Below are 72,089 nucleotides of genomic sequence, written 5' to 3' on the forward strand. Positions count from 1 at the left end.
TGATAGGTGAAAATTGGCAAACTGGATTTTTTTTTATTATCCTTTGAACTGTAGTTCATTTTCTTTCCAAAACTCGGTAAAAGTTGATCACCAATTTTTGTAAATGAAGTTACAGTTGTTTTTTCGTATGCTGACAGAGGAAATCAAAATTAAACTCCCGAAAACAAAACTAAATGTTCTTTGGTTAGCTTTGAGTATTTTGATTCTTATTTATTTGAATAAACTATATTTGTAAGACGAATAAAATTCATTTTCAGAAATTAATTTTTGAATCATTAATTTTTTGTTGTCAGAATTTTCTTATATTTCAGAATTTTCTCGCATTTTAAATGCATTTTCGTTGATTTGATTTTGAGAATTTTTCTTACTCATATTAGAATTATATACTAACAAAATTATTTACTAACACACATTAGAAAAAAAGTTTATTATAGAATTCTTTGAAATTTTGCGTTTAGAGTTTGTGTAATGTTGGCGATGTTTTGAACAGAAAGCTAAGATTTAAGTGTTAATTCGTCATTTTTATCAGGCTTTAAGTAAAAATACTTAGACTTTTTTTAAAAAAAATTCAGTATTAAACTATGTATTTAGATTTATTTCATCGTTTTCTTTTAAAATATTTTCAGGATTTAAGTTTAAAACACAATTAATCACATTATTGATCTGGAAAAAAAGATTTTGAAATTTATGCATTACAATTTGTTGTAGAGCTGTTAGCGCGATATGAAAAATTTGTAATTTTTAAACTGAAACTTCCCCTTATTTTGAAATATATCTTATAAATTTTTAAACTTTACTTTAAATTTATATTTTAAGGAATCTTGAGTACGAAACACAAAATGTGAAGTTTTTGAAAAAAATATGTCAAAACCTGTTGATTACTTAAACTATGGTTAAAGTTTTTTAAATTTTTTGAAACTAAGAATGTATTTTAATAGCAACAGATTGTTAACTATTAAGATATGATTGTTTTTCTTCAAAGAAAAATGAAATAATTGGAATGATAAAAGGATGCAAAATGATAGACTATATGGAGAAGAAATTTACCATTGAAGTTTGTTCTAATAAAAAATAGATACAGCTTAGATTTTATTTTAATTTGCAAAATATGTATCACAGTAACCTTGATACGCATAATTTAAATTTCATAGTTGCGCATTACTTTTAAAGTTCTTAAAAAAACTCCGCACTCTTCCTTTATATCACCCCTATTACTTTAGTAATAAATTGTCCAATAGGAATATTCATATTAAACTAAACTGACAAATCAAATGGCCTCTTTCTCAAAACGTTGGTAGCATCATTTCGTGCTTGTAAGAAATAATTGAAAATATGCGTTTTCACTTTAATCCCTTTAATTAGAAAAAAAATAATTTTATAAATTAGAATCGTGGTCTGTCGGCACATTTCTGAAAAGAATTTCATGTATAGCTATTAAATCCGAAAAATATGCTAAAAAAGTATTTAAAGTGGTTAGCAGCAGGACCGGATTAAAGGAAGTTGAAATCTTTGGAAAAAATACCGATTTAGGGCCATAGCAATTTCACTGACATGGAAATTTTTATTGCATTTATTTTACCAAAAGTTACGCCCATCTATATTAGTGTACACAGTATGGTTTGTACTTTACGCTTCAATGCTGCGACAATCCGATTCGACATAGGTTTTAAAGGAAATTAAACGAAATCAAGCTGAACAAAATTAATTGGTTTAAATTTAAATTAATGATAAAACTAACTCTAATGAAGATATGACCCATGATGCGTGTATCAAAACTTATTTTGCACTCCGATCAAAATGCAGTTTTAGGTATTTGATTAAATAGAAATAAATCGTAGCAGCATTTTTAAAATAGCAATAGCAATCACTGACTCTCACGTGACCTTAATTTATTAGGTCATTTTAGGTAAAAATTATAACTATTGGAAAAGTATAATGTATCAGCAAGACACAACCTTGAATAAATTGCAAAATAAATTAAAATCCTAAAGACTTAAATGGAAATCTTTTAAAAATTAATACTTTTGGGTTCTGGGTAAGTTAAGTATATCTCTTCTACTCCTGCGGTAATCAGACCATTGTTAGCAGAATTGTGGAACAACTTGTCGCTGTATATTGAATGAGTGGAAAAACACAAAAAGAGCGTGATTTAAGTTTATTGATGTATAGAGCTCAAAAGGAAGAAAATATCCGGAATTATTTTGATCTAATTATCAGATTTTCACATACAAGAACTCAATCTTAATGGTTTGAAGGCCAACCTTAAATAGGTAAATTAATTATTGTAGACGATATTTTATGTTGCAGAACAAGCATTTCCTCTGAACGAACATACCTTTTTTTTTGTTGACAGATTTGGGGATCCTTAAAATGTTGGGGACAGGTGCTGCAGTCTAGAAGATATGATCTCAATAATTTAGGAAGAAGAGCCGTTGGGCAGCTAATTGTTAAATTTAACTTTTGCGTATTTCTCAAATGCATATTTTGCTATCTCAAAGAGACTAAAAGATTTCTAAACTTTCATTTTTCAATGACTATTCGACCACTTCTCATCAAATTTAGCATTTAATCATTTCAAATTCCTTAGAATAAATTAGTGTAAAAATTTATATGCCTGACAATTCAAAAATATTTTGACTGTTATTAAATTTAATAATAAAAATTACTTTTAAGATGTAATTATCTTTAGATAAACATGTTTTATAATTGTGTGCAAATATTTTTTTGGTTCATTTTATTTGTTCCAAAGATATGGGAAAATACTCTAAAAGTTAAATTGACGTTTGGGCCCTAACATTTAATAATTTTTTTTGTCTAGACTATTGGAACCATACTTCCTACATTGCAGTCACAATATATCCTTGAATAGTTCTTCATACTTTGAGAGTTAAAAATCAAAATCTGTTGTAAAAAGAGGATGTTTACTTAGACGATTATGTACGTTTTTGCGACTGATTTTGTGACTAAAACTATCGTATGCACAAATTAATTAGCTTACATAAAAGCTCTAGAGCCGTTAATAGTGAAATCCAGTACATGAAAATCCGATCATTGGATCAAAACTTATTGAAAGTGTTCATTGCTCTGTACTTTAATGTGAGTTATATATATTTAGAAATTTATATTGCGTCTACCGAACATGATTATTTTTGCAAACTGTGTTATAGCCCCATGTGATCAGAATGAAACATTCTTTTTAAATTGTTTATGAACATCCTAATTATTTTATCGCACATTATATGCCTTGATCTATGATAACATAAGTATAAAAAGCATTCCCTTATTGCATACTTTTATTTGTTTAAAAAAATAGCCAACAAATACTCTAAATTTTAACCACGAAACTAATTTTATTTAATTTTTTTAAAATTTCTTTGTATCACTAACAATTAACTATTAGTTTACTACCCTCAATAAGTAAAATTATGATTCGAATACAAATCATGTGTATCATTGTATCAAATCACATGTATCAAGCGCATCACGTTAAAAATATGCCATAGAGCCCACGAGATCAGAATGAAACATTCTTTTAATATTGTTTATGAGCATCCATAGATAATTATCTTATCGTCTATTATATACTTTGATCTATGATAACATAAATATTAAAACATTTCCTTATTGAATATTTTTATTTGTTTAAAAAAATAATCAACAAATACTATAAATTTTAACAACGAAGCTAATTCTATTTAATTTTTTTAAAAATTTCTCTGTGTCATTAACAATCATCACATCTAATTGTTTACTACCCTCAATAATGTAAAATTATGATTCGAATACAAATTATGTGTATCACTGTATCAAATCACGTGTATCAAGTGCATCACGTTCAAACTATGCAATAGCTCCCGCGAGATCAGAATGGAACATTTTTTTAATATTGTTTATGAGCATCCATAGCTAATTATTTTATCGTTCATTATATACTTTGCTCTATGATAACATAAATATAAAAAACATTTCCTTATTGCATATTTTTATTTGTTTAAAAAAATAGTCAACAAATACTATAAATTTTGACAACGAAACTAATCTTATTTAATTTTTTTTAATCTCTTTGTATCATTAAGATTCATCACGTCTAACTTTTTATTACCCACAATAAGTTAAATTACGATTCGAATACAAATCACGTGTATCACTGTTTTTACCTCTAAAGATAGAATACACTTAAAGAAATGCTCAATTCCTCTATTTTATTATTTAAACTTAAGGCAAAATTCGTGATATCTAATTAAAAGTCTCAATATTCGAAACAAATAAAAATTTTATGACCATGTGTAATCCGTGTTGCAATATGTGACAACGTGACTATTCTAAACAACTTGTTTTAAATGCCCTTTATTATTTTTCATTTACCATGATTTTATGTTCCGTTAAGCGGATTTGATTTAACTCATTGTTGACATTATTTTCCGTAAACTATATTTTATTTTGTATAGATAGATTTATAAAAGGTTTTAGAAAAGGATTAAAGTTTAAGCTGATGATTTGCAGTGAGGGTCACGAGTATTTTAACATTTTAAAATGGGCTATTAAATCTTAAATTTTTAATGCCAAATAATATCATTTCCACATTTAAAAAGCTGATCTGTTTCAAAAAATATTTCAATAATTACGGTTTTGTATTAAATGTTATCGCCTAAACCAGAAAATATTTAAGGACTATCGGAATTATTACATAGGTATTTATTTTGTTCACCTAATTTATATGGTGACGCCTAGTGGCTGAGCGGCAGCTCTTCGCGCTGTCGTGCCACAGGTCCCTGGTTCGATCCTCGGACCGGGTTAGGTTGACTCAGCCTTTCATCCCTTCAGTGGGCCGATAAATGAGTACCAAGCTTGCTTGGGAACTAAACACTGGGGGTTCCGCTTTCGGCTGACCACCTAACCGGATCATCTGCTCCTGCACCCCAGAGCCCAAAGTCAAGAAAACTGAGATGGGCATAGTAGGCCTTGGCCCTCTATGGGCTGTCGCGCCACTGAGTTTAAAGTAATGCATATGGTAAAAGTGTAGTTTTCAATTTCATAATCTCATATAACTCAGAAGACAAGAAAGACAAAGTAACCCGTAACTACATTGCGAAGAGAAGAAATTCGTGAAATTTATCAGGGCCATGAAAGTAATTTCGTATAGGTAATTACCAGCTAAATGTAGCCTAGTGTCTTGTTCGTTGATTGCTGTAAATCAGTGAGTTTCAATCTGTGCCGATATGACGGTTTCACATGGCTTGAGAAATATTGACCAGATAATAATAGTTTCTAATAATAGTGAAATAATAATTCGAATTTATTTTATTTAAGCTAGGTCAATTCAATGAGCATTATAAATTTCAAAAATATGCTTTGTAATTAATTAAATATAAATATTCTTTAATAAATAATTTTCAGAGAAATATTGAAACTTAATGTGAGTTGATGCCTCTCAATAGATTCCTTTTCAGAAACTGCAACAAAAATTTTTGCGATTATGTATTCAGCAATATTTTATAATCCATATTTAGTTTCGCTTATTATTTTTTGATGTTTTCATAAAGATTTAAGTAAACCAACATGTAACATTCTCCTCATTTGATTAGACCTAGGCCCAGATGGATCCTTATTTATTTAAATATGGGCAGTCTGCCATTAATTTGGTGAGAGATAGTGGCCTTAAGGCATGAAAAGACTGAAAATCATTGGTAAAAGTAACCTTTTTGAATCCAATTGTTTAGAATATCCGAATGCAATATTTTTTACTTTCACATTTAGAATTGCAAATCAACAATAAAATGTTAGTCTATTCTCCTACATTCCCTCTTTCTTTTGTGTATTTCCTACATCCCCCCTTTCCAAAAAAATAGTGTCTTTTGATTTGAGGGGACACTATTTTTTCGGCAGCTCTACTTTTTTCATTGTGAATTTTTAAATTTCTTGTCGATGAACAAATATTTTTATTTTTATTTTTAGGAATGGGCAGTAAGAAGATGGCTAATGATTTTATATATTCTTTTCAAATTATTATATTTATTTTAAACTATTATATTTATAATAAATTATAATATTTATTTTAAATTATTATATTTATATTCTAAATTATTATATTTATTTTAAATTATTATATATTTATTTCTGCTTACATTCTTACGAAGTTTATTTATGNGCTACACCAGGGGCTTAACAATAAATTATTATATTTATAATAAATTATAATATTTATTTTAAATTATTATATTTATATTCTAAATTATTATATTTATTTTAAATTATTATATATTTATTTCTGCTTACATTCTTACGAAGTTTATTTATGATAAAACAATTAAAAATTTTCGCAACGAAAAATGGAATTCTATTATTTAAAGAAAAAATAAATTGATTGTAAAATATTGTTGGAATAATTGGATGATGTTGATCGTTAAAACAATGGAATAGAAATTAAAAAAAAATTTTGAGTTATTTTTAATAATTTTTTCTTGTAAAAAAATCAAGTATGAAAACAAAGACAAGATCTTGAGTTTTTTTTCTTAAATTTAATTTAAATACGAAATTTGAAAAGAATTATAGGTCATCTTAGAAGAATCGATTCAATGAAGAACCATAAAATCAGAACGTTGAAATTTGCTTCAGCTTTAGATATTAAATTGAACTATATTGTCACGTTTAACCATAGCATCGTGTTAAAAAGTTTAAAAAGTACATTATTATGGTTCAATTAGCACTGCATTAAGGTTGCAGTAAATTTGGAAAAATATAACCGTTTGCCATGCTCAAAATTTTTTAATAGTTTATTTAGAAATATTTTAAACTTAATATAGAACAATGATTAAAATATTAACCAGTTCCGTAAGTTAAATAATTCAAAGTAAGGAATTTCTCGCAAAAATAGTTTAATAATAATTTATTGTATATATTGTTAAATGTATTGTTATATATATTGTCATTTTACGATATTTAAGCAAAGCAGTAAAAAAACCATAAATAAGATGGTATTCAAACTGTTTACTGTGAGAAAAACCATTTATTAACTGCTTTCACCCAATATGGTTAAACAACCAGAATTTTATCAACTTAGCTCCTTGCAACTGAGTATCTATTGTAGCCGAGAGGGCAAAATCTGTCAATCTCATGAATGTGAGTTCGAGTCCCAGCGTTGACATTTCAATATTTCCTTTACTCCCTTCAAAGTATGAAGAGTTTCCAAGGTCCCGCACACCTCAATCTGTGACCCTGGACTAACAGAATATGATGCTCTCTTTCACGCATAAATGACAGCACCATAAAGCTGCTTAATTCAAAAATTAATTCAACCACTTTCCACAATTAATTTGATAAAATACAACTCAACCTATTTAAAATGCACAGCCGTACGAAAAGCCTAGTTCCAACGCCCAGTTAAATTTCTTTTTTTTCTGGTTTTGAAATCAGGTTGGTTTTCTCGTTTTAAAACCCAGTTGTAAGTATTAAAAAGCCATATACACCGAAGAGCCATTACATTATGACCACCCTCCATCTATAACAATGGGCTCGCCCAGGTTTTCATGGTTTCAACAATGTTTTCATGGGGCACATTAGGACCCATAATCCTCATTGAACAATCCCTGACGTCTGTAAGCTACTTGAACATAGTTGCAGACCAGGTTCACTCATTCATGGCAACAGTTTTTCCTGCTGGGGATGGTGTTTACCAACAGGATAATGCACCATGTCATAAAAGTCGAATCGTCATGGATTGGTTCGAGGAACATTTCAGTGACTTTCAAGTCATGTCTTGGCCCCCAAATTCACTTGACCTTAATCCAATAGAGCATTTGTGGACCTACTTGGAAAACCAAATTTGTGCTGACATGCTACCCCCTAGCAATGTGAGGGAATTGCAGGACCAGTTGGTGAGCGCTTGGTACCAGATACCTCAGACTACCTACCAGCACCTTGTGGAATGAACGCCACGGCGGGTGCTAGCAGTTTCGAGGGCTAAAGGTGGTCCTACATGTTATTAGCAGGGTGGTCATAATGTAATGGCTTTTCGGTGTAATTTAGCATTCATGGTTTTTTAACCACACTAGTGGAAGACGGTTTCAAACCCATAAAGATAAAGATAATTTTTTACCGTAAACGTTATGGTTAATTGGATGCACTGGCTGCCGCCGGTTATTTTACCATAATTTTAGAATAAACATTCTATCAGTGAAGAAAAGTTCTATTCAGACACTTTTTTTAATGTTTTAAACACAGTTCATTGAAATGAATTCAACTGTATAGACATTTGTGATTGTTGTATATCTTTTCAATAACAAGTTACCATAGAGATATATCGAGTTTTTTTTGGAGGCATATTAATTTAATGGAAGATGATGAAAAACGCATTTATAGAATATTCATCAATAGAAAAGGAGAGGAATATTTTTGTTTGAGCTGTAGCATAAAATATTATTCCCCGAAAAGACATTATTTGCCAGACAATTCTTTTCATCACAATGCGGAATTTCATTCAATTCTTTTTTGTGAAAATATGTTTGATTTCATTTTTTCTAAAGTATTTACTGCTAAAAGGTTTAGTCTGGTTATATTCTTGATAGAAAAATAATTTATTTACACTAAAATGAAAAGTATACTTCTAAAAATGAAATTCTGTTTAAATAAACTGTATTTTATATTCTTTCAAAAATGTATTTTGCCCACCCATAATTTAATATTCAATAAAATATTATTACTGCTTGTAAAAGTATTATTAAAATTCAATATATTGACGAAAAATCATATTTTTTTACTTATTTAGCAAAAGTTCCTTTTTATTTATTTATTATAAGAGGATTTTGATCGTTATTTTTAAATTGAATATACTTTGAAAATGGTTTAATGTTTAATAAGCTGTAATACTTTTCAGCCAGCATGCATATCACTCAGTGTTTTCTAGGTAAGTAAAACATTTTTAATCGTTTCCAAAATTACTTACCTTTGAATAAAATTGTTTTATTCACTTTTATTTATTTACTTTTTGCCAATAAATATAGTGGGCAGTTATCAAATTATAAATATTCACAAGAATTTAACAAAACTCTTTCAACTTTTTAAAATTTTTAATGCTCCTAATCCGAATTGAGTTAACATTGTTTTTAAAGAGTAATAAAGTTGTATAAAGGTTGCAAATTTCATTTGAGTTTATAACAAAAAAGCAATTGTTCATTTTTTGGCATAAAAATTTCTTAAGAGTCATTTTAATATAAATTTCTCATTATTTCTTAAAATTTGCAAATTTCTAGATATGTTTACCATTAATTTTCTAGTAATGTTAATGAAAAATAAGTTCTTAAAAAGAAACTTAAGAAATTGTGAGGCATTCAATGTACCAGCATTTGTGTAAAACGTAGAAGATGTTATACATTATTTCTTATACATTATGATATTAACCGAAATTGCGGTCAAAATGTACGTATTAAATAAAATAACATTGACAACCTCACGATAAAAAAATATTCAGCATTGACAGATCTTTTTAACGTCTTGTAACTTAGTGCCTTGAGTATAAAATGTAAATCTAAATCCTCTGTATTTGATCAAAGGTCGAATAACTGATTGAATTTTTTTAGTGCTTTTTAGGTTAAGGCTACACCAGGGGCTTAACAACATAAAGCCTGATTTCGAGATGAAAAATTCCATTTTTCGTATATTGTCAGAGCTTCGAATGAGTATAAAAACAAATTGAAGGTCATTGGAGTTGAAAGCAATAAACGAAGACACTTTTTGCTGAATTTAGATGCATAGTGAAATTTATGACAGTATCCGGTAAATAAAGCCAGGAAAAAACAAAATCGTAGAGATTCCGCTTCTATCACGTTGTTTACTTTCTGACCTAACATATTCACGAAAAAAGAAAGAAACAGGGAATATGATCTATAAGTGCCAATCTCTTTTGAGCAGATGTTTTTTCTCTAATTTATCCAGGTTGTTCTGAAATGTATTTATTTGATTGTTTTTCTGGTGATGAGCCGCATGTTTCACACGTGAACGAAATAATATTTGTGTATAAATATCAGCATGTAATTTGTAATGCGTAATTGTTTTGTTTATTGGAATAACTATTTTCGTGCGATATTTTTGCTGAAAGAATAATTGAAAACTTGCTTTTTTAAAATAATGGTTGAGTAAATATTTGTTAATAATAACCGAATTGAAATGGTGTTTGATGTACCGTCTTTTCTTGATGGCTTTAAAATTCGCATGATGATTTTAAAACTTATTTGGAGAAAACACTCTTGAGGAATTTAAAAACAAAATTAACTAATATCTCATTTGCGTTTCCAGTCAAAATTTTAACAAGTCATTTTTACATTTTGTTTTTGTTACACAATACATATTTTAAATATTTTATACACAGTGAAGTCCATTTGAATGCATTGTCCTAAGCGTTCAAATTGAAGTTTTCATCTATCGCAAATGAGAGAGGTACCGCGCTTTTCGCGTTATAACATTCATTTCATACAGGCAAAGTAAATTAACATTTTTACAGTTCATTTTTACATTTTATTTTCACATTTTAAATATTTCGTATGCACGCTTGCATGCATTGATTTAAAAATTGAATTGAAGGTTTAAGTTGAAATAAATGGAAAATTTGCCGCGGTTCTTGCGTTAACGTTCGTGCAGATGAAGTAAGCTTTAGCAAACTCTAAATGGGATTTCTCAAAACTACATTTTTCTTATATTCAAAATTTGTAAAAGACATAATAAGTACTTCAAAAGTATTCTTAAAACTGAAAACAGTTGTGAAATTCTAAGAGGAAAAAAGAAGAAAAAAAAACGATTATTTTTTTGATATATATTTTAGCAATATGCACTAACATAAACTTTCTCTCTATTTACTAAGAACTTAACTATATATACAGGATTATTCGTTATTCCCTCCGGGGTTTCGAAGCGTTATAGTAAAAAAACGAAGACGAATATCGCAAAAAAGAACATATGAAATTATTCCGAAAGTATTTAAGTTTTAATTTAAGGGGTTGCCGGTAGATGACAGTAACATGTACCACTGAAGCCAGTTGTAGTAAAGAAAAATGGCGTTTACAAGCGGAGGGAATTATGAATAACCCTGCATATATAATTAGCTTTTTACAGTTCTAGCTCATGAATACTTTTTAAAATATGAAATAAGTCAGATTATTTTTAATTAATAAATTAATTAATAATATTTGAAATAGGAAAGTATTAATTAAGACTTCTCATATAATTTGATTTTATTATTTGAAAACTCCAGAGCTGAAATTCAAATCAAACACTAAATGAGCAGAAAAATACTCAAAATGATAGAACTTTTAAGCAAAGAAGGTGAAATTTATTGAAATAATCACGTGTGGGAGTTTAATGTGCTGCTCTTTGTTGTGATTCAATTAAAAAACAGTTGTCGCAAAGCACCACATCAAGCCCCTGGGCAGAGAATATTGTTTAGTTTACATTTCCTAAAAACAAGTAATATAATTTTTTTTCAAAGTCAATCCCTACTTAAGTCAATAAAGAAAATTTTTATTTTAGTTACTTTTTATTAAATAATTTAAATTTTTCTCCCACATAAAACTAAAATTAATTAATTAAATTTTATTAATGAATTATTATTTGATAAAACTGTATTAACATCAAGTGTCATCCATTACAACTTTAAAAAATTGTATTTAAGCTTAAGTGGATGAATAAAAAGTATTTTATTAAGGATTGAAAATTTGAACAAGATACATAAACACAAGATAGAGGCAGTGTGAACTAAATGTACGCAATTAACTAGTTTTTTTTTGTTCAATAGAGCTATAAGTGGGAAATTATCATTGATGTTATCTTTAAAATATATGAAAAACTGAATAGCTTAAAGTTAAATTTAAAACAATGACTAATGCTTAACCAATCAGAAAATTCCATTTCGTTTTCCTCTCATTCTTATTTAATTAAGGAATTAATAGCTGAAAAAACTGTATTAATATCAAGTGCCATCCACTTCAAGATTAAAAAAAAGTACTTAAACTTGAGTGGATGAATAAAAAGTATTTTATTAACGATTGGAACGAATTTGAACAAGATATACTAATAGTAGAAATTGAAAAATGAAGTTTATTGCAAAATGTTATGGTTTAGGATAACAATATAATCGTTAAACATTTAATCGTTTTTTCTGAGAATTCATGGATGCAAAATTATACACTGTGAAAACAATAAAGGCTTAAAAATTTACTTATATCAATAGCTAAGAATTTTTTAAAGTTAAATGAGATTAAATACGTTTTTGACTGTATGATAATAAAAATTAAATCACTTTTTAAAAAGTAAAATCAAAATAGAAGATTTTACCAACAAACTGAACACAGCAAATTTTTTTCCCGCTTGATTCAGGAAATAATTAAACTTAATTAGTTGTTACGACATCAACTATTTTTTAAAAGCAAATCGTGTCTAACGTATTTCAAGTTTTGTTTATCGGTTTTTTCTTTTTTTCTTTTTCAATTAGAATAATGAGAAGAAAGGAGAAAAAATAATTTTGTTTAGCGTAATTACTTGTTAGAGATCTTTTTTTTAAAACATTATAGTGAATTTACTCAACAGTTTTTTATTCACTCGTGCTTACGAATGTTTCTTTTTTTCATTTCAAACTTTTTTTACAGCATTTATTTAATAGTTTACGCATTAAATATTTCGAAAAATGATTCTTAATTAGCAATATAATCAAAGATTATGCATCTAAGTTGTTTGGAATGGAATTAAAGAAATATTTTCTTAGAAAAAAATTGAAATGAGAAAAATCGTATATTTGTTTGTTTTATGTTATTAATGAATATTGAATTATTTCTTTCAGTTTAAATTACGAAAGTTTATTATTGAAAAAATAAATGTAACTCGAAAGGAATTTCTAAGAAAAAATTATAGCTTTTAAAACTTTTTAAGTATTGGTGTATTTTAAATACATTTTATGAATTAAACAAAATACATGTAAAAATATCTTTCTATTTTTCACATACAATATTAGAATTTATTCGAGCTTGTATTCTTCAATGAAATTTTATTAGAAATTTTCAGTACTGTTTTTTTTTCTTCCTTTTTGTTATGTTTGTTTTATTTATTAGCTCTAAAAATTGCAGACAAAGTATTAAATTTCCGAGTTAAAGGCAATTTTTATTAAAATTCTGATGTTTGAAATGATTCATGTTAATTTTTTTTTCTATTATAAATTAGTGGAAATATGGTAGAATTATATAGCTATAATCAGCCAATTCTGCTGTACTATAATTAGTTTTATACTTTTTGAAACCCCTGTAAAATTAATAAAACTTATTCGCTTACCTTTTTTTATTTTAGTTTATAACCTTAGTTGAACAGCCGACCCAAGTTTGAGTTTACGGCTACCAATTTTTAACTTAGTAGCCTTGTAATTCTGAACCCAATCCCGAAGACAAGGGCACTCCTGGATCACTACCCCAGGGATTTGTCATGGGAAAACTTTGTAACCCCGATATATTTAACGTGCACCCATCATCTTCGGTCGGTTGTTTTCAAGCTCTCGTTCTCTCGAACAAGAGTCCAACGCCCTACCAACCAGGGTATCCTGTATTTGCTTACTTTGTTGTGTAAAATGCTTTTTGGGTCGGGATAGTCTTGTTGGTAGGATGTTGTACTCGTTTTCTTGCGAACGGGAGTTCGAATCCTGCCTGCCGAAAAGATCATGTGAATTAAAGGGTGACTGGTGCACGTTAAATCTGTCATGCTCACTAAGTCTTTCAAATTCCCCCCAAAAATAAATACCTTTGAGAGTACTGAATTAGAGCATTCTTGGGTTTAGGTGAAAGTTACGATCTGTGGATAAATGAATGGATGTATGGATGGGTCCACCCTGTAAAATGGGCTGTGACGCGCGTGTGGGGCTGAAATCACATTCTTGGCTATATATGGCCACTCATGAACAAGAAACGCACCATCTGTTAAAAATTCATTCCAATTAGAAAATAGAAACTACAGCAACCAAATATTTATTTTTTTACAGTTACAGTTTAATAAGAAATTCAATCAATGGAGATGAGATGAAGTTGGTTATTATAGATGTTTTGAAATATAATGAAAAATTATTGTATAAAGTTTTTAGTCTTAAGAATGTAAAATGTAGTGCTCCTTTTTAAAAACTAATTTTTAAAATAAAGTCAAAAAATATTTTTAGTACAAGCAAATTTCGGGTAAAAATTAAATTAAACGCTCCTCTAAACAAATTAAAATAAAATCTGTTTTGATTCAGTAAATAAAGTTTCATTTGCAGTTACTGCTATGCGGTTCCATTTANTAAATATTTCGAAAAATGATTCTTAATTAGCAATATAATCAAGGATTATGCATCTAAGTTGTTTGGAATGGAATTAAAGAAATATTTTTTCAGAAAAAAATTGAAATGAGAAAAATCGTATATTTGTTTGTTTTATGTTATTAATGAATATTGAATTATTTCTTTCAGTTTGAATTATGAAAGTTTATAATGGAAAAATTAAATGTAACTCAAAAGGAATTTCTAAGAAAAAATTATAGCTTTTAAAACTTTTTACGATTTGGTGTATTTTAAATTCCTTTTATGAATTAAACAAAATACATGTAAAAATATCTTTCTGTTTTTCACAGACAATATTAGAGTTTATTCGAGCTTGTATTCTACAATTAAATTAATCTGAAATTTTCAGTACTGTTTTTTTCTTCCTTTTTGTTATGTTTGTTTTATTTAATAGCTCTAAAATTACAAACGAAATATTAAATTTTCGAGTTAAAAGCAATTTTTATTAAAATGCTGATGTTAGAAATAATTCATGTGCATTTTAGTTTTTTCTATAATTAATGATTGGAAATATGGTACAATTATATAGCTATAATCAATCTATTCTCCAGCACTATAATTAGTTTTATACTTTCTGGAACCCCTGCAAAATCAATAAAGCTTGTTTGATTACTTGTTTAAATTTTAGTTTATACCCGTCGTTGAGCAGTCAACTCAAGTTTGAATTTACGGCTATCAATGTTCAACTTCGTAGCCTTGTAATTTTGAACCCAATCCAGAAGACAAGGAAACTCCGTTATCACTTCCCCAGGATATTGATTTGTTATGGGAACTTGGAGGACTTTGTGATCCAGACATATTTAACAAGCACCCATCATCATTTAATGCGTGAGGATTCTTCGGCCGGCGGTTTTCAAACTCTCGTTCTCTCGAACAAGAGTCCAACGCCGTACCAACCAGACTGTCCCGTATTTGCTTACTTTGTTGTGTAAAATGCCTTTTGGGTCGGGATAGTCTGGTTGGTAGGATGTCGTACTCGTTTTCGCAAGAACGGGAGTTCGAATCCTGCCTGCCGAAAAGACCCTGTGAATTAAAGGATGACTGGCGCACGTTAAATCTGTCAGGGTCACTAAGTCTTTCAAATTCTCCAAAAAAAAAATAAATACGTTTGAGAGTACTGAATTGGAGATTCATCATTCTCTGGTTCAGGTGAAAGTTACGATCTGTGGAGGAATTAATGGATGTATGGATGGCTGCGACGTGCGCGTGGGACTGAAATCATATTCTTGGCTATAGATGGCCACCCATGAACAGGAAACGCAACGTCTGCTAAAAATTCATTTCAGTTAGAAAATAGAAACTACAACAACCAAATGTTTATTTTTTTACAGTTACAGCTTAATAAGAAATTCAATCAATGGAGATGAGATGAAGTTGGTTATTATAGATGTTTTGAAATATTATGAAAAATTATTGTATAAAATTTTCATAAGTCTTAAGAATGTAAAATGTAGTGCTCCTTTTCAAAAACTAATTTTTAAAATAAGGTCAAAAAATATTTTTAGCACAAGCAAATTTCAGGTTAAAAATAAAATTAAACGTTCCTCTAAACACATTTAAAAAAAAATCTGTTTTGATTCAGTAAATAAAGTTTTATTTGCAGTTACTTCTATGCGGTTCCATTTATTACTGGCATCGCTTAAAAAAAACCACTTTAAAAAGTGATGTGCTGAGCACACACACACACACACACACACACAAAAAAAAAAAAAAAAAAAAAAAAAGAAAGAAAGAAAGAACGAGAAAAAAAACGGACTACTCTGAATAATTTTTGTTCTAATGAGAGGATATTCACGTTCTAGTACTCAATCTTAATTATTCAAGCGGGTAACCTCAAATACGCTAATTAATTAGTGCAGAAGTTATTTTAAGTCACGAAATGAGACATAAAAATGCATTTTGTCTGAATAAACACACCTTTTTCCTGACCCCTCAAAGTACAGGGGGTAGCCTCAATCTGGACACTATGATTGCAATACTTTAGTCAAGTGAGCGCTCCAAAGTTCTGATCCTTTAATGTTAATTTTACTTTCTGCGTAGCACCAGAACTACGACTTTTTTAAAATTCGATTTCGCCGGAATTATTCTACCCAATTTCGCTGAAGTTTAGTGTTTTGCCATGTACAATTACATTCCTTAAAATATTTTAATACGTGAAAAGTAAAATTAGCATGAAGGAGTCCCAACTTTGGACCACTTTCCTGATCAAACTATTGGAATCATATTTCCAGTTTGCTGCTATTTTGTGGGTCAGAAAACGGAATCCACCAAAAAAGGCATGTTTATTCAGAGAAAGTGCGTTTTTGTGTAACTTACATTACTATTTGCACTTATTAATTAGCATATTTGTGAACACCCCCTTGAACCATTAATATTGAGTTCTAGAATGTGTTGATCCGATAAAAAGATTATTCAGGGTAGTCCGTTTTTTTTTACGCAATGTGCAACAATTAATTAAGTACTATGCTATATGCTTATATAAACTATGAAGCTAAGCATTCGCGCAACAGCTTCAACCAGTTTTCATGTATATACAAGACTTAAATAAATGGGTAAGAGACCTAATAAAATAAATATGAGACCTAAAATAAAACTTTTTTTTTCTTATTACGCATTCATGCTTCTAGATATATTCCCTTTGTTTAATTAAATTTCCATACATTAAAGTGATAAAAAAAATAGAAATTCTGCATCAACAAAATGTTTAAGACACAACTGTTAGGACAAATGTTAGGTTTCTATTAACATATGATAGAAATAATTAATGTAAAATATAATGCAAAATCATTATTCAGATGCGTATCTATAATTATTACATTTTACACAACATAATAGGCGATAGGCTTCTTATAATAAAGGTATTTAGAATGACCTTAAATAAATGCATTCAAGAGTTTCGGAACAATTAATCATTCTCCGGTCTTCAGAATCATTGCATTAAAGCTAAATAAATATTTGGACATCACGCAAATACTCTATTAAACCCTTTTCCCGAAAATTATTGAGCAAGCAAGGTGAACGGCTCAGTACGACGCCAAGCCTTTGTTTAATGGAAGATTAACCTTTCGCCAAAAGCCGCCAGATTTTCCTTTAGGGACTCTTGGATAGAATTGATTTCACCTATTAGCATAAGAGTTGCTATTGTGAAGGAAAGAATGGGTGCATTTATACGTGATAACACTATTATATTGATGCTGCCAAGTTTAGAAATTTATTAACTACAAATATTCAACTATATAGATAGTTCTCTCAGTTTTAAAAACGAACTTGAAAAAGAAAATATTCACATATCTTTTTTTGCATGAAAATTTTATTCATATAAAGTCTAAAAAGTAGATTTAATTTTTAGTCATTTAAATAATTGTAATTTTAATGTGTAGTTCTCATATAGCTATAAATTTATATAAATATGAAATTAGTGTTTCGAAATCATTTAAACTTTGTATAAACCATGTATATATTTCTCATATAACTATAAATTTATATAAATATGGAATTAGTGTTTCTAAGTCTTTTAAGCTTTGTGCAAGCAATAGCTTATTACATTGGACTTAAGTTTATAACATTAGTCCCTCTTTTCTAAACAATTCATTTTAATAATTATATCTTTTCCTATTGATTGTTTGATAAAATCGTTAAAATTATATTTGCGCAGTCTCTTAAATTTTGAACAATTATAATTTATTACAAGGATTTGTGCAATAATGGATTCAAATGCTCTAGGTTTTTTATTCGTTACGAATTAAAAGATAAATTAGTGCTTTGAATTTTACGCATTAAAATATTTAATTAAAATATTTATTAAAATATTTAAAGTTTTAAATTAATAAAAATTACGTATCAAAATATATTGATTTGGATCACATGGCTCCGCTATATTATTTTTATAGAGTGTAGGGGTACAATTAATTCGTAAACAGTTGTTTCAAACGCAATTTTTAAATTTTTATTTCCTGTATAAGCATCCTACATAGGAATGCAATAGTACTGAAATCACTATTGTATTGAAATCACAATTCATAAATTGCTTAAAGTGAGTTATACTAATTCAGTGAGCTACATTAATTCAGTGAATTATGCAAATTCAGTGAGTTACATTAATTCAGTGAATTACATTAATTCAGTGAATTATACTAATTCAGGGAGTTATACTGGGCATTATTTGATAGTCTACAATTTTTCCTATCACTTAATTTGTCAAAATTGACAGTTTAAGATTGATGATAAATTAGCTTAAATAGTCAATTATTTTCTGAGATTCCTTTTGGTTTTAGAAAACGCTCATTTTTAGAAGTTCTGATAATCAGTAAAAAAACTATTTTCATTGGGCACATTTCTATACAGTGTCACATTTCTAACTTTTAGCAGTATTTTTCCAAAATATGGACAAAAAATAAATTCTAAAGGTTTTAATTGCAGATATGAAATTTTCTACATATGCAACGAGTTTAGTTAGTCTTGTTTTCACTTAAAGCAGTTAAGATTACAGCAATGTTAAATAAATTAAACACAATTTAAATATTTTACTTTAAGTATATTTTAATAGATTTCATTAATTTATATTAGTTATATTAAATTTTATAATGGTGTTCTTTCAGTCATTGAAAGGTAAGGAGATTAGAATTACAAAGTTTAAGAAATGAATTTTTTTCAGTCTATTGTGTTTAAAGAAAACCCCGTTTCAACTATTTTTAAAGTTTCAAAAATATTTTGTAATTATTCTAAGAGGAATATAAACTAAGTTTAAGCTAAAGCTGTAAACAAGATAAGCTTAAATAATAATATAAGTAACAGTTTTAAAATTCGATTTTTTGTCTCCACATTTTTTCAGATGAGAAGAAATTAAGTCACTCAAAGACTAATTACGTAGCTTTTATAGTTTCATTTTAGTTCATTTAAAGCAATTCTCAAAAATATATATTTCAAATAAATGCTTAATACACTTTAAGATTTTAAAGAAAGGACTTACAAATTTATCTAAAACTTTTAAACTAGTGATTCATTCATGCAAAAATTCTTGTAAAGTTAGGGACATGAGCTTCAATTTAATAATGTTTCTACCAATTAGAATGGATTTGTTTTAAAAAAAGTTTATTCTTTGACGGAGCAGAATTGTACGAAAATTTCTCTACTACGCTTTTTTTTTCTCATTGAATAGCATGACATACGACACAAACAGTTTTTTTTTATTCAAAAAAGCCATCACTAAAAGCTGAAACTAACATTCCGAGTATTAAGGCAAATATAAATTCATAGATATAATTTATTTTTCTAGAAATTATTTTTCATCGAGTTGATTTGATTTGAAATCATGGTCAGCGCAATAATAAAATTAATCAGAGACTTTTGTTAGAAAAAAATTTTACTTTGGGAAATATTAAGTTTACATGCTAGATTTTAAATCGCATCATAACATAATAAGTTTAATCTCTGTTAGCAGTAGTTGTAAGGTCATTCTAAAAACCAAATAACTTGATACTTGACAAATAAAACATTGCTCGGATTAAAAAAAAAAGATTTAAAAATTGNAGCAGTATTTTCCTATAATGTGGACGTAAAAGAAATTCTAAAGGTTTTAATTGCAGATATGAATTTTTCTACATATGCTACGGGTTAGTCTTGTTTTCACTTGAACCAGTTGAGATTATAGCAACAATAAATAAATTAACCACAATTTAAATAATTTGTTCTATGTATATTTTAACAGATTTAATTAATTTATTTTAGTTATATAAAATTTAATAATGTTCTTTCAGTCATTTATAGGTAAGTAGATTAGCATTACAAAGATTAAGAAAATAATTTTTTTAATTCTATTGTGCTTAAGGAAAACCTCGTTTAAACAATTTTTAAAGTTTCAAAAATATTTTGTAATTATTCTAAGAGATATATAAACTAAGTTTAAGCTAAAGCTGTAAACAAGATAAGCTTAAATAATAATATAAGTAATAGTTTTAAAATTCGATTTTTTTTTTGCTCCACATTTTTTTCAGATGAGAAGAAATTAACTCACTAAAAGACTAATTACGTAGCTCTTATAGTTTCATTTTAGTTTATTTAAAGCAATTCTCACAAAAATATATTTCAAATAAATACTTAATACATTTTAAGATTTTTAAGAAATGACTTACAAATTTATCAAAAACTTTTAAACTAGTGATTCATTCATGCAAAAATTCTTGTAATGCAAGAGACATGAGCTTCAGTTTAATAATGTTTCTACCAATTATAATGGATTTTTTGAAAAAAAAAGTTTGTTCGTTGACTGGCAGAATTGTACGAACATTTCTCTACAGCGCACTTTTTTCTCATTGAATAACATGCGTAACATACGAGATGAACTGTTTTTTTTTTTTTTTTTTTTTTTTTGATTCAGGAGCGCCATCACTAAAAGCTGAAACTAACATTTCGAGTGTTAAGGCAAATATAAATTCATAGATATAATTTACTTTTGCTAGAAATTATTTTTCATCGAGTTGATTTCATTTGAAATCATGGTCAAAGTAATAACAAAATTAATTACAGACTTTTGTTTGAAAATTTTTTTACTTTGATCAGATTTGGAAAATATTAAGTTTACATGCTAGATTTATAATCGCATCATAACATAATAATTTTAATCTCTGTCAGAAGTAGTTGTAAGGCCATTCTAGGAACTAAGTAACTTGATACGTGACAAATAAAACATTGTTCGGATTAAAAAAAAAATTTAAAAATTGTTCGAAGAATTAGCGCATATTTTAATTTTAAAGGAATATTAGTATTTTTAATGAACATACTTTCATTCTTCATTTCAATGATGAAGTAAACAAACAACACTGTTTAATATTCGCTAAAAATTATTTTAATTAAATATAAAAGTATTGATAACTCTACTTTAATACTTGTTCAGAAATATGTATAAAATTACCTCTAAATTTCTCACAATTTATAAAATACTGATGTTCAGAAAGCATCTTGATGTGACATATTCTATTCAACAGTAAAAGTTAATCTTGAAAACTAGAAAACGATTTCTTTTTTAATTACTAAGCATTAATTTAAAGAACTATGATAGATAGATCTCATTTTCGTTAAATTTAATTATTCGGTGATTACGGTTATTTATTAGAATATCGCTTAAATGGACTTCATAAATAACAAAAAATAAAATAAAACATAAAATGTTCTGAGAAACTGTAAGTTTTAAAACGATAAAATTATAGTTAAAAATTTAAATTTTTCAAAAATAATATAAAACTAGTTGATAGAATTTTTTTAAATCAATAAGAATGTTTTTTTTAAAATAAACATTTCTCCTTTAGTTTTAAAAGAAATTAGAATTCATGCATCATTATTTCAAAGGTATTGTTTTTTTAAATAATTATTCACCAAAATAAGTGATAATTTTTTTCTATTGGCAACACCCAGCATAGAAACAAGCAAGCAAGTCATTGCGCAGCTCAGGTGACGCATCTTTGTGACGTCATCAAAGGATGTTAGAGGCAGAAGAGAGGAAACCTTTCTCTTCCACAACACTAATATTCTAAATAGTACTTATTTCGACCATCAGCTGTTAGCTTTAGAACATTATTCTGAAAATAGAATTCTGCTTTTACTTCAATTTGCGTTCTCTTTATTGTAACACTGAGGTAGAATAATTTATTATTACGGTAAGTTCAAGAAACGTTTTTGTTGTGTTTAGTATTTGATTGATGACTTTCTATTTATTCTTTTACTATAAGACTTGTTTGAAATTCGTTCTTCGAAATTATTCTGAAATTTCATGATAAATAATTGTTTAACATTTCATTTATTGTTTATTTTAGAGAAAGTAGAGTTATTGCTCAATGGTAGCTAAAGATATCGATTTATAAATCTCATTGATTGATCAAGAAATAACTGAACGATCATTCTAGATTCACTGATTTATTGATTGAAAAATGTATTTTCCTTTGTGAATACAATTAGCTTATAATATCAATTAGGAATAACAAAAGTTTTAAAAATTCGTTGCAATTTGTAAATATTTTTGTGTGTTAAAATAATGTTGTGTTTTATCTTTGTTTTTTGTCTTATTTTGGTAAATTTGTTACATTATAACGTGTGTATGTTTTAAAATTATATTTTTGTTGAAAATTTAGTTTAAGAACTACACTAATTGAATTTTTGGATACGAAATTAAACAGAAATGGATAAATATTCATATTTTATTTAAAAAAAAAATTTATTGCAAGAAGTTTGTGAAGAACGAATGGAAACTCTCTCAGAACTATCACAGTTTACCCAATTTACCAAACTTTATCACATATTTTAAAACCATATTTTGTTGAAATCATTGCAAAAGCACTCAGGTTAAAATAAACAAGCTTTTTGGAGTTCTCATAGAGTCAGAAATATGATAAATGCTATCCATATTGTGGTAGTTTAGACTATATTTTTTTCACAGTGCATCAATATGTCATGTAAAAACAAAGGAGACTTTTCGTAGACAGAAAATATAACACGAATCTTGACATAAGCAAGTTTAATACCGACATAAAAAAGTAAATAATGCATTTTGGACAAAGATAGTTACCTAATAAAACGAAGTAAAAAAAGACTTTTGGGAATGAGAGGGCATAAACTTGATATTAAAATTTGTTTAGTTCGTCATAATATGCCATATTATATGCAGAAATTCAAGAATAACACCGATTACTCAATAAGAAAAATAACTAAATTTCAAATATTTATACAGTAGGAAGTATTTTCGATTTTTAGAATATTTCATTATCAATTTTCAAAAATATTTCATTCATGTTTTACGTCAAAAACTCTATTTTTTTCATAAAAATATTTTTAAAGAAGCTTATTTTTAAAAGAGAACTATGTATAATACATTTTTATACAATTTCATATTTGTTTATTAATGCTCGCTGAATTTACGCGTAATCGATTTCGCGTAAATTGATTGAGTCTGTTTGAATTTATTTCTTAACTACAATATACAGTTAAGTTTTATAAAAAAATTTCAACATTCCGAAGGAAATTAATACTGAATTAAGCACATGGATGTTTATTTAATATTCTTTTCGATACGTATTTAATTTGTGTAGTCTAGTAGCTACCACATCATTTTTACCAACCTACATTATTAATCGGGTAACGCGCTGGTCACTTAAGGAGAGCTGGGTCAGCCAGCATAAATTCGGAGGGTATTGCGCTTACTTTCAAAACCAACGAAATATTTTGAAATTTTGACTATGATGTGTTCTTTCATAACCACTGATTACGGTTCTAAAATGAAATATTCCTGTTCGATTCATCAATAAACTTCGGTTTAACCGTGGGAGGCTTTTGGAGTTGAACATTAATTTTCGCATTATCTTTGTATAAATGATTTTCATAATTGCGTGCAAATTTTTTTTGACTTGCTTAAATAGCTCTAAAAATAGCCTAAATGTTTGGGATCATATTTTCAAGATTGCGGCTGCACTCCATACATTGAAAATGAAGAATCCAAAATCCATTTTTTATTTTTTAAAAAAAAGATATGTTTATTAGAGGAAATACGTTTTTGTGTCGGATTTCGTATCTTAAAATATTTCCTGGTCTACGTATGGAAATTGAGTCTTAGTATGTGACAATCCGATTATTACATGAAAAGTTCATTAGGTGTTCATTCTTACTCATTGCATGGGTAATATTTTACGTACTGTACATTTACGTATCTATTTCCTTTAACTTTGGACTTCGTTTTGAAAAATCTGTTAGTGACACATTTTATACCATTTGTGATTGTTAAAAAAAATTCACTCGTTTCAAATATTAAAAGTTAATGAAATGTTTTCAAATAAATCGACTATGAGCTTAATTTATTTCAATGATAAACTGATTTTTTTAATGATAAGGTATGATAAGCGATTATAGTGATTTTTCTTTTGCTTTTTTCCTTTCGACGAATTCCAAATTACAGCAACACATTCATTTATTAAACTGCATGAAGGAAAAATTCTTTGTTTGGTACATGTTACAATTTGGAATGTAAGGAAGAAGAATGTTTTTATTGGCTCATTCTTCAGCGCAAAAAGTTTTTGTATCACTGAAATTGCTTTTTTTCCCTACTAAGTATGACTGTTACTAATTCAGAGCAGTTACTGATGAGGGAGGAACTGCTATGTTCTCCAGTTTTTATAGCCCTTTTCCTCCCCTTATTGTTACATCTATTTCTAACTGATGAGTTGTTAGACTATTTCCAGCACCATATCAGCAATTCTTTTAAGTGATAAGAAAATGATTTTTTATTCTTAGAGAAAGTTATTAAGTCATCGTGAATTTCGACAGATATTTGTCTGGAATTGGCCTGTTCTAAGAGATTTCAGTCAAGCAAACAGTTTTAGTCTTAGGTTGTTATGAATCACTAATAAACAGTTAGTAACCTTGTTAAATATCATGCTTTGAGGCAAAATAGCTAAACATTTTATATCTGTCTCTAACGCGCGTTTGCAAATTAAGACATAATTTGAATTATGGTTCTAAAAATGGGTCATTTTATGTCAAGTTCACCATGTTTAGATCAAGGCTGCGGGGTTAGATGTTTCGATATTATGAAAATTATTTAGACAAATATTTATAATTATTCTAATAGAAATATCATTTGAATTAATACTATGACAATTATTTAAATTATGACTTATTGTAAATTTAAATTTATCACGCTTGAACGTTTTTGAGCCTATGAAACTGAACTATTGAAAAAGAATTCAGGAAATCATTTAAACGGGTGAAAAATCGATATTAAATAATGAATTATTATTAAATTATAGTTTAATTAATTATAATAGTCCTAAACCAATAAGTTAATTAATAAGACTATACAAATGAATTTGATGAATCATTTGTAATAGTTTCTTCATTCACGATACTATATAATTTTTGTCTTAAGGCGTTTATATGTGAGCAAGAAAGAGTAGTGAGATATTGATATCTAGCCAATTTTCTATAATAGTTTTGCAAAACTTCAATATTTTGTACAATAGTATTTTTTAAAATTTATGTATTAAATAAAGTATATTATAAATAAAAAGTATATTATATTTAAAATACATAAAAAGTAGAAATATATAATTTAAACTTAAAATTTATTTAGTAAGGTTAACACTTTTTTAAAATTAGATGGAAAATTTATTTTAAAAAAATAAGTTGGAGTTGGAATCGGAGAAAGTTTCTCAGGAAAGTCCGGAGTCGGAAATGAATATTTCAACTACTGACTCCTCAACTTGAGTTTATATTCAAATTTTAATTTTAGCTAAATTCATTAAACAAATTTTACTTTTACTAAATTTCAGATGAAAAAACTTAAAAAAAGCATAATTAAGTAGCACAGTATAAAGAGTTGTGTCGAAGCAAAACATGAAGAATAAATTGTTTAAGTTTATTCTCATATAATTGTAGCTTGTTGATTCTAATGTGCAAATTTTGTGGCAGAGCTGTGTACTAAATGAAATGATTTAAAATTAACAATGATGCGGGGCGGAATACTGCCTTATTTGGAGTGGAATGACTCAAGTGGTTAAAAAAAATTATAGTTATTAATTAAAGATGTAAAACAGCAGCTGCATATATAAATTTATAATCATTATGTAGCGAAATGTATCACATTTAAGTTGGTACTATAGAAAAAATAGCATCTATCCCCCCCTCCCGAAAAAAAACTTACATTTTTTGGATTTTAGATCGGACATTAGCATAATATTTTCAAAACTTCTGATTTTGACATGAAACCTTTATACTTCGTATTTAAATTTAATCCTCACATAAAATTTATTTTTCATGTACGTGAAAGCTCGTACAAAAATTTTAAAGCTATGACCAAAAAAATTACTATAAATAAAAAACATGAATTTTGCCGATTCTTTAACCCATTCTAGGCCGGCAAAAGGAGATATGCGAGTTATAGCAAACTTCCAGAGAATGCGTACTAGAGTATGTACACGTACTAATACGAGATGCAACACGAGAGTACCAAATTGAGATCTCGCCTGCGTGATTATAGGCCGTTTGAGCCACAAAGGCTGGTCTCATATGATACTGTGTACCGTGAAAGAAGAATCGTTTGATCACGTTTCTATGGTCACAGACCTGAATAGGTAAAATAATTTCTTTATATGGAAAAACTATGCTTTATAAATAGCTTTCCGATACTTTTATTTATTACAAAAGTGATTTTCCCTAATCCACTAAAATGCACCTTGACATGTTTTTTCCTATAGGTTTTTCAAATATCTCTATTTCCAATTCTTCTTGGCATTGTCATTAAAAATAACTAGTATGAGGAAAGAGCTTTACAATAAAACTAGAATTTAACTTTATGACTCTTCATAAATCATGATACATTTTTCAAATATATAAAGGTATAATAGGATTCAACATAGCAATCAGGAAACGCATTTACCTTCCTTGAAATGAATGTTTAATTTAGAGAAATGGAACTGTTTTTATTGGATACGTCTTGTCTCCCAATTCATGCGAGATGGAAAAAGAGCAAACATGACTGTCCCTTGTCCCTAGAAGCCCATAGCAACGAGGCATTTGGCCACAACACAAAGAAATTTGAGGTAAGGTCTTCATCGAAGGAGAATTCCAGATGTGTTATAGTCATAATTTAGAATCATCGGAGGGGAACGTTATTTTCAAGTGAGGTGAGAGTGACTCACCGTTTATTGTGTGTATACCATTTGTAGTAAGCTGTTTTTTCTTCTTTATGATGGCTGTTGGTGGAAAATAGGCTTAATTTTTTTATGTAAATGCTCACTCTTCGAATGCCCGGACGTTTTTTTAAAGTCGTTAACTTAACCTGAAGTATAAGAAAGAATTACTAGAGCGGAAGTAATTTGAAACTCGTGATGGCTTAAATTTTTTTATAATACTACAAAGAATCTTTTAAGTATTCTTGAAACTTTTTTGAAACTTGAAAACAATTTACGCATTGAGTTATTTAAATTTTAAAAATTTTTTTAATCATTTCTTCAACTCTGATTTCCATATCTTTCTAACCTTGGAATATATTTTTAATTCCAGTACTGAAATCTGAAATTGTTCATTCTTTATAAAAATTATGTTCTAAGCTATATGCAATTAGTTAGATTAACAAATAAGGTACTAAATTTATAGCATTAACTTTGAGCTCACTGCATTTTTTTATAAAATGCTTAAAATTGCTTGGACTGGTGCATATTTAAAAGTATGAAGTTTATTTCAAGTTTTGGGATAATCACAAAAAAGAGCCCCTGTGATTTTTAAAACATATTCATGCTAAAGGAATTAAAAACATTTATGAACGATAGACATCAAATTATTTATTGCTTCAAATATAGTTCATGAAGTTTTATGTAGGTCAAAGTAATCAGGAAAAATTATTTAATTAGTCGCTCATCACATGTGCGCTTTCCCAATTTGCCATTAATTAAAAATTATTATCTTTCTCCTTCCCTCACAGAAATTTTAACTAAAAATAACAGCTGACCATGCTATTTGATCTTACAATTTTTTTTTCATTTCATAAAAAAAGAATTATTTCAATTCATTTATATTGACATAATTAATTTTTTTAATAATTAATATTTAATTTTATGTCAATTCAATAAACTTAATTTTAAACGTTTCAGCTTTTCGTCAATAATTCAATCTGAATTTTCACGAGTAAAACACTCAAAATCCTTTGCTTTTTAAAAATGTGCAATGTAAGATTTTTAAATATAACTAATGTAAATAGAAATATTAGTAAATGTAAATAGAAATACTTAGAAAATAATTTATTTTTTAACATTTTTATTCTTATTCAAGCGGTTTGTTTTGTTGGAGAACTTCAGATATTACATTAAACTTAGAAATTATTTCTAAATTATTTCAAAAATTTATGTAGATATTGCCGAAGACAAAAAAAAATAAAAATAAAATTGCCCTCTAAAATTGCCATTAACTTTGCAAGACTAAATCCCATGATAAAAACTATTAAATCACTTTTTTATTTAATAAATTACTATACTTAATTTTCTAAGATATTTAACAGCTGTTGCAACAAAAGAAATGACAAGGGTGGTTTCAAAACCTAATTATAGACTAAATTAACCGCAGCACTTATTAATATTTAGCGTCCTTTGCTTTGTAATAAAGCTTCGAGAACTTAAAATTAGCTAAGAATAGAACCAAAATCTCAGGAATTTTAATTTGCACAATGATTTTTTTCCTTTTCCTAAATAAGGAGTTTCATAATTTGTTTGCATTTTTGTCATAAAGTTTTTTTTATTTAGATATTTTGCGTTAATTTCGTATTACGTTAATTAAATTTTTCTACCATAAATTTTTATAATGGTTTGACACTTCTTTAAAGAAAATAATTCCAACACTCATAAAAAAAGACGAAAATAATTTTTTATGTAATTTTAATTATAAGCCTTTTTTTAATCAAATTTTGTTTTCGAATAAAGGTTTTGTTTCTACTCAACAATAATAAGGACGAAATATCACCATCCATCTTAATATTGTGAGCTGTACTAAATGAGATTACTACCCACATTTGAAATCTATTACATTGAAAGAGATAATAGGATTAAATTTTGAAAGGATATTCAATTTATCTCGATTATTTGAGATGTGATCTTACATAAAATTTAAAGGCAATACATTATTCCGAGCGTAATAGTCTTGTATTAATTTGTCTATTAAATTAATGTGGTAAATTAATGTTTGCACATTAAATTAATGTATTAATTAATTTGTATTAAATTCACCTGAAATAGTAAAAGGTTCTGAATAGTAAAAATAATTTAATAAAAATTAATAAATATGAGGTTGAATATTAAAAAAAAACTTTTTTTTAATATTAAGATTATTATAATTGCTCGATCAGAAATCTTAGTTTCGCAATATGTATTTGCAAATATAAATTAATTTACAGGCAAAAAGTTAATATTTAAAAAAATCACTGAATTTCATTTTTAGTTATAGGTTAGAAGTTAGCACTAAAAGAAATTACGGCTAATAAATTTGTTTGCCGTATATTAGTATAATATTACCAGACAAAGGGCTTCTGTAAAACTTCAAAGGAAAAACTAAACTAAATTTAAATTAAATTAAATAAATAGAGAAAAAGCTGATAATTTTTTTTAATTTGACAACTAAGTTTAACATTGAGGTCTACCATTTGTCTAACTAAATTAAGCAAACAAAATAAATGAATTAATAAAAAAAATTCTAAATTGGCAGTAAATTAATTTTTTATATGTTTTCATATCACTTCTATCATAAAGGAACACTGAAAGAATTAATTTTATCATTAAGTTTAAAACCCATATAAATAAATTTAAATTAAATGAAATAAATTGAGAAAATGCTGATAATTAGTTTTTTAATTTGACAACTGAGTTTAACATTGAGGACTACCATTTGTATAACTAAATTAATTAAACAAACTGAATGAATTAATAAAAAAAATTCTAAATTGGCTGTAAATTAATTTTTTGCATGTTTTCATATCACTTCTATCATAAAGGAACATGCAAGGAATTTTTCTGTCATTAAATTTTAAACCCAGATAGTTGAAATAAAAACAGAAAATAAGCTCATTTTTTATATTTACCATGCAATGTGATAACAATACGTGATCTCCGAACAATATTGTACAAGGAAGAGTTAAATAAAATATTTTATAATAATAGTTATAATTTTGATTCTCAGAGTATATTTTAATTCATTTATTTCCTTCATTCATCGCAAGTTAACATCCAGTGCTAAGGACAGACAAAACACCAATGATTTTCAACTTTTAGAAGTACCATTTCGTTCAAACTTGATTTGCTCTCATATGGTTTGTTTCACTTAAGTTACTTTTTATAAACATAGAAAAAATAAAATTTCCACTATAGCAGTATTTAAAATAAAAATCTATATCAGCTGTAAACCGATTCCTCTCAATAGAAAGTTTTTAAGTTTTCGTATGAACAATAGTGCTCATAATAATAATTTATAAATACAATTAAAAATTATTCAAATTTAAAAGTGTTAATCTATCAATATCGGAATGAGTTTTCTAATAACTAAAAAAAATATATATTCTTACTAATAACTTGAATTCAATTTAGTATGGTTTCAAATGGAATTGCAGGTGTTCTTTATCAGTAATTTATAAAGTAACTCTTACAGTTTTGTTATCAGGTTAGTCGCGCTAAAAAAATACAAGCGCAGCTGGTTCATGTTAAGTATAACCTTACAAAAATATGAATATTAAAATATAAATAAAAAAGATTACATAACTTAAGGCAAATTACTTTGTCCATTTCAAGATGCAATAAGTCTAGTGAATGTATTATTTTTCCTGTCTTGTCTGAATTTTAGTACTTTCTTCTAATTGGCTGCAGAAGTAAGTTGGTGGTTTACCAATTTTTGAGATTAGTTTGAATAAGATGAAAGCAAATTAAAAAATTTTTTTAATGAGAGAAGTTGTCCTCCAGAATCATTTAAGTACTACGTAAGCATATTTTTGATAATAATTGAATCTCCCACCCTTGACAGCAAAAATAAGAAAATCACCACCCCCTTCTATTCTATACCCCCTGATTAAAAATTTGAATTGACTATTCTTTAGGAATCTTTTGTGCCAAAAAATGGTTCATCTTTGAAATTTTTCAAAGATATTTTTTTTACAATTTTTTCTTTCCCCTAATTCACTTTTCATTCTAAATTCGGATTTTTTTCTCGTGCATATTTTTTGCTCCATTTTCCAATTTTCTTTTTAAAAAAAATTTTAAATGCAAAGAGATTTCAGTCCTACGTAAGGATTGCTTATACCCTTTCTCCCTCTTATTGTCAGCAAAAATATGTGAATTATAGCCCCCACCCCAGTTAGATGCTAATATAATATTTGAACAGCCCCCTTTATGAAATAAGGTGTTCATATATATCTATTTTTTTTCTCCAAAAAATACTAATAAATATTATAATTTCAAGGAATACCTCTTGTTCGCTGAGTTCGCCAATCCTTGGAATTGATAGCACCAATAGTTTAGAGCTGGTTCACAATCAGAGGTTATTAAACACCATTTAAACTAGAATAAAGCTCCAAAATATTACACAATCTGAAAAAATTAATAAGCGTAATTTAAAAAAAATATAAACATAGGTGTCTTTGAATGTTTTTCAGTTTTTGATTTCCCCCGAACTTATAGCTCAGTTCGTTTATATTTTGCATTGCCAACGCGAAAAAAAGAAACTTTTCTTAGATTTTGTGACCACACATAAGTGATTTTTTATTTGTTGTATAAGTAAAATTTTTTGTTTAATTCATCAATGACAGGCTTTATATTTTGTAGTCATTCAAGAAGTATCCTTATAAAAAAAGTCGTAGTGCATTTACGTTTGAAATTAAGTGACTGTTTACACTGATGGTCAAAACTAACAGAATATGTTAAAATTTACTGTATTTGTAGCTAACCTTGCAGCCATTTCATTATGTCCTTTTATTATGATACCTTAGAGAATGGCAAAAAAATATTTATTCGGTTAAATTTAATATTCATTTTTTTTATTTTTTACTAAATGTGTGGTAACTAGAACTATAATTTTGCGAACCAGAATTTTCGAAAACCGTTATTACATAAACGAAAAGTTATCAAATGAACAATTTAAATACTGTATATTTTGGCTTTATGAACCAGAATTATGATTTTGTTTACTAGAAATGTCATCACCATACGGAACGGTAGTTCCACCATAACTTTTTTCTCCGTGTACTGTTGTTAGTTATAAGAATAGTTTAAAAAATAGATGGCATGTTGCAAATCTCAATAATGCTTTTATTAATAATTTTAAAATCGTCTCCTTTTTGCTTGACATGATTGTCCTGTTTCCACAACACTCCCCGAAAACCGTTCTAACGTTGAACACAAATATCGGTACTTGAGGCTCAATATCGTGCAACGAAATATCGTGAAAATTTGAACTATTTTTTGATTCGTTTATCATGCTAATCACGTAGAAGTAAAAATAGAAAATAGTGTAAAATATGATTTCTTATAGTAAAAGATATGATTAAATATAAATAAATTAGTAACAGATATGATTTCACAAAATATAATTTCTAAGTGTCTTTTTTTGCTAAAACTTTTACTGTTAGATATTTAGAAACATGTTAATCTATCTTATATTTAAAAAATAAATAAGTAAAAAATGCATAAAAATGAAAATATTAAAAATAATAAAATTTATGCATACTTGCCGTTTTGGTGGTTCCTATTTCTTTATAAAAATAGCAAATTTTTAGCTGAAGGCTTTACATATTTGCTTAAATAAGCTTGATTTATTAAAATTTGTTATAATTCTTAGATTTCAGTACTGTTTTTGAACTATACTTATAATAAATTACATAAATAAATAACCTCAATTAAATGCCGGACTTTTATCAAAAATTGTGTAGATTAACATTTCTACTCCAGCAATAATTCTTAAATTACATAACAAATAACTAGAAATATTAATTAAAAAAAATTTTTGTGAAATTATATCTGGACCTGCACGTTTTATAAATGTAAAATAGTAATGGCTTATTGTTAGATATCTGAAAATAATTTCTTAGCACCTGTATTTCGTTTACCTTATATTTGAGGGTGCTAAATCCATATTCGCTAAAAAAAGTATGTTTATTAAGGAAATGTACTGTTTTTTTTAAAAAACTTAATTAGTAATTATTAACAGATGTTTTTCAAAATTAATTATTACATCAGGCCCAAAATTATTTTTTCAGTGCGAATTTTTATTTTATTTTGCCATTTTCATATCACGCAGCATTAAAAACCTTAACGAGTTCCCATTATAAAAAAACACTGAATTGATTACTGTAATAATGAGATTCCACATAAATTTTTTTTATGCTAACCTATATTCGTTTTTATTAACTATTTTAATAGCATGGTGAATCCCATTATAACATTGAAATGAGAAGCAGCAAATTTCTTTCATTGTTCGTGAAGGAATGACGTGCTTTTTATCGTTTTCTGCTTCCCTCTTCATTTTGACTCACGTATAATTTGACCGGAGTTTACCTATTGATTTTCTTTGCAATTACATATAAATGTAATTTTCTCTTGCTTAGCAAAACGAAAGAAAAAAAATTGAAGAAGGATTTCTGTAATTTTTACAGGAATTTATAACGTAATATTCTTTGAAGTCTTATTCTTAATGGATTAGTTTAATTTTTCTTTTCTGTAGACGTCGCCAGTATTTAATACTTGTTTTGATTAATCAAAGCTAATTTTTCGAAGTGAGTCAAAGTTGGATGCTTTTAAAATAGTTTAAAAGCTTTTAGATGAAACGATCTTTTGTAAATAATATATTTGTTCATGTATCTGTCCATAAAGGTTCTAAAATTTTATTGCTTTGAAGTATTTCTCGATGAAACGAACTTTTTTGTACATAAAATCTTACTTCTACTTGAAAGATTTATGTTAAATTAATTACTACTTCGTGATATTATGTGCACTTTGACAAAACTTTAATTAGATCAAATCAATAGATTTTTCTTGTTAAAAAATCATTACTATGCTCAAATAAATAGTTTATGTTGTGTTCTTATGCACAAATACATGTTTTTTAATTAAGAAATCTTGATTTAAAGCATTTTAGCTTTAGATTGTTTGTATTTCTTATTGACATTAATAGTTTTAAAATTTTTTACAAATACTATATTGCTGTATTAATGAGTTTTAATTTCCAAAATTGTATTAATGTGATGTAAATTGCAGCACATCGGCAAAAATGATTTCTTAACCTGTTTTTTAGTAGTTATTGAATACATTTCTATTCAAATTTTAATAAATTTTAACCCTACATTTGCTTGTAATAAACAGTTTTAAATGCAGTAAGATGTATTGTTATAATTTATTTTTAGTATTATGTCAATAATAAATATATTTATAAAATTTAACTTAATATAAACTGATTTCCTTGAAGCAAAAAAAATTTCCAAACCTTGCATTCGGCATAAAAAAATAAAATAAAATAAAATAAAAAGTTAAAATTGGTGTAAAGTACAAAACTCTTCTCAACTATGCTTAAAAAGCATAAGGAAAAACGCGAACATTTCTGAATATTTTTATCTGTGTCATTTATCGCACAAAGCGCTTAAAAATATTCTAAAATATTTAAGAATTGTTTTGTTTATTTATTTATTCATTATTACACTAGAAAAACACACTGGCCGTGAGCTATTTCTAAGATTCATTCCATCTGTTGATCCACTCGAGGTTAAATTCGATATTCAATCAATAGTTCTCAAGCACGTGATGAAAATTCCTTTTTTTATTTTTTAAACTACCATTTCAAACCATTTTTAGAGTCCTTTAGCAATCAGTCATTAGAATTTTACAATTCGGAAGAATTAATGTAAGTATTATTCTATAAGCAAAACGTTATTAAGGTTTTTAATAATAATGCAAAATTAAAAAAATAGGAATTTATTACTTCTTTTTTCTTAATATGTAGGTATTTGAAAATATTTACATTTGAATGAATCATAAATTAAAGTGATTCTGTTATGATGAGTTACAAGGAACTTAAATTTATAAATTTCTGTTCAAGAAATTATATTGTAGACTGGTGTTTATTCAATGTATTATTATTATTTTTTTGTGTATGTTGTGTTTACTATAAGAGAGTTAATTTTTTTATCATTCTCTTTTAAACTTAACTCGATATTTGTTAGATCTTACTATATTACATCTCTGTTCTTTGATTTATTGAAATATAAAAAGTTTTAATACTTTTTAGACATTAAATCATATTTGATGTATATTATTTCATTTCTGCCGTTATTACTCAAACTTGTTCATGTACTTTTCTTGTTTGTTTTAACCAAGATTTTTTCAAAATAAATAAATAAAAATAGATGAAAATTTAATCTTAAGTTGTATAGATCTCCAAAAATGTTGGAAATGAAGCTAATTATGAGTCACAACGTTCAATAATAAAGATAGCCGAAAAAACATACTTTAACTTATATAGAACGTAACTTGGGTATAAATATAAATGCTTCTTTGTTTTTATTACATACATTCTTTTAGTTTCAAATAATTTCGCCAATGATGCACACATATTAAAATTTTCCTACTTACATGGATTTTTGCTGGTTATAATATAAAATAAAAAAGCAGAATATTTATATGTATGTGTGTATGCACTTTCGAGCGTTTGCCTTCCAATGAGGTGAACTGGGTTCGATTCCCAGCGAAGGCTAGTCGATATGATTTCCGCCCCGACTTGCATCGACCACAGTGCTGACGCAAAATATCCCTTGTGGTAGACGGATCATGAGTTAAGAGTCCTCTCGCCGTCAGGCTAATCGAGGAAGGTTTTTGTGGTTTTCCTCTCCATGAAACTCAAAACTCAAATGGGCAAGTTCCTTTAAGAAGTCCTCCATTAAGGCAAATTCTTCCCAATCCAAGAGTTCCTTTGTCTTCTGAATTGGGTTCGAAATTACAAGCTACGGAGTTGAACATTAGTAGCTGTAAACTCAAAATTGGGGCCTGCTGTTCAACAATGGTTATAAAAAAATATTAAAAAAGTATAATAAAATAAATACATGATGGTTTCAGATAGCTTTCAAAATGCTAATTTAGTGACGTCGATTCCATATTCCATTTAAGTTGATCAGTTTAAATTAATACCTCGTAGACGTAAAAGTATTGTAATTAAGTTGTTCTTTTTCTTTAATAGAAGAACCCGTTACAGTTCGATGGGTTTTTTAAGCAGGCAGACAGTACTCCATCTCATATATGATCGGTCTTTATTTTTTACTGCAGCAAGTTTTCTAGTTTGATTGTTAAATAAATCACGTTCGGATCGGCAATTCACGTGAACCGAGTATGACTATTAATTAATTTATTCTAAGCAAGTCGGGATGTGCCACAATCTTGCAAGGGAAACCGTTGCATAACATGTTATTCACACAGCTGTTTGCCAAGAATCACTCACCCTAGATTGGCACATGAAAAGAAAATTTCATTTTTTTTAAAGCTTTTTCGACACAACCTCTGGATAAGAGTCAACCGGATTTCGTTGCGTAATTTCGCATCCTTTTTTTATGCGTCAAAACAAGTGTGTTTTTGGTTATCTGTTGTTAACTGTTTCTCTGTTGCCAACTGTTACTTTCTTTTTGCTGACATAGAGAATGCCCACTTATAAATCACGTGATTTCGGAAATCAATTGTTTCACTGCTGAAAAAAAAACTCTTTTAATAGTTTCCGTTCCAATACCGTCCGAGTATTGGCGGACACCCAGATGAAATTAAAGCGAAAAACAATGTGAGAAATGAACAATCAAGTAAAGAACAATGAAATTCTACTCGCAGTGTGTCTATTAAAATCATTAAATATAAACGCACACCTGTTTATAGTATTTTCAATAGTGTTTATGTTATCTATTTTTAATAATACATAAAAACGAATCTTTTTATCTAAAAAGTGATCTAGCGACTTTTTTTCTGTTTGAAACTATTATAAGAAATTGTAGATTGATGAAATCAAATGAAGAAAAATATGCAATAAGATTAATCAATAGAACTACTCTTTGGAATTTTATATTCCTTGTGTCTGTAAAAACCTTTTTACATAAATCTTCTCTGTAGCTTAATAGTTTTCATTCAAAACATTTTTCTTTATGAAAAAAAATAATATTAAATGTGATTAAACAACGTTTTTTACCTCTCTCGGCCAGAGCAATTTTCCCTCTTTTTTCACTTTTTTATTTTTCATTTCCTGCTTCACTCTCGGCTACCGCAGTTTTTCTAGTTTCTTTATTCACCTTTATTTTTAATTTTTCTTGAGCAATTGTACTCTTTCTGCTTCATATCATTTTTGTTTTCTTCATAGACGTCAAGCGAATCTTGAAAATGGGCGCTCATCCTTGAGCGCTCGAAACATACCGACTTTTAATACCATCTTAACATATTTTGAAAGCCAATGAAGTTTTCAATTAAGTATAAGTAAAATAGATATTTTTATTTCAAAGCAACTTAATTATTTTGCTCGTTCGTTAAAACCACTTAAAAGAAACTGCAGTATTTTTGTTTATGAATGAAAGTATTAAATGCAGTGAGAAAAAAAAAGTAGGGTCAAAACCACCAAAACAGGGTAAAATTTACCGTGGTTCTATGGTAAACTCAAAAAGCAACAAAGATCTTTGGTAATAATTTTGGAAAAATTAACAATAAAATATAGTTTTATAATAAGTGATAGAATTCGGCCTTAGTTTCTAAGTTGAAACAAATATGCAGGATTTAATGACTCAAAGTACCCTCTATATGGTCCAATTTGGAACTGACTCTTCTTTCAGATTTAACACAAACCAAACTTTCAACTTTTTTAAACCTTTACACCTTTATGAAAATGAATAATTCATTTCATACGACAAAATTAGTACCTGCTTTATAGAATGATATACTTAACTTCATAAGGTTTTTCTTTACTGCAACAAACCAAACATTAATTTACTATCATGAAAGAAAGTATTTGCTTTTTATTTTAATTTCTTAAATGTCTTAAAGCTCCTTTGTTTTTATTTTTCTCCTCTATAATGCAGTGTAGTTTCTGAAATAATGAATGATTGGGTGAAAAACTACAACATCTCCTGCGTCTAGCCATGTATTTATAAATCTTCAGTTATTTTTGAGACACTGACTGTGGAAGATGTTGTAAAATAGCTCACTTTCTGAATGTTTTTAATGTCTGGACGACTTTCGCCAAGAAAGCAATAATAGTCATCTTTATATAATGACAATTCGGAAGAAATTCTTTTTTAGTAAAACAATTAAGCAATCTGTTACCATTACTGAAAATAATGAAATATATCATTTTATCACTTAAATTAAAATGTACATATGTACAGTTCGCAATATAAAAGACTAAACATTCTGAATAACTTTTGATCGAATGATCGGATCTTCATGTACTAAAACGCAATCTTAATGGATCATCGAACTAATGTCAATTATGCTAATTAATTAGTGCGATTATTTTAAGTCATGAAATCAGACACAAACATTGCTTTTTTCTTCGGATTTGGATTCTTGATTCGACCTTTAAACTGTTCCCCTGTTTAAACTATTAAGGCAATATTTTTAAGATTACGTCTCCTCCAAAATTTTGAGAGTCAAGAATCCAAATCTGTAGAAAAAAAGATACATTGCAAAAAATTTTGGATGAAATTCCGGCAAAAAATACCGGTATTCCGGGTGCTGGTACTTTTAGAGGAAAATTCAATTTTTACGGAACAAAAAAATTCTTATGCACCGTAATTTTTACAGTAATAATTATGTAAAATCCCTGAATCATTCTAAATATTTAAATATTACATTAAAAATTACGATCCGAAATTTTTAATCCGGATTTTCTTACAGTCCGCATTTGCTTATTCAAAGATAGTATGTTTCTGTGTCTGATTTCATAACTTAAAATATCATCTGCACTAATTTATTAGCATACTTAACGTTTGGTATTGAGTTTTACTACGCGAAAATCTGAATCACTAATATTCAGTCCTAGTACGTAAAAATCTAATCAATAGTTTCAAAGTTATTCAGATGTTCGCTTTTTTTCACTAATCTAACCATTTTCAATAAGAAGAACATGATTCGAACTCCTAATTATTCAAAAAACGCTAAACTATTTTTCAAAAGAAGCATACAGATTTAAATCGCTGCTGATTAAACTTTGTTTTCATTTTCTAATTCTTTTTTAAGCTAAGTATTATAAAGAAAATTTTATAAGGTTTAAATCTTGCAGTAAACAAGGTATAGTTAATTAATAAGTTCTGGTTAACTTTTTTAGTTTATACTGAAACTGTACATAAAAATAAGGAAGCAAATATCTTTCAGATCTTTACTTTTCATAAATGAGTATGCTTTGGAGTATTCTTTTTAAGTTCTGTGTTAAAAAATTATATTGTGTGACATTACGTCACTAAATGAATATTACTCGATTTTTTTATTACATTTTATTATCTTACTTTTTTTATCAATTTGCTCAACGTTAAAAATTTTTGAAAAAAAAAAGATTAATTAAGTATAACTTTGGTAGAAATAAAGATTAATTAAGTATAAAGTAAAGTAATTTAATCAAATAATTAAATTTACGTTATTACTGTTACTCTTGTTGCAAAAAACCTAATGATACTGAAAACTATTACTTAGCCATTTAATTATTTAAAAAATTACCATTCTAAGAAAATTATGATTACTAACAAATCGAAGAGGAATTGCAGGGCAAGGGGCAAATAACCATTACTATTTTCTTGATCGTTCATGTAGGTAGGAATATGTTTCTGTGAACCATTGTATTAATTACAGAAAATTTCTGAATTTTGTAAAGTATTTATCTGGAAATAATGCCTATGAAAATTTTAGTGCAAAATTATAACTTTTAAAAGAAATGTGGTTTGTCATTATATTGTTGCAAGCACATCCATTGAATTTCGAACTTGGTTTATTCCCTTAAATATTGCTCTTAGTAAATATTTATAAAAATTTTTAATTGCGCATTTTTATGCTTTATTTATTAGAAAATTATATATTTAGCTATAATCGTAATTAGATTAATATTAACTTTAAATAGGTCAAAATTCGTAAATTTTTTATTAGTAGTTTGTAATGAGATGCTTGATTATCTAATAACTTATAACTAGATATAAAAATAAATTCAATTGTTCATATTTCGTCAGTGAAAAATGTCAGTTTTACAATCTTTGTTTATATTTACAAGAAACGAGTACGCTTTAAATATTCCAAATCTATTTTTAAACAATTGGAAAGGGAAAAAATATTGGCTGACCCTTTTTCGTTTGGGTGGCAGATAAAAAAGCGTTCTTTAAGAACAAAAAACACCGTTTGCTGACTTTTACTAATCTGACGAATAAACAGTAGTTTCTGGTTTTTGCCAAAAGGTCAAGTAAACTATTTGGCTTGCTCTCTCGAAAACATCTTATGTCCATTGGTGTGTCAAAATAACTTTCCTTTTTTATGTTTCGTAATGGGTTCATAAAACAGTTTAAAGTAGGTAACCTGCCAGGGCAAGGATTAATATCTGGATATTCAGATGCCAAACGGAATGTGAATGGAGTTTGTCAGTTTTGACCTTGAAAATGAATGAGTGAACGTCTGCCAAAATGATGGTATAACCTGATCCTCTTTGAATGCGATGCCAAATTGGTGAGACATTTCTTGGATCACTTTTATATGAAAACAGCGAAATATTGTCTTTGACGGAAGGGAAAAAAAAGATGATTGATGGCAAAAATGTAAATATAGTCATTCAAGCACAATAGCCTTTTTTTTGAAATTCTCATATGACAGCATTTAAAGCATAAGTTTTCATTTAAAATGATTCATTAGATTTTATCAGTGACTTTTTATACATATATATCACGTAAAATTTAAAAAAAAAAACTAGTCAAAATTAATAAAATCAACAGTAACACTGCTTAAGACAAACAAAAGAGCAGCATTCGGTTTGTTTTACGCGTGATTATTTTAATTAAATCAAAAGAGACGTTTTTTATTCAAATAATTATAAATAACAATGTATCAGTGTAATTCTTAATTATTTCAACCTCTACCCAAACTTTTAAGATAGATTAAGACTCAAAAATTCCAAAATATTATGAGCAGTAGTTTTACACAGTTATATGCAAATGAACTTTAATTGCTTGCAACAATGAAAGTTTATTTTCATTTCGCTGTGATACTGAAACCTATTAAATTTAGAGAAAATAATCTGCAGTTGCATTACATGGGAGGAAAAATCATGAAAAATTCCTCTGCTTAACTCGACAGCATTAAGGCCAAAAGCAATGAGCCCTGTTATATCACTTGGTGCTGCACTCGAACGAACTCTAAAATCTAAACAAACACTGAACTCGAGCACATCTGCATAATATCTTAATAATTATACACTAAAGACAAGAGTAACAAAAAATAGCGACTTAAATTGTTAAGAATTACAATTATGTAACAATTTGTGGATGGACTTTTAGAAGAAAGGAAGCTCACAAAGTTTTTGACTGCAGTGTAAAACTTTTCAGACATTTGAACCTAAATACAAATATGTGAATGTTTTAACGTATGTAACGAAATGTCAATGAAGTAAAAATCCATTGTAATGGGAAATAATGTTGATTTTTATTCATCATTGACTGAATAAGGCCCTCTGTAAATCTTGACATGGTACTTTGCTAACACGACAATCAAAAATGGCCCGAAACTAATCCAGAAATAATGCCACTAAAATTATATTCATTCAAGTTTTGGATACTGCTGACTATCCGATTATTATTGTCAAACTTTCATAATAGCTTAAATAATATTAAATTAGACATTGAAGTTTCAAGTCGAAATAAGAAATATAAAGATGAATCCAAAACCAGAGAAGTAGAGGAATGAAACCAGTGAATGAAGCGAAACTTCGTGCGTTGATCAAACTTTGTTTTTTGAGGAAAATATCATTTTAGTTTGGAAATGACTTAATAAGTGTAGTAAAATATTCATTCCTTTTAATGCAAACATTTTCTTGGTGGTTTGCTCAGTTTAAGCTGGACAGTACAGACATTACGTATGATTCGTTCAAAGGTAGTAAGTACACCGGGAAATTAAAAAAAAATAATACTCACAATTTTATTTAACTTAGACAAAGAAAAATTGCAAGATATATCTTTCACATTAAGCTAAACATATCCAAAAGGCAGTATATACAATATTTTGCATGATGATTCATTTAGTTACGGAAGAGCTGTTTTCCAAATAGGAGCTGCAATTGATGACACTGTGAAACTCAGTGAAAAAAATACAACAACAGATGTTAATTATTTAGAGTAATGTTTGAAGCTATAAATAGAAACTTCTATGTTTGTATATGATAATGGGTGAAACAAAGATCTGTCACTGTTCTCAAGAATAAAACCAGCTGTCAGTTGAATGGAAAACAAAGTGAGGGAGCTGTTCAAAGCGATTAAAATTGGTGGCCAGGAAAACTATATATATATTAAGCGTTTTATGGGATGCTAATGGGATAATTTTATCAATTACTTAGATAAGCGGAAAAAACATTCTTAAAAAATATGACAAAGCTTTATTAGGGTGTTTTGACAATAAAGTCAATAGAAAAGGACAGAGTATGGCAAAAGAGTAAGTGATTTTTCTTCATGAAACATCTACAAAACGCGGTCCCTAGCTTATCGTTACAATGGAAAAACTGTACCTATCTCCATTGCTCCATTCGTGCAATCCTCTATGTCATGTTCTTTAGATTTGATCCCCCTCCCCCCCAAAAAAATCTTATTACCTGTTCTCTAGTCTTGAAGGGAAAAGAATTTTGGTTACCTAGGAAAAGAGAGCTGACAAAAATGAGGTCGTAGCGAAATTGAAGCGTTTTTTGGTTTTAATATTTAGATCTGTAGGAAATACTTCGATATTATAAAGGAACAATGGAATAAATATATCACTCTTAAAAGAGACTCTGGTAATGAATGGAAGTTAAACTGACACAAAAAATTTGCCAGTCTCAGGATTTTTCTCCATGTGATATTTTATGTTGATAGCTAAATATTGACTCTAATTATGCTATTTGAAAATTATTCTAATATTATATGCTATGCTGTATTTATTTTTGTAAACAGTATATAATACTATAGCAATATCATTTATTATTAGCGTTATTATAGTATACTGTAGCATAATATAGTGCTTAAAGTGCATACATTAACTAGCTTTTATAGTATTTCAAAAAAAATTTTTTTTGGAATGATTAATGTTTTAATTGCTCCATATCACTTTCTTTTTTTTGGTAAGCCTTAATCTGTGTCGCAAAATGTTAGAAAAAAATAAATACTACATGTTTGAAAAATCTTCTCCTAGGAAAGCCACTAAATACTTGCATAACAAGTAAATTTTTTTAGGAAATGTGACTTAAATATTAAATGAAGCAAGCATTATTCATTTCGTCAAAGGCGTTCCCTTATGCTTGAAGAGTATAATTAAATCATGTCATTTGCAAGCTTAATTTCTAAGTTGCCCATCTATCTTTTAATCAAATTTCACAGCTGTTCTTAATAACATATTTCCAAAATAATACCTTTGAATGATGGTCACGCTATAAAATTACCTAACAATAATAAATGTTGGAAGTATGCGACTAAGAGGCTCAAATAATGTAGCGATATAGTCAAATAATAGAGCGTTCTTTTAAAAACTGTCTATCTTTAACGAATCAATATTTAGTTTCAACTATCGTGACATTTCACTCAACAATTGTAAAGCTAGGGGAAATTTAGTGATAAGATTTATTTTAAATTTACACAATATTTTAATCCATGTTTTTAAATTTGCAGAAAATTTGCACCATGATACACAACACAATTATAAAATTTTTTAGTAAAAAACAACTCGATTTTCATGTAGAAAATAAGACGAGTCTGTACATTGAAAGGAAATTAGACTAAAGTACCTATCTGGAAACAATACTATAGAGAATTTTGAGGAGAAAATGTTTCTTTCAAAAAAAGTATTTCGTACTATATTAAACCTAGTATCTAAGTTAAATATGTGTGTTTTTCCTCCATCTTGTTCCTCCATTAATACACAAATCTGCTTCCTAAATAACGTTTTGTATGATAATTTTAATTGTATGAATATAGCTGGAAAATTACTAAAAAACTATAGGCAATTTTTTCATTTGAATATAATGTAGCATTCCTAAAATCTATAAATGTTATACAAGGTGTTAGTTGCAAGAAAAGAAATATAAATGTAAAAAAAAAAAAAAAAAAAAAAAAAAAAAANAAAAAAAAAAAAAAAAAAAAAAAAAAAAAAAAAAAAAAAAAAAAAAAAAAAAAAAAAAAAACAGGAAAAACAGGGAATTTGTTTCTAAATAAATTAACTTTTATTATAGAAGGGAAACGAGAAATTTTAAACAATTTTGAAGGATGATATTGTTGTGTTTTAGGTTAATTTGCACTTTAGCATTTATTTCCTTACGCAACACGTCATGAATTTAAAAAAATTTAACTCAGGTTGTTTTTTATTCTCTTGCAATATTATGTATTCCTGAACGTTTTCTTCATTGTATTCTTAAGAAATGAATAATAATATGAACATATTTAGAAATTTTATTAGTATTTATTTTTTCACAAAACATGTAAGATTAAAAATTAAATTATATTTTTAGGTTTATTCGTAAATTTGGTTCTCCAAAGCTACGAAGACGGGTTCCGGTACACTGGAGTCGATAACAGTTAAAGAAGTTGGCGCAATTGGGCCGTTAAGTAGTTCTACAGCCACCTGGAGGTGGAGGTATATGCGTCAGGCTCAAGGTGGTGGTCTTTGTTTAAGACTTTTAATATTATTAACCTCTATGAGGTTTCAAAACATTTGTTTGTACAGGACACGGTGACACATCTTCTTTTAAAATAATAAACTCCAAGATGGTAGTTGTCAAAAGGGATTCTATGAAGAAGACTTCTGATTTAACAATGCCAGTACCTCCTGATGGCGGATGGGGCTGGGTTGTAGTATTTGCTTCCTTCATGATTCATGTAATTGCTGATGGTGTCACTTATACCTTTGGAATTTTCTACGTAGAATTTTTGAAATACTATGGCAGCAGCAAAGGCACAACAGCGTGGGTCGCTTCCATTATGGTGGGCACAACTTATTGCATTGGTAAGTTTAACCAAACTATTTTATTTGTCTTGTCTGAGAAAAGCATAAACTAATCTTCTCATCTTGCTATGTCTATGATAATAAGATTTCTATCGTAATCTAAGCCTATTTTTATTTTCCAAACAAAAGTTAAAATTCTATGCATTCTATAAATGGCACAGAAGTAAGAAATTCGCAATCACAATCTAGATTCGATTGCGATTCAAACGAAAACGCCAGGTAACGAAAGAAAACACAAGGGTTCGATGTCAAGAACCCTACCCTATTCCTCGATTTGTAGCTCATTTGTATGTGAATGTATTGTTTAGTTTTTGTCAAAATACTTTTCAAATTTGGCTTGTCAGAAATAAACTCTGAACACACTATATTGAATATACACCGAAGAGCTATTACATTATGACCACCCTTCATCTATAACAATGGACTCGCCCAGGTTTTCATGGTTTCTCACCCAGGAACAATGTTTTCATGGGGCATATTGGGACCAATAATCCTCATAGAACAATCCTTGACGTCTGTAAGCTACTTGAACATAGTTCACCCATTCATGGCAACAATTTTTCCTGAGGGGGATGGTGTTTACTAACAGGATAATGCGCCATGTCATAAGGGTCGAATCGTCATGGATTGGTTTGAGGAACATTCCAGTGGCTTTCAAGTCATGTCTTGGCCCCCAAATTCACCGGATCTTAATCCAATAGAGCATTTGTGGTCCTACTTGGAAAACCAAATTCTTGCTAACACGCTACCTCCTCGCAATGTGAGGGAATCGCAGGACCAGTTGGTGAGCGCTTGGTACCAGATACCTCAGACTACCTACCAGCACCTTGTGGAATCAATGCCACGGCGGGTGCTAGCAGTTTTGAGGGCTAAAGGTGGTCCTACATGTTATTAGCATGGTGGTCATAATGTAATGGTTTTTCGGTGTATATATATATGATGACACACTATATGAGAATTAAAAAATTTTTGATTAATAATCATTAACTGACCAAGTCATTTATAAAAGTGAAATCCTTATATATTCTAGTATAAAGTAAGTTTAAAGTAAGTTTATAAAAGCAAATCTTTATATATTTATATTATTACATACATATTTGCTCTTTACACGGAGGCAAAAAATTCTGCTAAAATTATCGTACTGTATGATAATGATATTTCTGGTCTAAAAAAACTGTAATTGTGGTAACCAAAATGTAAGGTATTTAATGCATTCGTTTCGTAAATTTTGCCTTCATATGGAAAGGGTTCGTAGAAAACTCTGGTTTGCAAAATTTATAGTTCTTATTACCATACATTTAGTAAAAAATACATAACTTAAAAGTAAATTTGAGCAAGTAAATGGTTTTTATGCCATGCTCTAAGATATGATTAAATTATAAAATTTTACCTCATTTATTAAATTTTGCAACGTATTTTCAACATATATCAGAAATTATTACAAACCCTATTTTATTGCTAATTTTACCAAAATCAATGCGCTGCGGTAAAAAATTACCAAACTTTTTGGTGCTAACATAAAGCCAAAAACACAGTAAAACACAGTAAGTAAATTTTACCATATTCTGATAGTTTTGACTATAGTTTTTTTTTCTCAGTGTATATGTAGCGTTTTGAATATAATTTTTATATTTCTTTAAATAAAACTTAGTTAATACGTATTTGTTACATTTAAGAAATTTTTAACATAGAGAACTAAATTTTAATGTCGAATAGTTCAATTTAAAGCCTTTTTCTTAGACCTTTACAAATATAATTATTCGTAACAAATTTCAATTAAAATAGGTTAAAATTGGTATATTGAAGCCGTTTACGGAACATTTGTTAATTACCTCATTGCTGGCTTCTTGTAAAAATAATCATCTGGTAAAGCTCTATCTTTAAGTCGAATAACACTGTTTTGGAAAATAATTGATTTTGGAAGCATAATGAGGTTCAGAAGAATTTAAATCCAATGCTAATTAGTCCAAAATATAAGTTAATGTTTAGAAAACAGGTTTGACTAATTTATATCATTCTCTGTCTGTAAAAGACAAATTAACTCCTTTCATAATTATGAAAATTATGCTTATTTTGCGCATTTGCTGTCTGTATACTAACTGCAAACTTTTATTAGTTTAACCTTGAAATAATTCCATTACATAAATAAACAGTGGGTAAGGATTCCGCTGCTTTGTAGTATAAATATTTTTTCTGTGTAGGTTGCTTGAAAAAACATGTTTTTGCAAATATCCTTGACAAATTCAGAAGTTACTGTCAAGAATTTTATTTTCTTGCTATTTTTACTTCGAACTTTTTTAATGGCTTATTTCCATGTTCAAAAAGCCGTTGAAATGCATTTTCTGATACTAAATGAATGCGAGATAATAAACTTATTTTATTTGAATTTTAAAACCTCAAATACTATAATGATAGAATGATTTAGATGAGAATCTAAATTAGCGAAAAACATGCTTTTAATTTCTAATTGCTTTTATAATGAGTCCGTTCCGTTAATGTATCATACATACGGGAGTTGGACAAAATAATGGAAAAATTTTACTATACTAACACATGAAACTATACAAACACATTTTTTAATCGTTCTCAGGAAACATTTAGGGAATCATTTTATAAATTTAGAAGTGCTTAGGTTATGCGATTTCTCATACTTCTCAATAAATTTTTTAGAGATTTGAGGGACCGATAATAAATTATTAACAGAAAATAATGTTTCTGAATACCCTATACCAAAAAGTGTAACAATACATTTGTAACTTGCAACAATTATTTTGGTTATTATATGCGACAATTGCTCTAAATTTCGTAAACCTAGCTTAGATATTTATGGAGATACACTTATATAAAATAAAACTAATTTTTTGTCTTACGTTTTTTGCTATAACTTTAAAAATATTCCACAAAATTAAACAAACTTTTTGGAGTAATTTAAAAATTAATTACAAAATTATTGCTTTAAAATTTTTGAAAAAGTTGTTTAAAACTGTGCGAGATAGCTAAAAATTTAAGTATTATTAAAGTAGTAAATTAAAGAGTAATTAAAGTAGTTCCCTTATACTGCGCATGCGGGGGGAAAAATTGAATTTTTTTTCCTTAATTTTGTAGTATATCGTAGTTGCCAATGAATAAAAAAAATTCCGATTTGAATACCTTAAAAATTTATAAAGTTGTAAGCAATTTTCTAAGCAGCTTTCGTACTTTTTAAAAGAAAGTTCAAAATGATAAGGGTTTTCCACAAATTTAAAATATTCTATTAAACTAGATTTATTGAAAATGACACAGGTATTGTTGATGACCATCTCCCATAACAGCATATTTTCTTTCCTTATACAATCATATTTCGGCTTATCAGCGTTTACTGTAAGGTATTACCATTTGTTATTTAATTTTGTCTTATGATACAAAATAATATTTGCAGGAAACCCCTTTTAAATTTTGAGTTTATTTTAAAAAGTACGAAAATTAATCAGAAAATTGATTGAAACTTTTTAAATTTTTAACATACCCAATTCGTACTCTTTTCATTAGTTTGCTATATACGATTCACTACAAAACTATGAGGGAAAAAAAAGTTATATTTTTCCACGCATGAGCAGTATAAAAAAACTACTTTTATTACCTATATATTGCACAATTTAGAACAACCTTTTCCGCAAATAATTTTCTTTAAAAATTTTCTTCAATTTTATTGAATATTTTAAAATTTATTTCGCACATAATACCCAAAATAATTGCTACAAGTTTCAAAGTTATTGCTATATTTCTTACATATATATTTCTAACATTTTAACATATCAAAAACAACATATTTTGTTTGTAATTTATTGTCGGTCCCTTAAACCTCTAAAAGCTTTAAACTTCATTGAGAAGTATGAGAAATTGCATAATCTAAGCACTTCTGAAGTTTTAAAATGATTTAGTTTTTTCTTGAGAAATATGAAAAAAAGTATCAATATAGAAGTGTTTCCATTAGTTTACCCACCCTCAGTACATTAACGAGTTAGTTATTTTATTTTAACCTTTATTCAGAAGTTTCAGATGCTATTTAAAATCCATTGAGATTTTATTATTTTTTCAAATAGTAAAATGATGTGAAGTTCAATTTTGTAAGGAAGATTCGCATAAAGAAAGACAGTTTGAAAAAAGTAATACTATTTAAATAGTAATTTAAAATTTAAATTAACATGATATGTTTGTTCGAATTTTAAATTACTGCTATTATTTCTTTTAACATAACTGTATCAGTAAATGAAATTAAAAGTCATTAATTCTGTCGAAATAACATTACACATTCAGTAAGACATCAAATTTTGATTTATCCTCATTTATATCTGATAATAAAAAAAGTGATTAATGTTTAAATTCACAGGTCCTATAGCCAGTGGTCTGACAAATAAATATGGCTGCCGTGCAGTCACAATAGCTGGTGCGATTCTTGCGTCAGCAGGGCTCATGTTGAGCACAATATCGCCAAATGTACAATTTCTATTCTTTTCCATTGGACTCTGCACAGGTTAGTTCACTATCACCCAATATTATTGATCTTTAAATGTTTGCATTTTAACCACTTTATTTTTGCATTTGAAAGCATATTGTAAATTATATCAATTTTTCAACGTGTTGATGAATTTTAAGTTGCTACATGATGAAATCAGTAAATAATAAATCATATGAGTTTTAAAATGAAATCAGTCTACTCTTTGACGATTCTGCAAGTGGAAAGTACCATTTCAACCTGTATTCTTGTACGAAATCTCTTTTGTCACGTTATTAATAGCGAAATGGTGTATAGAGGGGAAATATTCTACTCAATTACCATAAGATTCGATTCATCCGAATATTATCTGATTAAACATGTTTCTAGCAAAAGGGAAAAGTTGAAATCCTAAAAAAATGCTGGGTGTGGAAAGGATTGGGAAGACTTCTATCTGCTATGGTCTTTTTATGTATGATTACGTTAAATATTTTCGAATAGCGCAATTGTTATTTATTTTTAAAGATTTGAAGTTGGATTAAAAAATATATACATTGACCTTTCAATTCAATCTATTATACATTGCTTGTTGAAGCACTAATTATCGAATTGTTATACTGCTATGCGTCTCAAGGAACAATAGTCATTTACTAAAGCAATGGGAACTTACCAAAATATTCCATATAGTTGATATGAAATGGTGTATGGATTTGCTCTACCAAAGCTTATAGCCTCGAGCTTATACGTAAATATACGATATTTTTACCAAAAAATCAATGTATTTATTCCAAGAAAAACTTATTTTCTAATTATCACTTACTGGTTAACACTCTTTGCTACATTTGAATAAGGTTGACTAATATAATATTTCCAGTTACTGATATTTCGGATCTGTTACAGAATCGTTACAATAGATTCGGTTTTTCATTTGATTGTGTAGTTAAAAGCATAGTTTCTCAACTTTTAATGGGGCTGAACTTTTATAAATGTATGCAAATCTTATTAAAAGGAGATTCTATTAACTTTGTTAGCGTTTTAAGTGATTCCTAAACACCTCTAGTTTCAGCTGTTATTAGTTACAACAACCCAGTACAGCTCAGTCTGTAAAAAGCATTGGTAGACAAAGCGTTACATTTCCTATGAGAAATGTATTTGTTTCTAACTTATGTTTTAATTTGAGAGAACTAGTTAAAATGAAGAACAAATAATTTATAAAGCATTCATGATCTATAAAGCTGCCATATTGAAATAAATACTTATTGTATACTTAATAAATACTTAGTTACTGTCTTGTATTAGCCAGAACATCCAACTTTTAAAGAACTGTTATGAATCCATCTTTGCCTATGAAACATTGGATAAACTGTACAGTAACCATTCAAATAAAACAAATTTGTGCAACAAGTATTTTGACACTGCTTACTTAAGTGTTTTAGAAACTTTTCGAAATCAAATCGTCTTCAACTTCTCAGATCGATCCTTAAGACTTACTTATGATCAATAGGAATTCGATACCTGAATAAACGGAAAAAAAGTGTACCAAATAATTAAATTTACGAAGTTATATTTTTGAATAGGTATTAATGACGGAATAAAAAAAAAGAATTATTAGTAAGATGATAGGTGACAAGATGTTCAATTTTTTTTGTTGATTATATTTCCAAGATTGGATTGATTGCGTGTTTTATTAATAAAATGATAACTTGATTTGATGTACTGAAATCAAACTATTGCTTATCATTTATAATAAGAACTATTTTTATAACTTAATATTAACAATCAGATACGATTTTTAATCATGGTCAAAAATTTGCAACGAACTTTCTATAACATTCAATTTTCTACGGAGCACACAGCAATAAATTATGATTCTTCTTTAAAATGAAGTGTACTTTAACCAGTGTAATATATTTAGTAACTGCTTCTGTCAATAACAAGTTGTATTATTTTTTGCTTTTCATGCTTAATATATTTTAAACAACTGTTTTACTCATTTATATTTGACATTACTTGACAAGACTCAGTCTTTTAGACTTAAAGTTTAAACATGTTTATGACTCATTTAGATCATTTCAAATCTCCATAATTGCTTGAAATTTTAAACCTTGTAAAATTAAAATGCTTTGAAATTGAAAATTAGTTTCAATATTTCATTTACATTTAACCTCTTCAGGGATGATGATTGTTATTTTTTCTTTGTCATTTTTGACACTAAATTTTAAAGTAAAGATAAATAAACTTATAATCACAGTAATATTTTCATGCTGTGATTTTATTATTAAGTTTAATTTATTCTTCACCTTTAAGAGGTTAAATGATTGTAATGGTATCAAACTTCCATAGTTTCTTTGGTTTTTATATTTTCAGGATCAGGCTTTGGTCTTATGTATCTTCCTTCAATAGTTAGTGTTACCTGTTATTTTGAAAAACAACGTGCCTTTGCTACAGGAATAGCAGTTTGTGGTTCCGGAATGGGTACTTTTGCCCTTGCTCCTCTGACAGAAATTCTTGTCGAAAACTATGGTTGGAAAGGAGCAATGATGATTATTGCTGCCTTAGTTCTCAACTGCACAGTTTTTGGAGCTTTATTTCGCCCACTCGAGGCAGCTTCAAGTCCTCAGAGTAAGCAAGTCCCTCGAATAAAGAAACCCAATTTGCCGAAGCTTAAGATTAACGGTTCTTTGAGTAATGGGAAGTTACCGACCACAACGGAAGATGGCAATAGCCCTTCGACACCTTTGATGTTTCAAGCAAATGGTCACGTTGTATCAGAGTTGGTAACAAAGAAAAATCCAGATGACACTTTGTCAGCTGATTCTAGACTCACCAATGGTTTTGCAAAGAATGGTGATATTTCTCCCAAAGTTCAATTACCACCTGGTTACAGTACAAATCCTTCAACCCCTTCAGAGGTCATGGCCAACGGGTTTTCTAAGGATATTGTTTTGCGATCAAATGGACATGGTCCAGAGAAAAAAAATGATCGCAATAGTTTGATGTTGCCAGGGGATTTTTTGCGTAGAAAGGTGGAAGGTACTGCTTTGTCTAGCTTTGTTTGTTCATCAGCTTCTTTGGCTCAAACCAACAAGGAGTTGTCTCAGCTTGAGTATGCCTGCCCGCAATCTCGCAGTGGTGGACTTTTGTGTCGTAAAGATATCTTCTACAGCGGAAGTATGATTAGCCTTGCTAAGTACCAATCTAATCCTAATATTTCCTACTCTGCTGTGCACCCAATTGATGCTGAGGATGAGTTTGACCACAAGAAAAGATTCAAGTGTTGTCCGAAAGAGATTCGAGATGCATTAGCTGAGATGACTGATTTTGCGATACTTAAGGATCCTATTTTTTTGATGTTTGCTGTTTCCAATTTTTTGACTAGTATTGGTTTTAATGTACCATATGTTTACACTAAAGATAGAGTGTCGGAAATGGGTATGGCATCGAATGAAGATGCAAGTTTCCTTTTAGCCATAATTGGCATTTCAAATACTGTAGGTAGAGTTACATTAGGATATTTGTCGGATAGATCTTGTGTAAATAGGCTCTGGATTTATAACACAAGTTTAATTATTTGTGGTTTAGCTACAGCCCTTAGCTGCTATGCTCTTAATTACACTTTGATGGCTTGTTATTGTGCAACATTTGGAGCCACTGCTGGTTAGTAATATTTACTTACTTCTACTAATGTAAATTTATACTTACGGTTTCTCTTTTGTGAGACATTGATAAACCACACTCTTATTTACATTACTTTAGCAGACCACATGTCAGTTTCTGAACAATTGTGTCAAGCATATTTTTAACAGATGCTAATTTCACTATCATTATTTGAATTTTTAAGTTTCAAGTATAAATCAATCAGTGGCGTAGCAGGATGATTTACTTTTGGAAAATTAACCTCTCAAAATTAGAGTATGCAGATTATCAAATTCATTAAATTTGCAATAACACCTCAAACTCGGCCTATGGATTTTTTTTTGGCTAAAAACTCACTTTTGGCAAAATCAAAAAAAGAAAGAAATTTTTTTTTCGTAGGCTATAAGCGCAAATGCTTTGCAAACGGTAAAAATATTTATTTAATTTGTAAATAGATATATAATGCCAAATTTAAAACTTTTTAAAATTTAGACTCTGTTTAAAAAAAAAAAAAGCTCCTGGCTACGCCCCTGAAAACAGTTACTGTAAATTATTCACGTTTCCTAAATATAAAAATATTCCATTTAATAATGTTACAAAATTAAAGATGTTAATAGAAAAGACCTGGTGACATTGAAAAAAATAGCAAAATTTAGAGTTTAAAATCAGGAAGTGGAAAACTTTTTGAATAATTTTTTTTCCTTATCCACATCACTAACTAATGACTGTTTTTAATTGGAAAATGTGTTTCATTAATAGCTTTCTACTGCTGTTATATTTTTAACAGCAAATTTTCATACATTTAGTAAAATTTCATTTTAAATACTTTTTTATTAAGCTTTCAAATTATCACGTTTTTAACGCACTTACAACAATATTTAACGTTTAAGCTAATCGCTCTAATTTATTTTGTAGGAAATAGAAAGGAAGTGATATGCATTTCTTCTAAATCAAACAAAAAAAGAGACGATTTATAATTTAAATTAAAAATGGAATTTTCCTGTATTAGTAGCAAAAGTGAATGGCTTTAATCCTTCCTTAACTTAAAATTAGATTATTCATAGCTTATTTACTTAAGTCAAAGCAACTTAAACTTAAAATTATCAGAGCTTTTTCAATATTTAAATCAAAATTTTATTGATCATTATAATTATTGGAAGAGTTTGAAATTTAATTCATGAATTTTTTTCAAAAGAAAATATTTTTTTCTATTTTTCATGATGCATAAAATTATGCCAAAAATTACAAATAAAAATATTTTCCAAATAGAATCATATTTAGACAAGATATTTTAATGGGGGCATTTAATATAATGATAATAATTTATTGCCAATTTAAACAAAACTTTATTTATTTTACTGTTTAAGTCTTTAAAATTTTAAAAATATCTGTTGAGAATTACTATTTTACCTGTTTTATCAATGGTTTAGAATTTCCAAAGAATAACATTTTTTTTCAAAATTTATAAAATTATCTCATACATTATCAATTATCAAATTAGTATAGTATTTCTTATGAAATTATTATGTATTTTTTATGTTATTTAGTTTCGAGTAATTTTTTTATGTTAATTAGTTTCGATTAATAATTAATGAAACAACAAGTTTTATAATGAGCGAATAGTGTATATAATAAAATAGTTGGATTAAAATTGTTATAGATTTCTCCCAAATGTACATAATTACATTACGGCATAGTATTTTTTGAGTTACCCTATTTCATAAATTATTTAAACTTTATATTAAACTATATTTTTAATAAGTTAGAATACTTTGAATTCAATGTAATATTTTTTAAGTCACCCCATTTTATAAATTATTTAAACATTATTTAAACATTATTCTTAATTATGGGTTTTTAATACATTAGACTATTTTGCATATAATATAATATTATTTATTCAACTTATTTTATAAATTACTTAAAATTTATACTTAACAAAGAATTTTCAACTAGTAGAGCTGATTTATGTCGGCTTTTTATGATATTCTAGCTTTTTTAGATAATTAACACGGTAGTATGGTTTAACATGTGAAGAATTTTGTTTGAACTGCTGCAATTTATTTACCGAAACAGTTTTATTGACTTTGTTAGTTTTATTAAATTCATTAATACTTTGAATAGTAATATCGGCTAAATTCCTCGAAACCTTAAAAAGTGTTTTAAATTCAATCATGTTTATTTAAGTTGAATTATAATATTGTATAACTTAATACAGAAAAGAATTCATTTGCTCTATATTGGGGTTCAAAATCTTTTTAGTTCACAACTTTATAATTGTAATGGAATCTGAATCATGTCATTTACAAAGATTCGTCAAATATTTACGATATTTGATGAATGGTTCAACGTCAATATTTTTAAAGGAAGGAAAAACGTTTTCGAACTTCCTTGAAACGTTATAATTCTCGTATGTTTATTTTGATATTTTAATTGAATTTTTCTAAAAAACTTTTTGAATTTATTTTTTGCTCACTTTCAACTATAATTAAAATGCTTCAGCAATTTTTAAAAACGAGTTTAAAGCACTTAGTGTTTTATTTTTCAAATTCAGTTAACTATTTTAGAATTTTTAAACCAAGTTTAAAACAATAAGTTAAATAAATATGTTTTTGAAATTATATTACTTTCAATTCTAAATTTTTGTTTGCGTTAAATACTCTTAAATTTTATAAATATATATTAACAATAAAATATGGTACAGACAACTTTTGCAGTTTTTATTAACTATTTTTACTGAATTTTAGGGGCCTATGTGAGCCTTACATCTGTAATTCTGGTTGATTTGCTGGGATTGGATAAGCTAACCAATGCGTTTGGGATACTTTTGGTATTTGAAGGAGTGTCATGTTTACTTGGTCCTCCTATAACAGGTAAATAGTTGTATTTTTACATAAAATATTAACACTAGTTTTCTTTTAAAAGTTTTCATAGGTTGCTTGCATTTTATTCGACGTTTAATAGGACCCTAAAAATGCACTTTCACAATAATACTTCGTTCTGCTGCATTTAACGCTGTTTTAATCTACTTTAAACAATATTTAAAAGGTTTTTTTAAGTATTTTAAAATATTTTATTCCATAATTTAGCATTTTTAAACTAAACACTATAAATATTAGTATTTATTTTTAAAAAAAAGTTTTCGGAGGTTGATTGTAATTTCTTCGACATTTAATACCCTAAAACTGCGCTTTCAAAATAATACTTCGTTCAGTTACATTTAACGTTGCTTTAATTTTCATCTGCTTTAATTTATCTGTTTTAATTTATTGTTGTTTTTGTAAGTATATAAAAATATTTTATTCCATAATTTAGCACTTTTAAACTAAATAATATAAATAGCACTAGTTTTTTTAAAAAAGTTTTCAGAAGTTGATTGCATTTTATTAGACATTTAATAGCCTAAAAATGCACTTTCAAAATAATACTTCGTTCTTCTACTTTTGAGAATATTTTAATCTACTTTAAACTGTGTCTTTTTTAAGTACATGAAAGTATTTTATTCCATAATTTAACCCATTCACCTTTAACATACCTTAAGTTTGTTTTTTATTAATTTAATGTTTTTGTTTCTTAAATCATTACGTAGAATGTGCATATTTTTTAATATTGCTTTATTAAAAAAAACTTTAAGTGGATTTTGAAAAAAAACTTTTATCATCATACGGTCAATTTAGTTTTTGGTGAAATGCTTGTGCACAGTTACAAATAGTTAAGCGTCTTCTGTTTAGTTTCTAACTTCACAATTATTGGCTCATGGATAGTTAAATTCGCACTTATACTTTAACATAATTTTGTTATACACAGAAAAAAATTCCAGATCAATTTGATCTGAAATTTATTTGATCTGGATCAATTGGATCAGGAGAAAAATTTTCCAATTTTTCTGGGAGTCGTATTTTGATTATCCTGATCAAATTACGGCACCCAGGGTGCCTATACTTTTTAATGTAAAATCCAAATTACTTGTTATGTTACACATGTTACGAAGTAAACAAAATCTGATGCATAGTCATTCTTACAGTAAAATCACTGAATCACTCTTATTAAATAAGTATCACTGTAAAAAATACGGTATAATATTTATCTGTAAAAATGGATTTTGCGGTGAAAAGATTTCACAGGTGCTACTTTCAGTGTGTGAATACTTTTTACCGCAATTTGGAACTATTTGCAATGTATTTGATTTAACTTATGAAGGAATATATCATGATGCTGTTCTCTATATGTTAATACATATATCCATTATACTCGAGCAAATTTCTTAACTCTAACCTTCATATAAAATGATCATTTATTTATTGAATAGGTTGGTTGTACGATGGTTTAGGCTCATATGATCCAGGCTTCGTTGTGTCAGGCTCAATGATTGCTGCTAGTGGTCTCATACTCTTCCTGGTGCCTTGCATTTCAAAACGTCCCAATCACCATCCAAGTAACCCCGAGGATCCCGTACCTAAAATTGCGGAAACTAGTACCTAACTGAACCGAGTGTTACTGATTTATGGACATGTAATCAGCATTCAACTGTAAACCTGAATTATTCTCTCTTTTATTTCGCAAATCATAGATTAAAATTATCAATTTACCTTTTGAATGATAAGCGACTTAATAACAATTTTTTATACATTACCATGCACTTTAAGTGCAAAGCAAAACATGAATGTTAGATGTCATTATCCTTATCGAAATTAAAATCAATAGCGTGTTTTTAATAAACTTAGCAATGCTTCATAATAAGAAATATGATAATAAAAGAACAATTTAAACGCTACACAAATTTATAAGTGTTTGTAAATTAACATAAGGAAGTAAATTAATGGAAATATTTTAGTGATCAAGTTACTGATAGCTAAAAATATGTTAATTTATGTAAATTAAATAAATATTTCTAAATTACATAAATATAAAAATTTAAATAGACGTTTGAATAAATTTTTATTTTATAAATAAAAACCTTATAATATTTTTTGACGCTTAATTCACTTTATTAATACGATATGTTTAAAATTTGATACAAAATAAAAATATGCATGTAAATTGAAAAAGAGAAAACAGTTACTTTATTTTGTTAAAAAGTTCAAAAAATGTATTATTTTTCATGAAATTGTTCTTAGTCTATAAGGGGAACCGGTAAGTAATGTCATTTCGGCGCATTAAATATTCGTTAGTCTTATAAATCGATTAATTTTTTTCGATTCATTTACTAACAAGGGTGAATACATTATTGATTAAAAATAAAATCTTGGTAACAAATTTCAAATGTACCGAAACGACATTACTTTCTGGTCCCCCTAATGTATCGCAATTGACAGCAATAATATAAAGTAATGGAAAAGTGACTGCAAAAAAATTGTCTGTAATTGTTCATGAATCAGTTTAGTTAATTTTTGTAATAGTGTTTTTGTTTTCAATTGTTTTTGTTAAAATTAAAAAGAATTATCATAATCAAATACAATGTAATTTTATATTTTCAAAGAGTTTTTCGCGTGAATGAAATAAAAATTTTTCTGTAAAATCAAACTGAAAATGATTGCTATACTTCCATGAAAAAACTGTGCCAAATATTTAAAAAAAAATCGAATCAACGAATGATGGAATTAAATAACAGAATTTTTCGCATTACAGTTGAATGCTTTTTAATAATATATAGAATTCGCATGACATTATTATCCATTTAGACCAATGTTCAAATCGTGATATTTTGTATACTGCGTATGTACTGAAGCATGCATGTCTGTGTGTTGTTTAGTTTTTATATTCATTTGTATCATTGTTAAGCTTTCTTCATTCTTGAAAGGTTATAATAAATCCAAACTAATCAATGAAAATCAATATATAATAATATAAAAAAACATGATCAAAATCTGACGTTATATTAAACTCAACCGCAGAAAAGGTAGAACTTAAATCATCAAAACTAGCATAATTGTGTTATACCATCTTTTCTGGGATTAAAATCTGAAATCATTTGTCATATTTAAAATTTTTTTTCTCGTTTTCGAATAGTTTTTTTTCTTCTTTTTTAAAATTGCCCAGATATTAGGGGTGGTCAATTAAGTTATTATTTACCGTCAGCCATTGTAATTATTGAGCGATGATAGCAGAATGACCATTTTATTTGCCGTCGCAATTATATCAGGATTGTGATGCTTATTTTTAAAATATAGTGTTAATAAAAGTATAAAATATGACTACAAGTTTATTAGTACATTCAAAACTTAACATTACAGATTTGAGATCTTAATGTTTATAAGGCTACAAATATGTCTGTGCTGATTATTGTCTTTCATGACTTATAGATCATCCATCGTAACAAGACAAGCATACTTCCATTTCGATCCTGATGTCATTAGTGCTGAAAAAGCGCCATTGTCGCAAAGCTTTCTTTCCCTTCCGTTTTCCGTATTCTTCCTCATAAGCTACAGAATACCCCTATTTCAACTATCCCTATTTCAACCAATATGGGTACTCGTAACTACCCCTGGGGTACTTGTAAATACCTACCCTATTCGTAAATAATTATCCCTAGGGGTATTTGAAATAGGGGTGCTCTTAACTACCTCTATTTCAACCAATGAATATGGGCAGTTAATAAATAGTCTTCTTACTCTGGACGAACTATACAAGAATGAAGAAAGAAACGTTATGATTCAGTATTAGCGTAAACACTATTATCATTTGTATAATTACATATATTTAATATTTTTTTCGTCAAAATTCATAACTATAACTAGCATCATAATCTTACATTATTATTTATTTATTCTAATCATTTTGAGTTATATTTCTGATGAAGTTATCATGACTCAAAAACTAGAATTAATGAGATATGTAATTGCTTTATATTTTATTTTTGAATTTTAACATTTATTTTAAGTGTATAAATAATTTAAGTGTATAAGTATTTAAGTATATAGTTAATATTCTAAGTATAAAGTATGCATGCATTTACTGTCAAGAGTTTATAGACTTTTTTCATATGTAAGTTCTGTTTGTAAAATGTGTTACATTAACAAACAAATCGAATGTAATTTTTTTAATCGGTAATAAGTTTTATCATTGATTCTGCTAAAATGATGAGTGAAGTTAAGTTAATGACATACACTAAATGTTTGGATATAATATTAAAATTATTATTTTGAATACGTTAACTTTTAAGCACTTTTTAAGCACTCTATCTGTTAAAAAGGATTTTTTTTTTAAATTTTATTGCTTTAAATTAACATTATTTTTTCATCTGTCTGTGTGATACTACAAACAGCACAAAATATTTTCTTCTGTGAAGAAATTATTGATATTTTTATTTATGTATGTTAAAAAACAAGAATTTTGATTAATTAAATGCATTTATGATAAAATATAATTGCTCTGGCTCATTTCTTATAATGTTTTTGAAAGTTTCATGTTTTAATTTGACTTTTGACTAATATTTTTTACGGACTTTCCGCATATGCTGTTGTTAGTTTAAGAGACATGAAATTTTGGTGACTCTTGATAGGATAGGTGACACTTATAAAGAATAGGGGAGTTTTTCTTTGTAAATCGGTGTCAAAGTGCAGAAAAAATAACTCTTAAAATAATGTTATTCGAGTTATTAAAAACTTGTCTCCAGCCAGTGTAAAATGGTTAAAATAATGTTGAACAATTTTTTTATAAAATGTGTTTAAGTTGTAAAATTTAAAAAAAAAAATCAAAGTTGTGTATCTACCACTACAAAAAATTCAATAAAATCACTAAATAAGACATGTTAACTCGATTCCATGTTGGAGTAACTTTTCATAGATGAATGTTGACATTGTCGATATGGCTTTCTCCACATTGGTGACCCGGAAGTGATGTGAACACGCCTACCTTGACAGAAACTCCCACTTCTGTTTGAACATGCCTACCAGGATAGATGGTTCACAATGAACAGTTGTCTTGCTACTTGTGACTGCGACATTATCCACCTCCTCGCGCTGTTGCTACTCAGTGTATATCACACACAATGTGGGCCTGTATTCACTCGACTGCTAATGCAACACAGGAGTGACCATGTCCGTGCACTTAATTCAGATTTCACAATCGGAATAATAGAACGGTGATCTTAATACAGCTCTTCCGACTTCTCACGAAAGAGCAATGAATCAACTAGCGGTATCCCGTTTATCGAATTCTGTCACAGATAACATTCTGATGGGGGAGTACTGTAGTGTATCTACCATTACAAAAATACAATTGAAAATCACTAGTAAATAAGACATGCTAACTCGATTCGAGATTGCAGTACCTTTTTATAGATGAATGTTGACATTGTCGATATGACTCTCTCTACAAAAGTAAAACTTGTATAAAAATGCATTGAAAAAGCAAATAAATAATCAATGACTCCGACACTTTCAACCCCTTTTCGTATCTTCCTTTAAATTTAAAACCCTTTTTCGTTAGAATGGTTAACATTTTAATAAAAAGAGAAAAAGTAAGGATAGTTTTCTTAAAACGTTGTTATTGATTATAAGTGTAATTTTATGCCAAACAAAGCAATTATTTTCAAAAAACAGCTCGAATATTGAAAGATTGCTACCCACATGCACAAAATATTATTTCAGCGACTTAAATTCTAGCAAAATTTGCGTGATGAATTTAGTATTGAATTGCTTGTAGATGCACGTATAATTTAATAATGAACAAAAAAAGTCTATGAAAAGAAAAGAAATAAAAAAAAAATCTTTTAATGAAGTATTGCATTTATGCATTAGTAAATACAAATTACATAAATAATTCAACGTTATGATATTTGGCAACGGGCAACATGCATTGATTTTAATCTATTTGAAATTGAAAATAGTTTGATGAAGAAAATTTAGAAAAGATTAAACTAAATCAAACTTATTGATAACGATATAATTAGTGAAGAAGGTTTGGAAATGACACCTCATGCGGTTTGGTGTTGGTGATACACTTGAGCATAGTGAAGGTTAAAAGTTTTCCATTACCGGAAAACAACATACAGTACACTCCCGATTATCCGTGCGCGGATTATCCGGTTTGCGGATTATCCGTGCTCATTCCAGAGTCACATAAAAAATATTTATTTAACGAGAAACATTTAAAAAAAAATTTTATTCATGAAGTTATAACACTAACAAATTTTTAGAAGCAATATTCGTTATTGGATTGCAGTATATGGAATATCAGCTGCATGGCCAAAGGTAAAATCATCGACGTTATTATGATCGTGGAGAAAATCATACAGCTTGATGAACAATCTTCTTTAGATATTCAAGAAGAATGTGATAACAGTATTTTTGAACAAGCAAAAGAAATCTAAGGTTTCGAAATTCTTGACGAAGAAAATTTAGAAGATTGGTTTCAAAGTGTGTGCCTGTCTTCCAGTATTTGACAGAAGATGACATCATTGCTAATTAAATAAAACAGTGATGATAGTAACTGATGCAGGAAATGTAGTAAATGAGTGAAATACAATTTCTCATTCTGCTGCTCTGTGGAAACTTAATTAGATTATATGGGAGAATTTGATTACGGTGACATTACTGTGTCAATATATGGCAAAGTCGCATTAAAATTTTTTTAAGCAGCAAATGTTAAAGGGAAAATTCCTAGTTAACAACATGCAAATATCAGTAATTTTTATATTTTTTGTACTGGAATTGATTTTTTCTTTAATAAAGAGGAGTTTTCGGATTAACCGTGTTTTTCGATTGTCCGTGCCACCTGTCCCGGTGATTAACCCGGATAATCGGGAGTGCACTGTATATCGTAAACCCCTTCAAGATATTCTAATTCGTTAATTCCTATATTTCAGCTTTGCCTGTAATTTTATATTACACACAGTTTTATGGTAGCAATTTCAAAAAAAAATATTTGAGTCGTATTGTCTTTTCATTGCTCCAATAATGTTTTGCAATTAATGCTATTCAACAAAAAATAAAATATCTAAAGAGTTATAGTTAAGTATTTTTAAGAATATAACACTAGTTTTTGCAGTTTAAAAAAGTTTTTATTAATCATATGGAGTTAAATTGAGATGGAATCGGCGAAAAAGTTATTAAAATAAGGTGTGACAAAATGTTTATTTAAAAGTTAAGTTAAAATTAAGATCAGCGAATTAGATAAAATTTAACATTAACCTTGTTTACATTTTTTTCGCTTAATTCAATCATTTAATATGAAAATCCATTAATTGCGTTTACATTCGAATTCAATGCCTTAAAACTATATTAAACACTTTGAAAATTTCTAGCAAGTGGAAAAACTTATTATTAATAAATATGATGGTTTACGAATACTTATTTATAAAACCTTTTGCCTATTGTTTTGGCAGATTATTTGATTTTAAATTCCGTTCGCTGTAAAAGCTAAAAAATTTGGTTAAAGCGATAGAATTTGTTTAAAATTATAAACTTTGAATTTTTTAAAACATTTTATTTACATTTTATAATTTTTTATTTTTTTTTTAAATAAAATGTCAATTTTTAATTCTGGTTTTTGTTTTTAAATTTAAAGACAAATAAATTGTTAAGTAATGTATGCCATGTTCTTAGTATTTGCAAAGGTATTAAAATATATTTAAAAGTTAAGGATAAGACCTTTACTTTAATTTATTATAAATCGAATATTTTGCATAAGTTTTTTTCATAATGCACTCTCATGTTAAGTGTATAGAGTATTACCTCTGACTAAAAGCGGATTTAACAATTTTCAGCTATTAAAAACTTTAAATAACCTTAGAAATAAAGGGTTAACTCTGAGCTAAATGTGAGAAAAGCTAAGTAATGAGATAAGAGTTAAAAAAAAGTGTTACATATTATAATTTAAGTAATATAATAAAAAAATTTCTTCAGTGTCGGAAGCACAGAATGGAAGATGCCCAATATATATTGGACTCACAAAACACGTCCTTAAACTTAAAGAACACGATCATTTAATTTTTTATCTACTTAAATACCAAAACTTTTTATTAGCCATTAGCCTACATTTCTGTAATTATCATAATTACAGAAATTTCTTTTAATTTTCATAGTTTGAGATTTCTGGGGCTCTCTCTATATCCCACCACATCATTTCCTTATATTCTTTCTTTTATTTGATCATTTTGTTAAAACTTTTCCCACCCCCTGCCCAATTGTTTATTAGACTTGTTTGTTAGACTACTGAATATTTTTAACATAGTTCTTTTTAAGATTATGAACGTCAATGGAATAACGTTGCTTTTAACATCATAGAATAACACATTTTAACTATTATTATCAAAGAAATTCAAGGAAAAGTTTTAATATTAGTATTGTTGTTGTTTTAATATTAGTATTTATTGAATAACACTGTAATAACTTCAGATCAATATGATTTTCTCTGTTATTTGTAATTGCTACGGGAAAACTATGTTCCGTTTGCACATTTTAAAAGAAATTGAGAAGAAAATGTTTGGGTATAACGGCTTTTGTATAGCGAGAAATATTTTGGGAATAACTATTGTGTTGTATTGATGAAAAATATTAACTACATTTGCTTCGGACGCAGTAATTTAAATCAAATTTTAATTAATTGTTGGGAGCATAAAATAAATTCACGTAGTTGAGTCTTACTCATATAGATATAGTCATATACATATTAAGCATATACATATATTTTTCTTGTACTAAAACAATTATCAATTTTTTTTATATTTCAATTGTTACGATTGTTCAATTAAATAGGAAAAAGTATTTTCTCATCGAGACTAAGTTTTATTTTAAAAAAATTATTTTTTTTATTGGTTAAGAAAATATATTGGAATTATGCTATCGTTTTTAACAAATAATAAAAATTCATTGTATTAAAATTCCTTCATTGGTCTTAATTTTAATTATTTCATGGTTTGATTGTCAATCTTATAGAGATATTCAAAAATAAATACAATCCGAAATGCTGATGAAAAATTTGAAAATAGGCTCTTAGTACATTGGTTAGAACCATCATGTTTGTTTAAAAAACATTGAACAACGCCGTTTGCTCTTGAAATTGACATGAAAATAGATGCATACACATTTTTTATCTTATAAAATGGAGAAGTTATATCATATTAATAATTCCTGAACTTCAAAAAAAAAAAAATAATAATAATAAAATGGGTGAGATTCGTGACGCGGAGCTTAAGTGATTCAGGGTGCACATTTGCAGAACTCACCTAATGGTGTGCTTTTAGAGTAAAGATAATAGAATTCCTCTGTTCGCCTTCCAATGAGGTGAGCCGGATTCGAATTCCAGCAATGGCTGGTGGTTACGAATTCGTATCCGGCTTGTACCGACCACAGTGCTGACGTGAAATATCCTGTGTGGTGGATGGATCCTGATTTAGAGTCCCTTTGCCGTCTGGCTAGCAGTGGGAGGTTCTCGTGGTCTTCCTCTTCCTGTAACGCTAATGCGGGTTAGTTCCATCAAAAATTCCTCCACGTAGGCAAATTTCACCCAATGCTTGATACAGTAGTTCCCTTGTCTTGTGGATTGGGTTCAAAATTACAAGGCTACGGAGTTGAATATTAGCAGTCGTAAACCCAAAAAATTGGGCTGTTCAACGACGATTATAAAATATAAAAAATAGAATTCTTCTTTGTACAATAAAATCCCTGATGCACTGGAGTTTAATTTAGTTAAAAAGTCGGCCTTCCATACGTAATCATGAAAAAGAACATTCTGGTACACTTCATCGCAGAAAACCAGAATATTTTGCTGCAAAAAAATCATTACAAAAGTTCGTACTTGTTTGAAAATTGCACTTCCTTAGTACTACGTAAAGGGAAAAGGTCACATCAAAGTTTTCTTCTTCGTTACTTTCTAACATTTCTTCCTTGTCACATTAAATTTTCTTCTCTGAAAGCTTTTTTGAATTTTAAACAAAAATTATTTTTATTTATGAAGGATTTTAAATTCTAGATTATTTCTTTGAAGGATATTAAGTATATTTTATTGTATAATTAGAGCTTCCCGAGGCTTGTGCGAGTGGCAGCGAAAATTGTAAGAAGCATTTCTTTCGTTTTTTATCTAATAATATTTAAAAAAAAAGAAAAAAGAAAGTCCTTGTAGAGAAAAGAGCAACAAAATAAATATATCAATAATATTTTTTTATCTTAAAACCTTTTTTGCATTTTAAATTATTTTTTTTATCAAAAATTAAAAAAAGTATTTTAAAGAATTTACGAAAATATAGGTATAGTTCTCGCTATACGGCATTAATTATTAATTCGCATATAAACGTAATGTGTATACCTATTTTCCGTTCTTTCTTATTTTAATTTTTAAAAAAAACGTAAAATTTGCAATAATTTGCATTTTGACAAAATAGTTACATCTCGTAAAAATGAGTGTGTTTTGCATTACTTATTCTTATTCACAAAAAATTAAAACTTCCAATCATGTTTCAGACGTTGATTCTTTGAGGCTTTCAAGAATAGTTAAGACGAAAAACGCAGAAGAAATATTAAATTTACTTTTTAAAAACTTGGTGTTCTTTAAACATCACCCTTAACATAAATATTTTGTATATCATTTGTCGAAAAAATAAGCATTCCAAAACTATACATTAAAAAACGTAGATTAATATTTAAATTAAAAAATAATATCTAAATCTGATGAACAATTATCGAATAATTCAATTTATACTTTCTTTTTCTAGTTAAAATATTTTTTTCAAAGATTAAAAAAATTTTAAAAACATTATTGTTACTTAAGAAATGTAGTAAAATTTCAGTGATTAATAGCATCCCCTATCCTCAAATATAGAACAATAAAACACACTCACCAAACCATGACATTACCATCCAGCGGCATTTTTCAGGGCTCCATCTTTTTAAATCCACGGCAAGAGTACCACGTAATTTTAATCTTGATCAAATGACGTGGACAGTGCCTGAGCTGGTATCCCACTCTCATAACTTTCACTCTTCAACCAACGAAAGGCTGCGTCTACATCTAAGAAGTAAGCGACATAATAAAACAGGTTCAGTAGGTGAGAAATTTCGACGAAATATTTTGAATAAAACATTTGGAAATAAATGGAAAATACAAAGTATATTTTTTTCATATTTCATAACTTTTGAGTTAAACGAATTTCTTTGAAGCATTTTGAGGTAAGACCGTTTTTTCATAAAATATCGGCTAATAAGGAAATTAAAAAAAAAGGGATAAATTTAAATTATTTCATTAAAAATTCCCTAGATAGCAGCACCATATGTTAAAAGCTAAATGAAGTATAAAATATATGAGATAATAACAGGAGTGAATATGAAAACTATTTCAGAGGAGCCTTTTATTTTGTGTACTAGGGGAAAAAAACATTTAAAAAATGACTTCGGAAAAGTGGTTATTTAAATTTTTAAACTGAAGTATTTTTATTTGTATTTGAAATAAACTGTTTTCAGATTTTTTTCTTCTTCTTTTTTTAAAAAAATTTTTTTTTAATAATGAAAATGAAATTTTAATAATAAAATGAAATTTTAATAATAAAATGAAATTTTAATAAATGAAATTTTAATTATAAAATGAAACTCTAGTACTCTTTTTCAATCTCATAAAAAATTTGTGCATTAAATATATAAAATTTTTTATATATAAATGGGAGAAAGTAACACAATTAAATATTCGTCCCCCCCCCCCGAAAAAAAATCGTTTAACTGTGNCCCCCCCCGAAAAAAAAATCTTTTAACTGTGGATATGATTAAGAACACAAAATCCGTAGGCTATACCTAACTAGTTGAATACCCGTTCCTGGCACGAGGTGAAATAATCAATAAACCAGTACTAAAAGAAATAATGTACAAAACTGAAAATTATGCCGCGACAAAATCAATAATTCCTCTTTTTTTACTTATCATTCTTTGTTGCCCTTCATGTGGCTTTACGTTATTAGACTTTTAGGAAAATACTTTTCTAGAAATTCATCTCATCAAAATAAATATTAACTGTATTCAGTATCATTTAGCATAATGCTGTTGCTAGAGGCCAACTCATAGTAGACAAAGTGTATCACAATCAATCAAATTTCCGGTTCTAATCTTTATAGAGGAGCCATAAGATTATATTCCCCACGTATTTATATTACAGCTGTACTATACTTATGCAGTTTTAATACGTACGAACTATACCAATGTAATACTTTGTATTTGAGGGGAAAAAATAAAAAATTCATCTTGTTAAACGAATGTTTAACATTAGGACAAATTATATGAACAACCACCAGGCTTAACCAATAGATAATTAACTGTAAATGAATGTGTGAAAGAGAAGATGCACCAATGCAACCACACCAGCGAAAGATAAGGCTGATGTGAGGGAAAGAAAGCAGCCCTTAAGAAAATACCTATTACACCCAGGCCGAGGAGAAATACTGAATAGACTGTGTTAGAATACTTTTTGATTTTAAATCTAATTTCATCAAAATCATATAAATTCACCAAAATTTTTTAATTTATGTATGATGTTATGCTTTAGTGATTTAATGCTGTGGAGCATTCATTTTTTTAAATATTTAATATCAATTGGTGCTTAAAAAAAATCGTACCATGTGCTATATTAGGGCATATTATTCTAAAATTATGAATAAACGGAATGTAAGTAATTAATTTAATATTTTGTCTCATTATTTCAACGTTTTTTTGTTCAACCTTATTTAACTTTTCAAATTATTCTTTTACCTTAGAGGATCACGAATTTTAACTTCCGCTATATTTTTTTCCTTTGTGTGATATACTAGCTGGTGTTTTATTCACGCGGTAAATTATTTTATTTTTGGCATGTAATATATTTTGTTGTTTAAAATGTAATTTTGATTAATTTCAATGAAGGCTAATTTTACGACCATGCATACTTTGATCTAAGAAATTAATGTTTTGCATGAGTTAATTAATTTGTTAATCTAAATTGTTTTATCGCATCTATTAAAATATTTAACGTTTACTACCAGAACGGGGAGGTCAATATTTTGATCACACTAAAATACCACACCTACTACATCCAATTTCTACAAACGAGATAAAAGGTAGCCAAATTTAATATTTCAATGAATATTAATTTATTTCTGAAATTTCTAAAGCAAAATAATCAATGAATTTTGTTTAAAAAATAAACTATTTGTCTATTACGAACATGGATACTTTTCACCGGACAAAGCTTTGGATTTAATCAATTATGTAACTAAGCTGATATGCTACAAACAGTATCTGAATTTATCATTTATATTTCAACCCAGTGCTCTAAAAACATTACTAGAGTTCCTTAACAACGTTCTCATTTTAGAGTTCTGAAATCAAAACAAATCGAGCAAGCCAAGGACTGACAAATTTTTCCCACTACGAATTCCGTATCTAGGGATCTTGATATCGACGATGCTATTGACCTTCGATGTTATTAAAAATGTATTGGTTATCGCTCTGACCTATGACCACTTTCCAGCTTTCTGAGATTTTTGATTATTCGGATCCACTCATAGCATAGAATTTTATGGGTAGTCAAGTTTCATAAAATGTTAAAACAAATGGTGTGGATTACAGCAGGATTTACCCTTCTTTTAGCAGTGGCTGTAGGCGTAAAACGTGAGTAATAATTTATAAATTTTTAGAGTATAATTCATAATTTTTTAGAGCAAAATTTTTAAATCCACTTTTAATATCCTCATGAGCATGCGGTTTAACGATTTAGAAATTAGAAGCACTTGTAATTCATTGTATTTAGTTCTTATTATTAAGTTTGATTCCATTGCTTAATTTACTTATTTTAAGTTATAAGTGCATAAACTTATTGATAAATGAACTATGTGAAGAATATAAGTAATATCTTTCAATCAAACTAGAATTTTGAAAAAATTCGTTTCCAAAGGAAATGAAAATGACACTCTCAGCAATTACATTCCGGTAGCAGCATTTGTCTGATCTGAACAGTAACCTGTTATTATAACCTGTAACCTGCGTATATTATTTTTTTTACTACAAGCTAAGTAAGTAATAATTTTTTAGCTAATTATCGAATTTTTAAATTTTTTATACCCTCGAACTTTTGTACATTTTTCTGTACACCGTCTAAATTTTTGGTTTCTATGTTTCCAGTCTATGACGTATAGTTGAAATCCGAATCACTGGCAGCACCAGTGTCCTCACTTAAACTTCTAACATTGGGAGATACGATATACGATACGATTGGGATTACGATAAAAAATTATGTAAACAAATGTGTTTCAATTACCTTACGCCTCATTTTTAAATATTTTTCTGATATTTAAAGGTAAATAAGAAATTCCTTTTTTTCTTTCTTGTGAATAAAATTTAACTATTTTAGCGTTTTTTGTAATTTACATTTTCAGAGTTGTCCAGCAACGACGTGAAAGATGAATCTGGTGATAAATATCATCTTTATCCAGCATGCATGACACTTTTGAGATCACAAGTCAATGTAGAAATGCACGCTAGTCTTGTCTATATGAATATGGTAAGATTATCCTTTAATTTATTACTACCATATTATAATGATCATTAACTTCGGTGTAAATGAATATGGTATTTGGTGTCGATATGAATATGGTGAGAATATCCTTTAACTTATTACTGATATACTATAATGATGATTAACTGCGGTGTAAATGAATAAGGTATTTGGTGACTATATGAATATGGTAAGAATATCTATTAACTTATTACAGATAAATTATAATGATGATTGATTAACTTCGGTGTAAATGAATATAATAAGAATATCCTTTGACCTATTACTGATAAATTATAATGATGATTAACCTCGGTGTAAATGAATATGGTATTTGGTGTCTATATGAATATGGTAAGAATATCCTTTAACTTATTACTGATATACTATAATGATTAACTTCGGTGTCAATGAATATGGTAGGAATATCCTTTAACCTATTACTGATAAATTTTAATGATGAATAACCTCGATGTAAATGAATATGGTGTTTGGTGTATATATGAATATGGTAAGAATATCCTTTAACTTATTGTTAATAGATTATAATGATGATTAACTTAGATGAAAATATTTTACACAGAGAAAAAATTCTGGTAAAATTACTTTACTGTATCGTAATGACATTTCTGGTAAAGATATATCCAATAACTGCTATAATAAAACCAAAATGCATGGTATTTAAACTGTTTGATAATTTTTTTTATTTCATATGGTAAAGGTTGACGGGAAGTAGTTTTCAAAATTATAGTTTTTTTAAATTTATTTATTTATTATTTTTTTTACCAGAATAAAATGTCCTGCTCAAAAATGTCTTTGTGTTTTATGCCATACTCCAAGTTATTATAATAAAATTAACAAATTTTATGACATTTACTAATTTTATCAGAGATTATAAAACCGAACTTTATTGTTAATTTCACCAAATTCATTACCGAATCACTTTCGTAGAAATTACCGAGTTTCTTGGTGTTCTCATAGAGCCGGAAGCACGGCAATTTATTAGAGACCGAAAACATGGTAGTTTCAACCATATTTTTAAACAATTAGTAATTTTCCGAGATTATAAATACAATATAATAAATATTTAATTAACTAAATTAAAAATTTTCTACATGGATATGTATATCCAAATAATTGTTTCTAAATAATAAAATAATTTTCTAAATAATAATAAAAAAGAAATTCCGCCTATGAATTTCATATATTGACGAAATTTATTAAAATATAATTTAATTTTTTTAACCTAAAAACTGTACATCATATATAAGTACAAATTAAAGTTTATAATTAAACTTGGTTGGAAATTATTAAAATTAATATTTATTTTTAAAGCATCAAAATAAATAAATTATAGAGCGATTTGTTTATTTGTTACAGTCATGTAAATTCAGTTTTAGTCAGCTAATATTTTTCCTAAATAATTAATGTGCAATAATAAATATAAAATTTCCAACAAATATATGTATATCCAAAT

The 72,089-nt window shown here is 27.8% G+C and overlaps 2 protein-coding genes across 2 annotated transcripts in view; both read left to right on the top strand.

Annotated features, from left to right (window-relative positions):
- The first annotated feature begins 21,788 nt into the window (after positions 1–21,788).
- Positions 21,789–57,905, top strand: LOC107453696 (monocarboxylate transporter 12). Its single transcript, XM_016070614.3, has 6 exons — positions 21,789–21,987; positions 44,558–45,051; positions 49,421–49,564; positions 51,893–53,182; positions 55,909–56,034; positions 57,471–57,905. Exons 2-6 carry the CDS (start codon positions 44,814–44,816, stop codon positions 57,641–57,643), a joined length of 1,971 nt encoding a protein of 656 aa, XP_015926100.1. The 5' UTR covers positions 21,789–21,987; positions 44,558–44,813; the 3' UTR covers positions 57,644–57,905.
- An 11,569-nt stretch (positions 57,906–69,474) lies between these two features.
- The window catches only part of LOC107453694 (ferritin, middle subunit), a 7,141-nt gene continuing 4,526 nt past the window's right edge, over positions 69,475–72,089 (top strand). The window contains exons 1-2 of the mRNA XM_016070611.2: positions 69,475–69,729; positions 70,494–70,618. Coding sequence (XP_015926097.1) covers positions 69,660–69,729; positions 70,494–70,618 — 195 coding nt within the window. The 5' untranslated portion in view covers positions 69,475–69,659. The remainder of the gene's footprint in view (positions 69,730–70,493; positions 70,619–72,089) is intronic.

Source organism: Parasteatoda tepidariorum, chromosome 2 (assembly GCF_043381705.1).
Source record: "Parasteatoda tepidariorum isolate YZ-2023 chromosome 2, CAS_Ptep_4.0, whole genome shotgun sequence".
Taxonomy (NCBI): Eukaryota; Metazoa; Arthropoda; class Arachnida; order Araneae; family Theridiidae; genus Parasteatoda; species Parasteatoda tepidariorum.

Excerpts from the sequence above, each read along its gene's own strand:
- LOC107453696 (XM_016070614.3), top strand. The coding sequence starts at position 44,814 with ATGGTAGTTGTCAAAAGGGATTCTATGAAGAAGACTTCTGATTTAACA. Across the intron at positions 45,052-49,420 it reads GGGCACAACTTATTGCATTG|GTCCTATAGCCAGTGGTCTG; the intron begins GTAAGTTTAACC and ends TTAAATTCACAG. Across the intron at positions 49,565-51,892 it reads TTCCATTGGACTCTGCACAG|GATCAGGCTTTGGTCTTATG; the intron begins GTTAGTTCACTA and ends TTATATTTTCAG.